General features: G+C 39.3%; 1 protein-coding gene across 2 annotated transcripts; it reads right to left on the minus strand.

Moving 5' to 3' along the window:
* Window positions 1-21,939: 21,939 nt before the first annotated feature.
* Window positions 21,940-58,614, minus strand: LOC126092099 (baculoviral IAP repeat-containing protein 5.2-B-like). 2 transcript variants are annotated; one of them, XM_049907523.1, is made up of 5 exons: window positions 58,277-58,400; window positions 52,642-52,746; window positions 40,989-41,095; window positions 30,301-30,418; window positions 21,940-22,198 (listed from the first exon to the last, which is right to left on the minus strand). In XM_049907523.1, the coding sequence occupies exons 1-5, from the start codon at window positions 58,337-58,339 to the stop codon at window positions 22,109-22,111; spliced, it is 483 nt and encodes a 160-aa protein (XP_049763480.1). In that variant the 5' UTR covers window positions 58,340-58,400; the 3' UTR covers window positions 21,940-22,108. The 2 variants fall into 2 exon arrangements, with proteins under 2 accessions (XP_049763480.1, XP_049763481.1); XM_049907524.1 differs by lacking the exon at window positions 58,277-58,400 and adding an exon at window positions 58,458-58,614 and having other exon boundaries at window positions 21,943-22,198.
* Window positions 58,615-72,089: the final 13,475 nt, after the last annotated feature.

The raw sequence follows: 72,089 nt of genomic DNA on the forward strand, positions 1-72,089 counted from the left end.
GGCACACGTGCGTATTGATCGTTGCTGGTTACAAACGCCGCACTTTCCGGTACACAGTACATGTACGTGCTACCTCACATACCAGACATTACAATTCTGCCCATAGTGCCTACCATTAACAAAGAAATGCAGTGTTATGGGCAAACACGTATCTCCTCTGCACACAAAAAGTATTGGCACAGAGCATGGCATCTCGGTATATTGCTGGGTTTTCAGGTACCGGAACGCCATCTGCTGACACATTAGACACTGCGTGTTGTTGACGGCCCGGTCGCCAGTATGTTGCTGTAGTGCGCGATAGTGGTCAGCATGGGGCCGAAGAAGAAGGAACATTCAGTGGCGTTGCGTGAGAGAGTGGTATTGCTCCATTCACAAGGGAGAAGCTATCGACAAATCGGAGCAGAGGTGTCTGTGAGCTACACCACGGTAAGAGCCATCATTCAGAAATATAAAGAGACTGGAACAACAGTGAATAAGTGTCGTCCTGGACGTCCAAAAGTGCTTACAACCCGAGAGCGTCGCCATATCATCGCACTTGCTCGGAAGGAACCTGCTACAAGTGCAGCAACTATTGCTGAGATTGTTCAGACAACGTCCGACAAGACGGTTAGTGTTCAGACTATACGAAATGTGTTGAATGAGGCTGACATGCATGGACGTTCTCCCAGGAAGAAGCCATACATTTCGGAAATTAACCGGCAGAAACGCCTGCAGTTTGCCAAGGACTACATCAGCAAGCCGATGGAGTTTTGGAACACTGTGATATTTAGCGACGAATCGAAGTTCAATGTGTTCGGATTTGATGCAAGAAAGAAAATTTGGCGCAAGCCGAATACGCACCTCGACATCAAACACATGCATCCCACAGTCAAACACGGTGGGGGCGGTATCATGGTCTGGGGCTGTATGGCGGCTTCCGGCGTTGGAAATCTAGCTGTAATTCACGGCACAATGGATCATATGAGATACATTGACGTGTTGCGAGGTAATTTACACGCTAGTGCACAGAAATTGGGCCTTACTGGGGTGTTTCAGTTCCAGCAAGACAACGACCCAAAACATACCGCCATGAAAACCCGGGAGTGGTTACTGTACAATGCCCCCAGAAGGGTTCTAACACCACCTCAGAGCCCTGATTTGAACCCCATTGAGAACCTGTGGGCTCATCTTGACACACAAGTCAGAAAAAGGCGTCCGTCCGGTAAAAACGACTTGGAGAAAGTGCTCCTGGAGGAATGGTCGAAAATTACCCCTGATATCACCCGGAATTTAATACAAAGCATTCCTAGGCGTTTACGTGCTGTTATAGATGCTAAAGGGATGCACACTAGCTATTAGATGGTGAACATCAATGAAGAAAACGAACACACTGTCCGATTCATATGCGTGTGCCAATACTTTTTTGGGTGCAGAAGAGCGATGTTTTTTTTCATGACACTGTATGTTACTTTAAGGACAGGTGATTTTGACATATTTGTAAACTATGTAATGTAAGGTGTCACATGTATGGGTTCTGTTCTGAAATATATGTTTCGTTTAACCTACAACCACTAAAATGTAACTGTGCCAATACTTTTTGGTGCGATTGTACATTAACTGCTAGAACACGTAAAGGTTTACCTGTAACAATCCGCTGTATTTTAGATCTCCACTGCACTTTATCGTATTGCCAAATCCCTCATTTACATTGCAAAAGTTACAAACTGAAAAACATCGAATGTGGAACTACAATACACGGCAAATAAGCGTGTTACACTTGTCAATTATGGATTTCAATTTTTCTTCTTGTAATAGGCCAGCTCACAATAATATATCACATTTTATCGTATATATTGCACGCATTATATGTGTAAATATCCACAAAATTACAGGAGAAAATATTTTGTAAAAATCTCAAAAGTGTAATAATTGAACAGCAAAACGAATTTTGATATATATACTGCGCAGCAGTTTTTCTAAGTTCATGGACAGATAATGCTAACGGAGAAGGTGCAAATTAAATTGTACTTATGGAGTTACATGACTATACTGCTCTTTCGTTTGTCTTTGTCCCTCCAGAGTTTGGAAATGTTGAAAATAAACATTTAACAGTTTATGTGAGAAGCGAAAGTGTGTTTTCTACAAAATTTGAAGACACCGCCGCGATCAACTGAGTTGCGACGCACTTTTGGACGTCTAATCTAAAACTTTTCCCACGAACTTTACTAAGCGCCGTTTAGAGTAGATTTTGGAGATACGTTTTAACGACGATTAGTAGAACCGGAACGACGCAAGGAGAAATCTTTTAACATTGTGGCGAAAGGAGAAATATCCGACTAAAGTGAAACTATTTAAGAGTATGTTATAGCGTGCAACACTGACTTGGATAGCGCAACAAGTTTACCTAAGCATTAGGTTTGGTACTCTTAAAGTTTCTTTAGGGCTCTTTTGGACCGTTGCGACGAATGCAACAAACTGGTAAATTTATAAATGGTAATGCGCTAGGCAAAAATCAAATAAAAATGTTACCTCCGCACCGATTAAAGTTATTTATCAAATCCTTACATAAGCTAATTTCGCAAACAGTTCCAGAGGATGGAATAAATCTGATATGTTTGTGGGAATTTTCTTACTCTTTTGTAATTAAATGCTCGCTAACTTGAAAGAAATGTGTGATTAAATGAAGTCAGAAATAGCACTGTGAGCAATCTGCTATTATGGGACGAAAAATGAAATAACTGCCGAAAGTTGTTTTTATTTATCCAATATTGACAAACTAGCACTGAAAATTAATGACGATGTAGAACATAATAATTCCAATGAATAGGATGCAATACAAACGGTTAGTGAAGAAAGATGGAGTTTTCTGGAGAAGATAAAACATTCAGAAACAGATGACAAAAGTGAAACAATTTTCATCACATTCATGGAATCAATGCTGAGGATGCTGAGAGTCAGAAAAACTGAAAGTAAGTTCTACACAGCCCTGGTGCTCAAAAAATGGTTCAAATAGCTCTGAGGACTATGGGACTTAACTTCTGAGGTCATCAGTCCCCTAGAACTTAGAACTACTTAAACCTAACTAACCTAAGGACATCACACAAATCCATGACCGAAGCAGGATTCAAATCTGCACCTAGAAACTCGGCCACTCCGGCCGGCCCTGGTGCTCAGCTAGGTCTCCACCAACACATTGTGAACTAAAGAACAAAGCACATTAAGTTATCACACATTGAGAAAAACAACTCTCATAAACATATCAATGCTGGTTTAGTAAAGGCTTTTTTCCCCATTGCGTAATAGCCAAAAATGAAGCAACACACAGCATATGTCTACAATAATGCTATGATAGAAAACACATAAGAATAGAAGCTAGCCTGCTTGTTCCCATTTAAAGTCACTCCCATCAGCCACAGCGCCAATGATATTTGTGCAGATGGGGCCAAGTACACAGGGGTATAATTCACTAACCACATAGCGTAAATATGTTAGCCAGCTGCCAATTCATAGCTGATATGTCTGTCGTACTTACTGTGTTGTTTGCATGTTTCATTAACATGAGGTTGTACTTCCACTGTATCCGAAGTAACTGTATATGCTAGCAGACTCAGGTCTGCCTGCACAGATCTGAATGTGGGAAATGAATTCACTTTCAATACCAGACAACTCTCGTATGTTAAAAGCTATTACAGTCCAGTATTCTTCGTTCTTTGTTGATTCCTGTTGCTATACAGGGTGTTACAAAAAGGTATGGCCAAACTTTCAGGAAACATTCCTCACACGCAAAGAAAGAAAATATGTTATGTGGACAAGTGTCTGGAAACACTTACTTTCCATGTTAGAGCTCATTTTATTACTTCTCTTCAAATCACATTAATCATGGAATGGAAACACACAGCAACAGAATGTACCAGCATGACTTCAAACACTTTGTTCCAGGAAATGTTCAATATGTCCTCCGTTAGCAAGGATACATGCATCCACCCTCCATAGCATGGAATCCCTGACGCGCTGATGCAGCCCTGGAGAATGGCGTATTGTATCACAACCGTCCACAATACGAGCACGAAGTCTTACATTTGGTACCGGGGTTGCGTAGACAAGAGCTTTCAAATGCCCCCATAAATAAAAGTCAGGAGGTTTGAGGTCAGGAGAGCGTGGAGGCCATGGAATTGGTCAGCCTCTACCAATCTATCAGTCACTGAATCTATTGTTGAGAAGCGTACGAACACTTTGACTGAAATGTGCAGGAGCTCCATCGTGCATGAACCACATGTTGTATCGTACTTGTACAGGCACATGTTCTAGCAGCACAGGTAGAGTATCCTGTATGAAATCATGATAGCGTGCTCCATTGAGCGTAGGCGGAAGAACATGTGGCCCAATCAAGACATCACCAACAATGCCTGCCCAAACGTTCACAGAAAATCTGTGTTGATGACGTGATTGCACAATTGCGTGCGGATTCTCGTCAGCCCACACATGTTGATTGTGAAAATTTACAATTTGATCATGTTGGAATGAAGCCTCATCCGTAAAGAGAACATTTGCACTGAAATGAGGATTCGCACATTGTTGGATGAACCATTCGCAGAAGTGTACCCGTGGAGGCCAATCAGCTGCTGATTGTGCCTGCACACGCTGTACATGGTACGGAAACAACTGGTTCTCCCGTAGCACTCTCCATACAGTGATGTGGTCAACGTTACCTTGTACAGCAGCAACTTCTCTGACGCTGACATTAGGGTTATCGTTAACTGCACGAAGAATTGCCTCGTCCATTGCAGGTGTCCTCGTCGTTCTAGGTCTTCCCCAGTCGCGAGTCATAGGCTGGAATGTTCCGTGCTCCCTAAGACACCGATCAATTGCTTCGAACGTCTTCCTGTCAGGACACCTTCATTCTGGAAATCTGTCTCGATACAAACATATCACGCCACGGCTACTGCCCCGTGCTAATCCATACATCAAATGGGCATCTGCAAACTCCGTATTTGTAAACATTGCACTGACTGCAAAACCATGTTCGTGATGAACACTAATCTGTTGATGCTACGTACTGATGTGCTTGATGCTAGTACTGTAGAGCAATGAGTCGCATGTCAACACAAGCACCAAAGTCATTATTACCTTCCTTCAATTGGGCAAACTGGCAGTGAATCGAGGAAGTACAGTACATACTGACGAAACTAATATGAGGTCTAACATGGAAATTAAGCGTTTCCAGACACATGTCCACGTAACATCTTTTCTTTATTTGTGTGTGAGGAATGTTTCCGGAAAGTTTGGCCGTACCTTTTTGTAACACCCTGTAAAAGCCAGCAGCAATCTCTCGTCAACTAACGTGTTACTGGTTGACATGTAATTGGAATAGTAAATCATCTTATTTTCCATAGTCTTATAAAACTCTAAAATGAATGTGTCATCTTTTTGTATTTTCTGTTTCTTCTTTTTTGTGATATTAAGTAGCTAAGCTTATGTTTAATTTACATTTTAATCTTGTTTCGACATCTGTATGATTCTATTTATGCAAAGATTGTTGTTCTTCACTCAGGAGAGGACCATGCCTACTCATCATAAATTTCCTCCAAATTGATGGTTTATGCAGGGCTTGACAGGGAATAAAAGTGACAAGTGGAAGCTCCAATTGGCAAGTGGATAAATAGCATTTTTGGCATGGGTTTCAGGAGGCACGATGCATTTACTTTAGTTTACCTTCCGTGCAGAGAGAAATACAGAACTGTGTTTTGACAGTCATGGGATTAAGTCCCTATGTGGAAATTATTTTCAATTTTTACACTGCTAATGAATCAAAATTATGCTCAATGTGTTGTATTTGTTAACATTTTCATAAAAGGCAGGAAAAGGGCAGACAAAGGAAATTAGGGATCGCAAATATTTTCAATGTGCTCCACAAGTCAAATTCTTTATCGTCATAATGAATTTGATCAGAAGAGCGAAAAAGAAATCACATCCGGAGGAGAATGCCTCAAATTCCGTTCCACTGTACATCAGCTACTTTCACCAATATTTTGGAAATGAAGCACTATGTATACTTATGCTGCCAAAATGTGTGATGAAAATGTACATTTTATGAATGTATACCATTTTTTTCTGTAGAATCTTTAAAACAACTGTGCAATTGTAGAGATGTGAAGAAAATTATTGCTTTCCCTGTTTTTACATTGAATATCCATGAAAAGTAACTCCTCAACTGTAAAATAACACGTTTCTTGTTTAACAGTATTATGAGAAGGAAAGTTGTTACCATATAGCAGAGATGCCGAGTTGCAGCGAGCACAACAAAAAGATTTTCACACTTAACGCTTTTGGCCAATGGCCTTTGTCAACAACACACATACTGCAGTCTCAGGCAACTGGCAGTGTGGTTCAGTTGCCTGAGACTGTAGCGTGTGTGTGTTTGGTTGACAAAGGCCATTGGCCAAAAGCTTTAAATGTGAAAATCTTTTTGTTGTGCCTATCTGCAACTCTATATGGTGAGTAGAAACTTTCTTCTCATAATTTTGTTACATTCCATCCTGGATTTGCCATTGTTTAAGTTTCTTATTTCATCTACAAAGTTCTTGTGTACACCTAATACCTCCCCAGAAAATTATTTGCAATGCCATATTTTCAGTTGCCTTTCCTTTTCCTGCTCTTCATAAAAAGCTAATAAATACATTCTGTGCATTATTTTGGTTTATTTGTGGTGAAATTACCATTCTGCGCCAACTGCTCCCTGGAAACTAGGCTAAAATAAATAGCACATGCCTCATCTGACTCACCAAGAATGCTGTTTTTTTTATAAACTCTTGACAATCTGAATCTCCCACTTCTGTCACTCATTTCTGGACAAGACCTGCATATACCACAAATATGGATGAAATCATTGACTCATATGTGCAGTACACTAATAAGAGGTTGCCTTAACTGCCAGATTCCCTAAACCTGTAGCAACATCTGAATTATTCATAAAATAGGATTTAAACTAGCATGATAACGTATGTTGTATTTATCATGGTTGCACTATCCAAACTAATACGAAAAATATCACTGACTTGTTTAAGTGAGCATATGTTGTTTACTTCAAAATTAACATTGGGAACCAAGACAAGTCTTGGGCTTTCCTTAATGTTTGTAGAAGTTGTGTGGAATGCAGAAGACACAATGTAAAAGGATTTAGATTATGGTTTGCTGGTGGTAGAGAGAGATCCAAGTAGCCATGAGACAGCTTTGTGCTGTGAATATGAAAGGCTCCAACCTTGACAAAAATCTAATTGGGAGTATCCAAATCAGGAGCTAGCAAGCCTATACATACCACTCCCAGAAAATCCACCATCACATGTAGAACAATGGGTTAAATTGGAGGAAATGGTTAAACATCATAGCAATTTTCCCTCTTAGAACCAAGTGCTCCGATACGAAACTTAAATTTAAACGAATCGTCTGAACTGTCGGCATCTAGGTGAAAAGAAAAGAACTATGACACCAGATGTTGAAATCACAATTTACTGAGATAGAGAAAAGGAACTTCTTTCATACTTCAGTGTACACGCTGAAGTTCAGCACTGCAAGAATATCCCTTAACTAATCAAAATACCAGACTGTCAACAAGGTGTGTGTGTAGGTTTTTTTGTAGATGTTATGCATATATGCAGACTACAGAGACAAATGAAAATTTGTACCAAGGCTGGGATTCGAACCCAGTTCTCCTGTTCACTAAGCAGATGGGCTAACCACTAGGCCACTATGGCACAGTGGCTTTGCACGAGTGCACAGACTCCCTTAGCATGCCTCCCTCCTCAGTCAGTCTATGTATCTGCATAATAGATGTTTAAGACTTTAAATGATCTCTAGAACCATGTAGTTTCATTTGAGTTTTATAGATAGGTCCTCAAGAAGCTTGAAATATGTTCTATTAAACAATGGGAACAACTATGAATCTATTTCAACAGCTCATTCAACAAAACTATGAGGTATGTGAAAATCTCAGGATGGTCCTGCACAAACTTATCAGCACAAATGGCTTATATGGCTAAACATGTTACTGACAAAATGGTTAACTTCTTGTTTGGCAACAAGGTGCATATTTGAAGTACTTACATTTCATATGTAAGTGCAATATAAAACAGTATCATAGGTGAAAGATACCATAGCTACAACGGAAAACACGAGAATTGGCAGATCGAACATCAAATGCACCATTGGTTAACATGGAAAAAATAGTACTATCATTGCATATAAAATCAGGCCTAATTATGCACTTTTTCATGGTCTTACATAGAAATGGAAACATTCAATTACATCTGCAGACCGTTTCCTGGATACTGTTCAAACAACAAAGCAGGGACCTTAAATGATCCTCAAATTCACAAGCACGTCAATGATACCAATTTCACTAAAGAATGTGCTTAGTTGCCTGTTTTAAGGCACTTCTTGGGAAATCAGAGCACACAAAGAACTTACGTACAGGATATTAAACTTCCAGAATGTGGGAACTAGGATGAACATGAGTGTATACTTTCTTCACAGCCACTCACAAAGATTTCATGAAAACCTTTGATTTTCCATCAGGGTGTAAAAATGATGGAGAGAAGGCATAAAGACAGATGGTACAGACACATAATGGCAGCCATCTGACAGACCCTGAAAGGCACCTCCTAGTAATCAGCAGATGAGAATAGGATTTCCCATGCAAAAATTGTGAACTTTGTGTTCTAGACAGACTTGATGGTTCATACAAGATATTCAGTTTGTAATGATTTGGCAATGATTTTACATTTTTAGTAATGAGTTTTTCATTTACTTATGGGTTATCTATAATTACACATTTTCTTACAAATCAGAGCCAATCAAGTAAAACTGCAGACACTTGGCATCAACATCATGAAGGTATCCTGAAGCAACTTTAAAGCACCCTCCCTACTCGTGTTCAAATTTAATCTAAGCACTTAACAGGTATGAGCCCATTGTTAATAACCTGGAAATACTGCTCTCTGTATATGAAATTGACACATGAATTAACAGTAATGTGATCTGTCTTCTACTTATGAAATATTGTAAAGTAGGATAAGCTTCCATAGAGTGATGAGAAATATAAGGCACTCTTTAACCATGTTTAAGTAATGCAAAATTTTGACCAATATAACCAAACCCACTAACACATCCAGGAAGTATATTGTATCCTCTTCAATACCAAACTTGATTGCAATGAAGATTTAGACTCCACGTATGATCTGTGCTCTATTTGTAAGAAGCATTTTAATCACAATTGTCACTCAGCATATTTGGGATCAGCAGATGTCTACAAGTTCTCAGTAGCTCAGACCTACCTTTTACTTGCTGTAATATGCATTCAAAGAAATAAATATACTATTTGCCAACGGCAATTTATCTGAATAAAGATTCAACTGAAGGCAGAACATAATTCACCGAAATCTACTTATCTCAACTATGTATTTAGGCAAAGAATGAGTGAGCCCGTGGGAAATGACCATTGAAAGGTGATAAATAGCACATGGCTTCAGGATGAAAATTAATTGACGAGACATTGAAATAACTTTATTATTCACTAAATAACAAGTTTACACGTGTCCTCCAAGGGATCAGATGTAGTACAATGCCACAAATTACAAAAAAACAGAACAAAAGGAATCCCAATAATCTCAAATAACCACAGTTATATTGATCTGTTAACATGGAACAATTTCTCAATTGGAGAAATGGATTTACACTGTCATGAAGAAGGGCTAAAAATCATATAAATAGAATATTATATCAAAGTGCAGCAGCAGGCAACACTCTCCCCATAACTTATGTTCTAGTGTAAACATGGTCATCACAGTGAAATATGACGAAGGTGTACCATCTGAAATGGAACCATGAAAATTGCAGGCAGTAGCCTTGCAATAAAACATATGAATCTAGCTCCAGTGGTCAGCAGAAGAATACTACTTGAATAGCATGCCTTGTCTGTCCACATGGATGACTTAACTCAAAACTCAATTGCCCTGCTACTGGAGTGACCAGTCATTTATGGACACCAAAGCATACGTGTATACACACACACACACACACACACACACACACACACACACACACACACACACACACGAGAGAGAGAGAGAGAGAGAGAGAGAGAGAGAGAGAGAGAGATAATACACTGCAATTCTGTTACCTAAACATACATGTTCAACTCTTCAATAATTAAAAGAAGAAAGTACTTTTTAACCCCCCCGTTACCAAGCTTTTTCACATCTCTATTTAACAAAGTGGGGTATTTGGACTACCCCAAAGGAGTTGTGTGTTTTATTGTAATATTTGTTCGCAAATTTCAGCTTATTATTAGAAGAATTTAATCAGATCACAAAGTACCAAAAAATTTTTATATCTTTCACTAAATTCAGTACTCAACGAACAGAAAATTAATAATCTATGTACCTCAACAGTCGATGCAGTAAAATAACAATACTTTTCTCTCAAGTACATTTTTGCACTGCATGCACTTCACAGTAACAGTTTCTACTGTGTATATTACGAACAGGTTTCTTGCACTTTACACAACAGAATCTTGTTTTCCGATCTTCGTTTCTCTTGCAATCTTGACATCATTGTGGCGTTGGTAACTTGTAACGCTGGGTCTGGATCACTGCTGCAGGAATTGCAATACCACAAGCTTTCAACGCATCTTGTACGTCTTTATAAAGATCATTTATATTTTTGGCTCTTTCTTCCATGTTGCTTTGCCAAGTCCAAATGCCAGTTCAGTGGTGAAGAGTTTACGTCGACTTCGGTTATTCTTCTGCCATTCAGGAAATCCCCCCATGAACCATGGACCTTGCCATTGGTGGGGAGGCTTGCGTGCCTCAGCGATACAGATGGCCGTACCGTAGGTGCAACCACAACGGAGGGGTATCTGTTGAGAGGCCAGACAAACATGTGGTTCCTGAAGAGGGGCAGCAGCCTTTTCAGTAGTTGCAGGGGCAACAGTCTGGATGATTGACTGATCTGGCCTTGTAACATTAACCAAAACAGCCTTGCTGTGCTGGTACTGCGAACGGCTGAAAGCAAGGGGAAACTACAGCCGTAATTTTTCCCGGGGACATGCAGCTCTACTGTATGACTAAATGATGATGGTGTCCTCTTGGGTAAAATATTCCGGAGGTAAAATAGTCCCCCATTCGGATCTCCGGGCGGGGACTACTCAGGAGGACGTCGTTATCAGGAGAAAGAAAACTGGCGTTCTACGGATCGGAGCGTGGAATGTCAGATCCCTTAATCGGGCAGGTAGGTTAGAAAATTTAAAAAGGGAAATGGATAGGTTAAAGTTAGATATAGTGGGAATTAGTGAAGTTTGGTGGCAGGAGGAACAAGACTTTTGGTCAGGTGATTACAGGGTTATAAATACAAAATCAAATAGGGGTAATGCAGGAGTAGGTTTAATAATGAATAGGAAATAGGAATGCGGGTAAGCTACAACAAACAGCATAGTGAACGCATTATTGTGGCCAAGATAGACACAAAGCCCATGCCTACTACAGTAGTACAAGTTTATATGCCAACTACCTCTGCAGATGATGAAGAAATAGATGAAATGTATGACGAGGTAAAAGAAATTATTCAGGTAGTGAAGGGAGACGAAAATTTAATAGTCATGGGTGACTGGAATTCGTCAGTAGGAAAAGGGAGAGAAGGAAACATAGTAGGTGAATATGGATTGGGGGGAAGGAATGAAAGAGGAAGCCGCCTTGTAGAATTTTGCACAGAGCATAACTTAATCATAACCAACACTTGGTTCAAGAATCATAAAAGAAGGTTGTATACCTGGAAGAATCCTGGAGATACTAAAAGGTATCAGATAGATTATATAATGGTAAGACAGAGATTTAGGAACCAGGTTTTAAATTGTAAGACATTACCTGGGGCAGATGTGGATTCTGACCACAATCTATTGGTTATGAACTGCAGATTGAAACTGAAGAAACTGCAAAAAGGTGGGAATTTAAGGAGATGGGACCTGGATAAACTGAAAGAACCAGAGGTTGTAGAGAGTTTCAGGAAGAGCATAAGGGAACAATTGACAGGAATGGGGGAAAGAAATACAGTAGAAGAAGAATGGGTAGCTCTGAGGGATGAAGTAGTGAAGGCAGCAGAGGATCAAGTAGGTAAAAAGACGAGGGCTAATAGAAATCCTTGGGTAACAGAAGAAATATTGAATTTAATTGATGAAAGGAGAAAATATAAAAATGCAGTAAATGAAGCAGGCAAAAAGGAATACAAACGTCTCAAAAATGAGATAGACAGGAAGTGCAAAATGGCTAAGCAGGGATGGCTAGAGGACAAATGTAAGGATGTAGAGGCTTGTCTCAGCAGGGGTAAGATGGATACTGCCTACAGGAAAATTAAAGAGACCTTTGGAGAGAAGAGAACCACTTGTATGAATATCAAGAGCTCAGATGGCAACCCAGTTCTAAGCAAAGAAGGGAAGGCAGAAAGGTGGAAGGAGTATATAGAGGGTTTATACAAGGGCGATGTACTTGAGGACAATATTATGGAAATGGAAGAGGATGTAGATGAAGACGAAATGGGAGATAAGATACTGCGTGAAGAGTTTTACAGAGCACTGAAAGACCTGAGTCGAAACAAGGCCCCAGGAGTAGACAACATTCCATTTGAACTACTGATGGCCTCGGGAGAGCCAGTCATGACAAAACTCTACCATCTGGTGAGCACGATGTATGAGACAGGCGAAATACCCTCAGACTTCAAGAAGAATATAATAATTCCAATCCCAAAGAAAGCAGGTGTTGACAGATGTGAAAATTACCGAACTATCAGTTTAATAAGTCACAGCTGCAAAATACTAACTCGAATTCTTTACAGACGAATGGAAAAACTGGTAGAAGCCGACCTCGGGGAAGATCAGTTTGGATTCCGTAGAAATGTTGGAACACGTGAGGCAATACTGACCTTACGACTTACCTTAGAAGAAAGATTAAGAAAAGGCAAACCTACGTTTCTAGCATTTGTAGACTTAGAGAAAGCTTTTGACAATGTTAACTGGAATACTCTCTTTCAAATTCTGAAGGTGGCAGGGGTAAAATACAGGGAGCGAAAGGCTATTTACAGTTTGTACAGAAACCAGATGGCAGTTATAAGAGTCGAGGGGCATGAAAGGGAAGCAGTGGTTGGGAAAGGAGTAGGACAGGGTTGTAGCCTCTCCCCGATGTTATTCAATCTGTATATTGAGCAAGCAGTAAAGGAAACAAAAGAAAAATTCGGAGTAGGTATTAAAATTCAAGGAGAAGAAGTAAAAACTTTGAGGTTCGCCGATGACATTGTAATTCTGTCAGAGACAGCAAAGGACTTGGAAGAGCAGTTGAACGGAATGGACAGTGTCTTGAAAGGAGGATATAAGATGAACATCAACAAAAGCAAAACGAGGATAATGGAATGTAGTCAAATTAAGTCGGGTGATGCTGAGGGAATTAGATTAGGAAATGAGACACTTAAAGTAGTAACGGAGTTTTGCTATTTAGGGAGTAAAATAACCGATGATGGTCGAAGTAGAGAGGATATAAAATGTAGACTGGCAATGGCAAGGAAAGCGTTTCTCAAGAAGAGGAATTTGTTAACATCGAGTATAGATTTAAGTGTCAGGAAGTCGTTTCTGAAAGTATTTGTATGGAGTGTAGCCATGTATGGAAGTGAAACATGGATGATAACTAGTTTGGACAAGAAGAGAATAGAAGCTTTCGAAGTGTGGTGCTATAGAAGAATGCTGAAGATAAGGTGGGTAGATCACGTAATTAATGAGGAGGTATTGAATAGGATTGGGGAGAAGAGAAGTTTGTGGCACAACTTGACTAGAAGAAGGGATCGGTTGGTAGGGCATGTTTTGAGGCATCAAGGGATCACAAATTTATCATTGGAGGGCAGTGTGGAGGGTAAAAATCGTAGAGGGAGACCAAGAGATGAATACACTAAGCAGATTCAGAAGGATGTAGGTTGCAGTAGATACTGGGAGATGAAGAAGCTTGCACAGGATAGAGTAGCATGGAGAGCTGCACCAAACCAGTCTCAGGACTGAAGACCACAACAACAACAACATTCAGGAAATCTGAGTGTACAGAATATATGCATTCAGTGCTGCAATATCTATCATTTCCATGAAGATTCTTAGTGGCCACCACCTCATTCCTCTAAGACAACTGTATTCTCTTGTCATTTTGTCCCCATTTTCTACAGCACCTTTGGTTTTGTTGTAGTGCAGTATGATTTCGGGTTTGTGTTCCCTTTCTTCACCACTCACTTGTCTCTCATTATGCTGAGTAGAGAGTAGTATTACTGCATTTCCCATCTTTGGAACATACGTAACTAGGGTCAAGTCATTTGTGAAACCAAACATTGAAGGGTAAACTTCTCTCTTTCTGTTTGACAAGAATTCCTTCGGAATCTCTTTCTTATTGGAACTTAAGGTACCAACCAATGCGTGTTTCGTTTTAGTAGTTCAGCAGCCAGTGGAAAACTAGTGAAAAAATTATCAGTTGTTCAGAAATGGTTCCATCAGATCCAAAACAACTCTGTCCTTGATTCACTTCCCAAGTATTGTCCACCATTCCTGTGTAAATTTGGATCCATAATAAGTAAGATGTCTTCACATCAGCACAAACCCACATTTTAATGCCATACTTGCCAGGCTTGCTCTTCATATAAACCCTAAAAGGGCAGTTTCCTCAGTACATTGCTAATCCTTCATCAATAGTCACGTATTCATAAGGATAGAAGTTCTTGCACAAGTTAGACTGAAATTTGTCAAACACTACACCCTGATGGCTTGCAGCTAGTCCTTGGTTTCTTCAATTCTCTGGGCTCTTGTGCTTCTGTTGTCAAATCGCAAGAATTTCAGTATAGACAAAAAATCTGTTTCTTGACATGGCAGCATAAAAGAATGGTTGCCAAAAGGCAACATTAGCTCCCCACAGATCAGAAGCACTTGTGCGATGTCCATGAGTTCGACAAGCTACTATTAGAATTGCTAATACAGCTAACATTTCTGTTGCATTTATAATTCTTCATGTCGTTTTGTTCGAAGAATGAGCTGCATTCCACAAAGAAATTACTCGTTTGGCTTTTCCTGTTTGTTTCTTCTAGAATAATGCCCACGATTTCCAGTGAGACAAATAATATAAATGACTTATTGTTTTGATTGTTTTTCCATTATTCACTGGACCAGGTGTTACATTCAAAATGTTGCGACGTCGACTGCCCACCTTTTGGTAGTTCACTAGAAAATTTTAGTCCACTTCTAGAAACAAACAAATCTCCAGTGTCGCCTTCTACTACTACTACTACTACTACTACTACTTGTTCACGTGAATGTGTAGTGTCTTCTGATATTTCATCATCAGCTTCATCTGATGCTATGATATGGTCTTTGTCAAGAGATTCCATATATTTATTCAGTTCATTATCAATGTCCCATTAATTACTATTAAAAACAGTCTTGATCACGATTTATTTAACAAGGTGACCGGTTTCGACCACTACTGTGGTCATCTTCAGACCTACAAGATGTATACAAAGCACTAATTAGAGGGCTACATGCATTAATGAAAATACATAAAGTTATAAGGCTATAAAGCTATAAAACGTTGAATTACCATTGAGTAGGAACCCCTTTCTGTTGGAGAATCACAACTGGAGAAACCAGTGCACGTCTTACTTTATATAATGGAGGCTCCACCCACTTCGGACTGCATGATGTCATTATTAACCAATGAGTTATAAGTCGAATTACAATTTAAAATTTCTTAGTTAAAAGAACATTGTCAAGAATTAGAAATAAATACACACTAAACTTAGCTTATTAAACAGCTATTGTCAATTAAAAGGCGTTAAAAATATTTAAATATGTAGGAAAATGAACTTCGGTTTGGCAGTACATGGGTTGCCCTCTCATGGCCTGTCAGTGAACCATTTGGAACCACTGGTTGCTATGGTGAAGTTAGACGCCGTTGCAAAGATGAAGAAGCAAGCTTTTTCCACTGAAGTTGTTGTAGAGTCGATAGTCGAACTAGTGGTTGCCATGATGAGGACAAACGCCGATGCAAAGATGTGGCAGCAGGCTTCTTTCCAACGAAGTTGTTGCGAAGTGGAATGGAAAAGACTGTGGCGTCAGACGATGTATTATTGAGCAGCAACTTGTCTTTATTGAAACGAAAAGAGTAAGCTACAATAATCTGTAGCTGATATATATACTACATGCTGCACAAAAACGCTACGAAGTAGTTGACCGTATATATGATATATTATCTATGAAGTTAATATGTAGATTACAAGTGCCAATTTTTTTATAAGGCATTGCTATTCCTCAAGTTACATACCAGTCATATAAGCAAATAAAAATGAAAGAATTTAAAATTATAACATTATGAGCCATTGTCAAAAATAAAATAAAACGATGTGAATTAGCAAAATGCAGTCTAAAAGCATAAAAGCAATAATTCTAAAACAGATAGTCAATCATAAAATAATGTTTGGTAAAATACAATTACAATGTAAAGATAAAATATTTGCTAAAAGTCTTAATAATTTAAAAGACCTTTTTCAAAACAAATACAGAAGAGTAGACATTCTAAAGCAGATCATCGAAAAGCTCAAAGAAATGTTTGTCTTTGAACTGAAGTTGTTCGTTTAAAACAGATAATGGATTACTTTTGTGAAGTGAAAAAATTTCAATTTCTTCTAAGGTATTTAGCAGTGGTCCTTTTGGCACAGTATGTAATATTTTCAAATTGCTAAAAATGCAACCCTCAGAATGATTGTATTCATCAAGATGTTGACCGAATATTGATTTGATACGTGCAGCACCAGCAGTATGTTCTTTGAAACGTGTTAAAAGTTTCGGCCAGTTTGGCCAATATACTGTTTCTCACAGTCATTACATATTTTATAAACACCTTATTTTTGGCATCTATTTGAGTCTCCAATTGTGTGTTTCAGTTTCATCTGTAGGGGTTATTAGTTTTAAATGCTATTGCCACGCTTGTGTTCTTAAATAATTTATTTATTTTATCTGAGATAGGTCCCATGTATGTCATTTGCGTAAATCTCTTCTTGGAATTTATAACGGCATCATTTTTTTCTTGTAATTTTTTATATAACAGATCAACCTGATGGGAATTATAATTGTTAGCAACTGCTATCTGTTTTTATGTATCAATTTCCTGTTGGATTGCATCATGTTGGAGAGGTAATTTCAGTATCCTATGTATCATAGTTTTTTAAATGCCATTTTGTATCTTAATGGATGGCATGATGTAGCATTTATTATTACGTCGGTTGATGTGGGTTTTCTATAAATAGAAATATTATGTCTTCCATTCTGTTTTGTAATTGTGAGGCCAAGGAAATTAATACTATTTTTACTTTCATGTTCTTCTGTAAATACAAGTTTTGGATGTAAATTATTTAAGTTGTTAGCGAAAGCGTCAATTTCTTCCTTAGAGCCGTTATATAATAGCAGTGTGTCGTCAACATATCTTTTGTAGTATATAATTTTATTTGTTATTTCTGGATTATTTTTGAAATATTGGATTTCAACGTAGTTGACGAAGATATCTGCTATAGTGCTAGCCAGGGAATTTCCCATTGCAAGTCCATCTTCTTGTATGTATATTTTATTATTAAATGAAAAGTAATTAAAATCTAGAGTAATTCTTAACAGTTCGATGAATTCTACTATTTCTTTGGGGCTCATGATTTTGTGATGCGTTAAGTTATCATTAATAATGGAGATAGTCTCTTGAATAGGTATATTTGTGTAAAGATTTGTGATGTCCAACGATGCAGACCTTGCGTTTTTTGGAATATCCACATCATAAATTAACTTAGTTAATTCGAAACTGTTTTTAATACTATAATTTTCTTCATAAACATAGAAGGATTTTTAAGATTTGATTGAGCTTTTTGTTTAGGTTATAAGAGGGACAGTTGGTATTGTTAACAATTGGACGAATTGGTAAGTTTGGTTTGTGTAATTTGATTTGCAATCTCAACTTAGGTAAAGTGGGGTTCATAACTTTAAGTGTTATTTTATCTTTAGGTGAAAGTAAGAGTCATTATCATCAATCAGCTTTTTAATTTTTGTTTGAAATCTTGAAGTCGGGTCTTTATTAACCTCAGTTATTCCATTAGCATTAAAAAATTGTAAAGTTTTAGAAACATAATCATCTTCGCTAACAATGACTAGAGGATTCCCTTTATCTGCCTTGATTGCAATAGCTTTATTAGTTATTAACTTCTGGTTGATTTGCTTTACAAGTTTTAATTCATTATTATGTTTATTTTTATCTTTTTCATTAGTAATAACATTCTTAGTTTTACGTGCAATGTCACATATTTCAGACCTACTAAATTGTGCATGTTTTGCAGCAATCTTTACATCAGCAATCACATGTTTAATATTTGCATTGCTCAATTGTGGAGCTAAATTATATTTTAGGCCTTTGTTTAAAAGTGTTGTCTCGGCAGGAGTAAAAGAAATTTTGGTTAGATTGGTTACTCTTGGATGAAAGTGATGTACATTTGGTGAAACATCTTGTGAACACATATTTTGGTGACTAACAAGGGCTGCAATTTTCTTATAATGCTTATTAAGAATAGTTTCTCGCACTGCATTAATTTTCTCATCTGTAAAGTTAAGTAGCTGTGAAAATATTAATGGTGACGACTGACTGCTAATTTTTAAATGTAAATTGTACATTTCAAGATTTAATGCATCTTTTTCTTTATATGCATCTTTAATTTCAGATCTAATCCACAGAATGCTACTCTTCTGTCGTAAAAACTTTTCTATATTTGATCTGGTATTAAAACTAATTTTTACATAATTAGGAATCACATTCATCAGGCATTGTTTGTTAAAAGATATTTTGGTGTTAAGTTTCATAATTTTAGTGCGTAACCCTCTAAACAATAGCTGTTTAATAAGCTAAGTTTAGTGTGTATTTATTTCTAATTCTTGACAATGTTCTTTTAACTAAGAAATTTTAAATTGTAATTCGACTTATAACTCATTGGTTAATAATGACATCATGCAGTCCGAAGTGGGTGGAGCCTCCATTATATAAAGTAAGACGTGCACTGGTTTCTCCAGTTGTGATTCTCCAAAAGAAAGGGGTTCCTACTCAATGGTAATTCAACGTTTTATAGCTTTATAGCCTTATAACTTTATGTATTTTCATTAATGCATGTAGCCCTCTAATTAGTGCTTTGTATACATCTTGTAGGTCTGAAGATGACCACAGTAGTGGTCGAAACCGGTCACCTTGTTAAATAAATTGTGATCAAGACTGTTTTTAATAGTAATTATTGACAGGACATTGATCACTGCTGTTCTCGTAATGCATTCAAATGTCCCATTAATTTTCATCGCCACTGACATCAGAATTTTATAGAATTTCCATGAACTCTTCGCTAGAAAGTCCTTTGGACATCCTTACTTGCAGATGAAATACTCACTCGTGTAATGTCAGCTCAACAGTTAACGTCAAATTCAACTCAACAATAGTAATCAGCAACAATAACAAACATTGGATCTATAGCAAAACTCAACAAAGAAGGTGAATGACAGATATATTTCCCAAAATAATCTTTTTCTACAAATAAGAAAATAAGACGTTTCATAACAAGCGGGGTAGTCTCTCAGTCCCACCAATAAATGACCTGAATAACAATGATAAAGCCAAAAAACTTAGTCGTGAGTGTGAATTCAATGTCAATCATTTTAGTACAAAGTTATGAAACTACAGGCATGTGGCCCTTCAGATAAAATTATTATAGGGAAAAATTCAACCCGGGGTAGTCAGAATACCCCGCTTGGTAATGCGAGGGTTAACAGAATTCATAAGAAGATGGAACTGTGAGATCATGATTTAAACAGTTGCCACATTTCTAGTCTCCATATTGGAACACTTACATATAAAACTATGAAGCTTTAGCATTAGAGCTAACATTAAATGTAATTTATATGTTAATGCAAACTCACATATTTCAATATTTATTAATAAGGAGCTTTATTCTATGAAATTTAGAGTAGGAAAGCTTTACAATTCATACAACAGTTAACTGAAAATATATTTCTATTTTCAGTTGAGTGTATTAAAAGAAATACTTTTGTACAAGCATTTTTCTTTCATTGTAAATTATGTAAAGTATCAACTATAACAATGCTGTAAATGTGACGCTTTGCCAAGGTTCTTTACAAGGGTTGATGTTAAACCTGAAATGGGAATTGTTAAAGTACTAGTTTAGTTGTTAAAATAAGAACTGTTGAGTTACTGTTAGAGACATGTAATGAAGCTGAAAGTGGAAAACCTACTGATAAAATGAACACACTGTGAAATTAATTTGTGAGAAGATTGCTTAAAAATTAAAATACTCATGATTATGTAAGAATGCAGAATAATGTAAGAAGTCATCCAGGGACATATTCAGCAGACAAGAATGATTTAGCAGATCAATGAAATGACTCCTACCACCTCCAATTCATGAAGTCAAAGTATCTTTTCCTGTCCCAGAAACATTTTATCATTTACAAGTATTTTTGTATAAAGAAGATATCATTGGAATTCATTAACTGAAACTTTCAATAAATTTATGTCTTCTTAGTGAGCAGGAACATGTGAAAATTTAATTGTATGCTTTCAATCAATTCGTAGTGCCTTCGCTACAGGACACAGGGCCAACTAGCGCAGCTCAGACTTCTGGATTCACTGGAGAACTGTACTGGATTTTTGGCATTCCTTTTGTACTGGTTTTGAGAAAGGCACATTATTTTGTTACATTAGAGAACAGCCACATTTTATCTGCTTGTTTAGTTCTGATACTATCATGGAAACACCTGACAAATGGTGATAATGTGTTAAAATGCAATGCAATAAAAACTTCTCAATAATATTACTTATCAACATCTGTAATACATCACTTTATGCAATCCAAGTCTGCACTGAATTCTGTGCTAACAACTTGGTTGAATGATCCTGAATCTGTATACAGTAAATTAACTACTCAGAAAAAAAAGAACTACGGCTCTTACTCCTACACCTTGCAGCTGACATTTTTGCCTTAAAATGCAACCCAAGTATATGTGGATAATCACACAGCACACTAAGCAAAAGAACAGTTGTCTGGGAAATGACATCTAATGTGAACATTATTATAGATCAGAATTTGTATCTCGTACCTGAAATATTTCAGATTCATTATGGGAGTGGTAAGTAAGTTTATTCTGTACATTAGTTTTTAATCCACAGAGATTTCCAGTCTCTCTCTCCGATATCTTCCAGCAAACTGTTTCAGACTTTAGTTTGTTACTGAGCCCTAGGGAGGCACACACAGCCTATACATAGGTTTTTATTTTTTACTTGAAAAAGAGCTAGAGCTCAAAAGCTAGTGAAGCTTCCTGTTACATGTTGTGCATGCAACACACATCAGTCCACTATACTTGAGTGGTTTCCTTTCCCTTATTTTAACTATATGAAACATTTTTAATTCTAATACAGCATTTTGGTTGTGAATTTCAGTTAATCCGAATTCATCATTATTAAAAATGAATGTCATTTCAGAGTAATTGTATTAGCACATAGGTGTAAGAATTCAGACACCACATCTGTCTAATCGTGCCCTATCAATCCCTCTCTGCTTTTTCAGAAAGGAGCTAAAGCTCAAAAAGCTAATATTAGTTTTTCCTTCTTTCATTTGTGTGTATTGGCTGTCCTGAGAATGTTAACACCTGAAGATAATTACTGCCATTCATTTGGTCTCCTTTTAATTTTATGCTTTTCTCAAGTGACTTTTCCTTTTTACACAAAACTAATTTGTTTCTCTTTTTATCACTGCAGTAGTTACGGAGTAATATGTATTTACACCTCAAGGACATAGAAAGCATTAAAAACTTGTTTTAAAGTAGCATATATTTATTTATATTTTGAGAGTGCAGTAATACTCCATATATATACATGACACACCTTCCAACATGCATAGTATTAACAATACAAATAATAGGTAATTACAGGACAGATAAGCCTTAAAAGATATAAGAAGTAACCATGACATTGTTCAAATGGTGTTACTGTTGGACACCTAACTTTTTGAGCTTCTTGGTGCAAGTTAACATGAGACGTTCTACATCCTGCGCAAAATTGGCTTCGGCCTTGTCCTGAAAATTAAAAAAAAAATCTTGAGACTTCAAAAGGAGGCCACATGACTATATATAACTGAAAAAAGTATTTTAGCTTGTTAATGTCGTAAGGACCCACCAAGCTACAAGACAGGAAACTTCAGTGAAGGAACAAAACATTGAGTGAAAATGAGTTTTCTTATTTGACACTGAGAAATTAATTTTTTCTCCCTAAGTTCCATTTGAGCTACTGTCCTTTTAAATAAGGCATAAGAATGTGAGAAACAAAGATTTATACATTAGAGAATTTAGTTCGTTCACTAGAGCAGTTCCCAGTCATGCGCAAGTAGTAGTGCAGAACAAAAATAATAAAGATGAGTAACGCATTTAGAAGAAAAGGGTGGTAGTTCTGGAGTGTTTGTAGTACAAAATATTGCCTAACAATTGTCCATTTAGTTTCCTGCAAGCAGTGCAACAGCTCTTCCATTCAGTAAGTAGTGAATTTTCTCAAACATATTTACATTCCTTCCTGGATTTTCTATATGTGTAATATGTTATTGAGTTACACATACATTGTGTAAGTGTTCAGAAACACGAATAAAATTTTAACTTCAAGTTTGTCGTCACCAACACAGTTTTTCCCTTGACTCTGAATATAAATCAGTAAGTAACAAGTGGTGTATATTACTGACTTATGTTCATCTGTTTTCCAAAATGGAGCAATTTCTTTCAGTACGGATGAGCCAGGAATTATGTCTGATAACCACTATGCTTGTTCCATTTTGTCACTTTACAATGGTTGGTTGGTCGGTTCATTTAAAGGTGGGAGAAGGGACCAAACTACGAAGTTATCGGTTCCTTGTTCCTAATAAAACAATGCCACAAGTGTGAGAATAAAACGGACGAAACTTAACACAAAACGGAAAGAAAGGAAAAGCCACAAGAACAAAGGGATGACAACAAACGCTGAAAAGGACAAAAGAGGACAAGAAAACAATGGAGAGACGCTAGAAACAGAAGAGAGTAAAACATTAAAGCAGATTACAGTGGCTGGCCTACCACGTGAATAAAAAGGGAAAGCCAGCCCCTATGCAACACATTAAAACCTCCACCCTAAAAGCACTAGGGTGGAGGACACAGAGGGATGAAGGACATGCACTAAAACCTACATAGAAGTATAAAACCCACTCTCGCGGACAAAACTTAAAACTAAAGCTGCTGTGGAGGCACTGACACCCAACACCGAAGGCAGGATGCTAGTAAAGTTAAATGAGTGCCGCAGAGTGGCTAAAAGTGGGCAGTCCAGCAAGAGGTGGACGACTGTCATTTGGGAGCCACAATTACACTGAGGTGGGTCCTCACGACGGAGTAGGTAAGCATGAGTTAGCCACGCATGGCCAATGCAGAACGGCAGAGGACAACTGATTCCCTGTGAGAAGCCTGCATGGAAGACTTCCACACATTCATAGTCTCCTTAATTGCTGTTATGCCATTCCGTCTCCCAAAGCCAGAAAACCCTGCAGCGTAAGACAGAACATAGGTCAGCTTCAGAGATGCCTATCTCCACAAGCTGTTTCCGTGTCACCTGTTAAGTCCCATAGTGCTCAGAACCATTTGAACCAATCCGTGTCACCTGTTTGGCCAGCCTGCGGCAAGTTTGTTGCCGGAGATTCCGACGTTTCCTGGGGTCCACACAAACACCACAGAATGGCAGGACTGTTCCAAGGCATAGATAGACTCCTGAATGGACACTACCAGAGGGTGGCAGGGGAAGCACTGGTCGATAGCTTGTAGGCTGCTCAATGAGTCAGTACACAGGAGAAACGACTCGCCAGGACCACGAGATATACCCGGCAGCTCTGCAGTGAAAACACTGCAGAAAAATGGCAAGGAGTGCTGCTCAATATGTCCTCCATGAACATATGTGAAGCCTACGTGACCATCAACCATTGACTCGTGCTGTCGGTGTAATCAACTTCAGAGCCCTGGAACATGTGAAGAATCGAGAGGAAGTCACAGCAGAGAGCGGCAGGGTTAATGGAATCCTTAGGGCTATTCAAAAGGTCCAGACAAAGTTGCGGCTGAGGCATACACCATGGAGGCGTAAGTGAACGGACCGCAAGTACAGGTGGTAAAGGGAAGGACTCCAGTTTGGAGAGAAGGGACCGCGCGCTAACCGCAATCATTAGCCCCGATCTGGGCCGACAATGCGGGAGATGGACTGCCACAGGCAGGAAAAGGAGACAGTAATTTGGATGCTCAGGGGGAACTATGAATGTGTGCTGCATAACTGGCGAGCACTTGCACACGTCTGATCTGCAGTGGAGGGACACCAGCGTCCACCAGTACGCTGGTCACCTGACTCGTCCTAAAAGCTCCAATCACTAATGGAACCCCACAGTGGTGCACAGGGTCGAGTAAATGCAGTGCTGCATGTGCAGCCGAACCATAAACCACACTCCCATAGTCAATTCAGGATTGGACAAGGGCTCTGTAGAGCTGCAGCAGCGTACAGTGGTCTGCACCCCAATTGGTGTTGCTCAGTGGAGGACACTGAGGTGCTGCCAACACTGCTGACAAAGATGAGGGAGCCAAGTCAATCAAGCATAGAAAACCAGTCCTAGGAATTGATATGTCTCCACTACAGTGAGTGGATCGCCATTAAGGTAAAGTGCAGGTTCAGGATGAACAGTACGATACAGACTTTGCGGCTGAAAACTGGAAGCTGTGGGCTAGAGCCACGAATGCGCCTTGTAGATGGCTCCCTGGAGGTGCCACTAAGCAACAACAGTACTGGAACTGCAGTACAAAATGCAGAAGTCATTTGCATACAGAGAAGGTGAGATAGAGGGTCCGACAGCTGCTGCTAGACTGTTAATGGCCACGAAAGAGAGAGACACTCAATACAGAACCCTGTGGGTGTCCATTCTACTGGATACGGATGGAACTATGGAAGGCACCAACTTTGCCACGGAAAGTATGGAGCAACAGGAAGTTTTGGATAATAATCGGGAGTGGTCCCCGGAAACCTCACTCACACAATGTGGCAAGGATATGATGTCGCCAAGTCGTGTTGTATGCTTCACGCAAGTCAAAAAAGACGGCAATAAGGTGTTGCCATCTGAAAAGGCTGTTCGGATGCGGACTTGATGGACACAAGATTATCAGCGGTAGAGCAAACCTGGTAGAAATCGCCCTGACAGAGCCAGCAACCACGTGACTTCAGGACCCAACCCAACAGCCGACTGATATGTTACAGCAGCTTACAGAGAACGTTGGTGAGGCTGACAGGCTGATAGCTTTCCACATCAAACAGGGTTTTACCAGGTTTCAGCACAACATTCACAAAAGCAAAACGAGGATAATGGAATGTAGTCGAATTAACTCAGGTGATGCTGAAGGAATTAGATTAGGAAATGAGGCACTTAAAGTAGTAAAGGTGTTTTGCTATTTGGGGAGCAAAATAGCTGATGATGATCGAAGTAGAGAAGATATAAAATGTAGACTGGCAATGGAAAGGAAAGAGTTTCTGAAGAGGAAGAATTTGTTAAAGTCGAGTATAGATTTAAGTGTCAGGAAGTCGTTTCTAAAAGTATTTGTATGGAGTGCAGCCATGTATGGAAGTGAAACATGGACGATAAATAGTTTGGACAATAAGAGAACAGAAGCTTTTGTAATGTGGTGCTACAGAAGAATGCTGAAGATTAGATGGGTAGATCACATAACTAACAAGGAGGTACTGAATAGAATTAGGGAGAAGAGGAGTTTGTGGCACAACTTGACTAGAAGAAGGGATCGATGGTAGGACATGTTCTGAGGCATCAAGGGATCACCAATTTAGTATTGGAGGGGGGCAGCATGGAGGGTAAAAATCGTAGAGGGAGACCAAGAGATGAATACACTTAGCAGGTTCAGAAGGATGTAGGCTGCAGTACGTACTGGGAGATGAAGCAGCTTGCACAGGATAAAGTAGCATGGAGAGCTGCATCAAACCCGTCTCAGGACTGAAGACCACAACAACAACAACAACAACAACAACCCCCACCATTGTGATGGAAACACGCCATCGCACCAGAGCCGGTTGAAGATGACGAGAAGATGTCGCTTGTAGTCAGATGAGAGATGTTTAATGATCTGGCTGTGGATGCTATCAGGCCCAGGAGCTGTGTCAGGGCAATGTGCAAGGGCACTGAAGAGCTCCCACTCTAAATGTGGCGTTATAGGATTCACTGCAGTGTGTAGCGAATGAGAGGATGTTCCCTTCCAACCGCCATTTGAGTGTGCGAAACGCTGGGGGGATAATTCTCTGACACAGAGGCTCAAGCAAAGTGCTCGGCAATTGCATTTGCGTCGGTACATAACTCGCCATTTATGGTAACACCAGGAACAGCTGTTGGGGCCTGGTACCCGAGAAGACGTCTGATCTTTGCCCAGACTTGGGAAGGTGACATGTGGCATCCAATGGTGGAGACGTATCTCTCCCAACACTCCTGTTTGATAAGGTAGCGAACACGGGCACAGAGCTGTTTAAAGGCTATGAGGTGCTCCAGGGAAGGGTGCCACTGTAGAGCTCGCCGACGCTCTATAATTGCTTCAGTGACTTCTGGCGACCACCAAGGGACTGCCTTACACCTCTGGCACCCTAAAGAGTGAGGGATCACGTTTTCTGCCGCAGAAACAATTGTGCTAGTCACCTGCTCATCCATCACATCGATGTTACCATGTGGGGGAAATTCAGTGGTGACAGCAGAGGTGAAAGTTCTCAGTCCGCCTTGTTCAAAGTCCATCTGGGCAGGCGTCCGTGTGCCTGACACTGGGGCAGTGACAGGAAGATGGGGAAGTTGTCACTACCACATGGGTCGTCATGTGCTCTCCAGTGGATAGTTGAGAAAGTCCTGGACTGCAAATTGATAAATCAATGCCCAAGTAACTACCATGAGCCACAATGAAGTGTGTGGTGTCCCCATAATTTAAGAGGCAGAGATCGAATTGTGACAAAGTTTCGACGTCTCTGCCTCAGCCAGTAAGCATGGGACCACCCCACAAGGGGTTATGGGCATTAATCTCTCCCAGAACTAGGAAAGGTTTAGGGAGTTGATCAATCAGTGCAGCTCATACATTCAGGGGTACTGCACCATCTGGAGGAAGATACACACTGCAGACAGTTATTTCCTGTGTTGTCCTTATTCTGACAGCCACAGTTTCAAGATGGGTTTGAGGGGGCACATGTTCACTACAGAAGAAGTTTACATAAATGCAAACTATTGTAGTCACTACAGTTCCTGTATTATACCTTATAGCCATGGAGGGAAGGGGTTTGCATTGCTGGGAACCAGGTTTCCTGGAGGGCAATGCAGAAAGCCGGTGTAAAGCTTAACAGCTGCTGTAGCTAAGCCAAGCGGTGGAAAAAACCGCTGCAATTCCACTGGAGGATGACATCGTGAGACTGGGAAGGCATGGAACATTCAATGAGGCAGTTTACGCCTCAGAGTCACCTGTTGCCACTGATTTATTGCCTGAGCAATCTATGTCCATTGTGTCTGAGGGTCTGGCGAGATCTAGGCCCTCACCAGACACCAAAATAATCATCCCATCGTCAACCGCAGAGCTTGTAGGTAGTAATTTCCTTGGTCTTAGGGGTTTTCTCTTTTGATTTCTCTCATTGCTCCTTGGGTTTCCCTGGCTGGGAGGACTTCACTGATCCAGTCTCCGGGACTGAGGATGAGCATAAAGCCCTACAACCAGCTGCTTTTGGGCTCTTTAGCCACTGGCAGGTGTCACCTTTCCCTCTAGCAGAAACTTGGAAAGGGAGTGACCCAAGAGACCCTGCCTAGGGAGAGGAGCCCAAGAATCCTTATGCTTCTCTGGCTCAGAAATGTGGATTGAAATCCCCGATGGTTTGGGGGGGGGAGGTGTTGCTCCCGAAGTAGGTGGTGCAGGAGCAATAGCGAGGGAAGTGCCCCCACCATCAAGGGGGCAGGTGTAGTCTTCTGGCTCTGAGAGATGACCTCGGTTGGCGGAGTTGATGGTGCCAGAACTGTTGTAGCGGCGGTGTAAGACGAAGTCATACACACAGGATGCGGTCACTCAAATTTTCTCTTAGCCTCAGGTCAGTCAGTCCAGGGTCTTTTACTCCATGGTTTTCCTTTCTTTCTGGAGAATCCTGCAGTCAAGCAAGCAAGGCAAATGGTGCCCTCTGCAGTTGACACAGATGGGAGGCGGGGCACATGGAGTATTGAGATGTGATGGGCATCCGCAATCTCGGCATGTGACGCTTAAAGCACAGCGGGATGACATATGGCCAAACTTCCAGCACTTAAAGCACCACATCGGAGGAGGGATATAGGGCTTTACATCGCAACGGTAGACCATCACCTTGACCACCTCGGGCAATGTATCACCCTCAAAGGCCAAGATGAAGGCACTGGTGGCAACCCGATTATCCTTCGGACCCCAGTGGACACGCCCCACAAAATGGACACCTCGCCTCTCTAAATTGGCGTGCAGCTCATTGTCGGACTGCAAAAGAAGGTCTCAGTGAAATATGATACCCTGAACCATATTTATGCTCTTATTGGGGTTGGTGGTTACAGCAACATCCCCAGCTTGTCACAAGCGAATAACTCCTGTGACTGGGCAGAGAATGCTGTTTTGATCAAGACTGACCCAGAGCTCATTTTTGATAAGCCCTCCACCTCCCCGAACTTGTCCTCTAAATGCTCAACAAAAAACTGAGGCTTCATCATCATGAAAGATTGCCCATCAGCTCTCGAACATACGAGGTACTGGGGCGAATAAGAAACGCTGTCATTCTTAGCCTGACATTCTTCCCATGGTGGCACCAGGGAGGGGAACGATTTGGGGTCTTACTTCTGTGCGTTGAAATGAGCTCATGATCGCTTAGAGACTGCTGTGTTTCACCAACAGCAAGAGTTGATGGACTACGCTTCATGGCGTGTCATCCACTCTGATGCCAGCCACTCCGGCCAGGGGCCCTCCCCATGAGCGCCACCCAGCCGCAGCAAAGGCCACCTCGCAGGATGGCCATTGCCGGGAGTCCTGATGCCCCAGGGGGCAGGCATCTACCCCTTGGAATACATGGGGAGTTAACAGCAGAGCTGATCCCCTTGGGGTCAGGGGGCTACAACCAACAGGGTACATGGCGGCCCCACTACAATGGACTGGCCACCATGCTGGATATCACATGCAAAAAAAGTCCATGGTCATCGTCGACACAGAAATCGACACTGCATAGTGCATGATGGAAAACGCACCCAGGAAGATGTCCTTGCCCAAGAGATGGAGAATAGGCAGGACTGCAATGAGACTACGACGAAGTGGGCTAAAGATCTCAATGCATGATGGACACGATGCACCTTGTAAGATGCCCTTCCCCAATTGGCTCGCTATTCAGGAAATTTTTGAAGAATGGAGGACAAACCCTACAGGTGACCACCACATAAAGGCCAAAACATGTTAACTCCTTTCGGTCGCCTCGTAAGACAGGCAGGAATACATCAGGCCTATTCTAACCCCCGGACATTCAGGGGGATCACTTTACAATGTAATGAAAAACTGCAGTCCGTGAAACTTCTGAATTCTGAAGGAAAATACAGGTCAAGCAACACACACGTGCCTTTATATATGTGCTACTGATATGGCATCAGAGCAATGGTAGTATTGAACACTAAAAGCAACAACGTGTCCAATATACTTCAGCAACATATGAAATATTGTACTGTACAGTTGAGCTGTTAACTAACCATGCTACGACATTTCCACTGCTGTATTGAGAAGACAGCAAGTACGCAAAATGCAAATACACTATGATACTACAGTTGCTTAACAAAAAAAGCAACATTTTTCACCTAATTAAACAATAAATTTCATGTAGTATGTGTCTAGAGATTTGATGAAATTAAACGTGGCTTGGTTTATGCTTGTCGAGATGAAAATGCCAAACACTTTAAAATTCAAGATACCACATATGAGTATTAATGTAAGAATTCATTTGCACTGCAAACCATGTACAATGAAAGTACAACAATGAAGATTCTGAAGTTTGCTCTGGTAAATACAGATCATCAATTATGCCCCAATTTCTGAGTATAACTACTTTTGAGCTTTTCAGAATTACTCACCAACTGTGCAAGAATGAAAGCTTGAATCAGATCACAGAATTCAACTGTTGTCAGCTGTGTTTCAATTTTCTTCTTTTGGGCATAAAAACATGTATTTCTATGCTTCAAATGTTCAGCCCTGTAAAATAAATAAATAAATGAGACCTTTATCATCCATCCACAAAACTTACACAATACATGAAAAAGAAACAGACTAATTACACAGAAAAAAGGCCACTATATAATACTGAAAAGGAGAAAGCATTGAGAATAAGCAGGTTTTCAATGATCAATTCCCAAGCAGAATAAAAATACACAAGGCCACAGTCAAAGCACCAAAAACACTTTATACTGTATCTCATGAGGTGAGCATTCGGTTTGACTGCAGTGAGGTGCAAGCACCTGAAAGAAAAACAGATTAAGAAGACTATGCTAACAATTTTGTGGTCTCAGGAGAAAAGGAATTTAAATTTTCATCCAACCATCTAAGATTATGTTTGCGTTTTCCGTAACTGGCTGAAGACAAATTCCAGTATAGTTCCTTTTAAAAGGACACAGTCATTACTCGGCCAACCTGAATTTGGCTCTCTCTAGGGTCATTCCATGTCAAGTCACCCAGGCCTTGACACCAACCATGTCAGATTTTGATGAAACTTGGTACAATTACTTCTTTTATCATCCTGAAAGCACTTGTAAAAAATTTTTGCTCTATCTCTTACAGTTTTTTTTAAATAAATTTTTAAAGTTTTTAGATTTGGCTTTGTTTCAGCAGTCGGAAATTGTAACTTAAACGTGTCTTCACAACTAAAAGAATTTGTATATTAAAGAATACTCAAGATATCAGTATGAAATTTTGGAATAAGTTTGTATATTATATCTAAATGTTAAAAAAATTACCATAAAGATATATTAAATTCTTCCAAATGAAAAAATTTATAAGTTTTTTATTTTATTTTTTTAGCTAACGGATGTTTAGTTTTACAAAAACTGCAATATCTAGAGTCTCAGACCTGATAGAAAGCTCAAATTTGTTTTAAAATACTCTTAATTGTATAGGCTATTAGATAAAAGGAAAATTATGTTGGCTTTTTAACCTGTTTAATAGTTATCTAATTTTTAAAATAATATTAATTATATTTTAAAAATAAAAATGCCAAGTGACTTAGACACCGAAAATAAGTTTTTGTCTTCTTGGAGTAACAATGTACACTTGGATTTTGTATTGTTACTCCTGTGTTTTGAAGTAAAAAATTATTACAGTGTTAAATAGTGCTTGGATAGTATTTTATTAAGTTTATTCGAACTCTCAGTAAGTACGGTTGCTTAGTTTACAGAGATTCTTTTCCAATATCCTATAAAAGTAACCAGAACAGTAATCAGACCAAAAGTGAAATCAGTATTAAAAAATCTGACTGTTTCCAAACAACCTACACACCTTCAAAAAAGTTACAACCGGTATCAGAATTGAGTGAGGAAGAAAAAGATTTTATCCACTTACGATCTGGAATTAATCCGTGTGAATTTAAGAATATATGTTCACACCACAGCTACTACTTTTTAAATGTTTTTGAAAAGTATCAAACAACATGTGTAGACCCACTAAAAAAACACAAAAAGCCCATCAAAAAATCGTTGAGAAGTGTAGGCTTGGATCTTTCTAAACAATTACTGACAAAAAATATTAGCATAAAACCTGGACAAAAGCTTTGCTCAACATGCCGTAACTTTTGTGAGGAAAAATTAAGAGTTGAAGTCAATGAAAGTGAAACAGATGATGAAGTCATGGTTGAATTAGAATCATTGGAATCCAGAAATGAATCCCTCGTACAAACAAACATTGCTCTTGATTATTTAGGTTTAACACCGATAAAGCTTCATGGCTTGTCAGAACAAAGTAAAGGGTCTTATTTTAAAAGGAAGGTTAGCAGTATTGAAAAGACTGCAAAAAAGGCGGTTTCAAAAGCATTAAAATATGATGCACCAAGTTCTGATGATGACGAAGAAGATAAAAGTGTGGTTGAGAAAGCAAAGGATTTTGATGTAATGATTTTTCTTATGAAAGAGAAGATTTCATCTGTTGGGAGGTCTAGAAAAATCCAGATTCTGACCTTGGCTCCAGATTCTTGGACTCGAAATAAAGTGATGAAAGAATTTAATGTAAGTGAGTACATGGTGCGACAAGCTAGAAAACTAAAATCTGAAAAGGGTATTTTGGAAACTCCTGGTCCAAAAAAAGGTAAAACTCTTTCTGAAAATACAGTAAGACCTGTAACAGATTTTTATGAAAAGGATGAAAGTTCCAGAGTGCTACCTGGAACAAAAGACAAAGTAAGTGTTCAAAAAAATGTGTACATGCAAAAAAGACTCATTTTGTGTAACTTGAGAGAACTCTATTATTCTTTCAAATGGGAGAATCCCAAGGTAGAAGTAGGATTTTCAAAATGTTGTTTCTTGAGACCTAAATGGTGTATCCTTGCTGGTGCTGCAGGCACACACACACTGTATGTGTATGCAGTATCCACCAGAATGTTAAACCATTACTGGATGCTGTGAAAATTGAAGAATCTTATAAAGACCTAATTAAGATGCTTGTGTGCAACACAGAAAACCAAAACTGCATGCTACATCATTGCAACAGCTGTCCTGCAAATACTGCGCTAACAGAGTGCTTAACTGAAAAACTAAGTAAAGATTATTATTTAGAAGAAGAAATTGTAATCAGTCAGTGGGTTGACACAGACAGGGCAGAAATGATCAAACAGTCTATCAGTGTTGAAGACTACATTTCTTTATTGGTTAGGTCATTGGAAAAGCTCACCCCACACTCGTTTATAGCAAAATCCCAATCAGCAGCGGTTAAAAGATTGAAAGAAGACCCACCAACCAAAACAGCAATTATTGTGATGGATTTCAGTGAAAATTATTCCTTTGTTATACAGAATGAGATCCAAAAGCTACCACTGGAATAGAGGTGGTTGTACTCTACACCCAGTTGGAGTTTTTCTAAGAAATGAGGAAAACAATGTTTTTGTTTCCAACCACTGTTTTATTAGTGATGACCAAGAACATGACACTGGTTTTGTTAACTTTGTACAAAAAGAAATTACAAAGTGGCTGTCATTACATCATACTGACATTGACTCAGTTCACTACTTTACAGATGGTTGTGCTGGGCAGTACAAAAACAGAAACAGTTTTAAAAATTTGACTGAACACTTGAGAGACTTTAATTTGAAGGCCCAACACTCTTTTTTTGCAACAAGTCATGGGAAGTCAATTTGTGATGGCCTAGGAGGAACTATTAAAAGAATTTTAAGGAAAGCCAGTCTACAGCTTTCAGACAAAGAACAAATAATGACAGCAATCGATGTGTATAAGTTTTGTGAAAAAAATATTGAAAACATTCATTTTCACTTTATTGACAAAAAAGAAGCTGATTTGCTACGGTTAAAACTAGAAAAACGTTTTTCAGCAACCCGAACCATTCCTGGAACTAGAAGTTTTCATAACTTCAAACCACTTCCAACAAACAACCTTGAAATTAGAAGGACTACAGATAGTGTAAAACCCTCCTTAGTCTTTTCTTTCCATTCTTCTTCTGATTGGGTTCATGTTGAACCATCCATAAATTGCTATGTGGCTGCAAATTATGATGGTAACTGGTACTTTGGACTGGTAAAAACAATATTCAATGATGAAGAAGATGCAGAAATTCTATTTCTACATCCTTCAGGACCCGCTGCATCATTTTATTGGCCTGAAAGAGAAGATTCCTGCATAGTGCCTTTGGAGCACATAGTCTGTGTAGTAGACGCACCTCAATCAAGCGGCACTGGGAGAATGTATTACTTCAAAAAAGACTGTATCAAAAGAACTGAAAGCTCTTGGATGAAGTGGAAAAACAGTTTGAATCAGCATTAATGTCTATTAAAAAGACAAAATTACTCAAAAAATTCAATGTTTCAAGCAATCAGTTGGGTTATACATAAGTGTCGTAAGTAAACTATCTTTGTACATAATTCTAATGTAATCTACTATAATTAATAAACATGTTAAAAAGCCATCATTATTTTTGTTTTATCAAGTAGCCTATATGTTTAAGAGTAAATTAAAACAAATTTGAGCATTCTATCAGGTCTCAGACTTGAGATATTGCAATTCTTATAAAACAAAACATCCGTTAAAAAAAAAGAAAAAAAATACATATATATTTTTTTTCATAGAAAATATTAATATATTTTAATAGCATCATTTTTATCTTCAAATATGTATAATAAATAAACTTGCTGCAAAAATTCATCATGTTATCTAAAAGAGTTTTTAAGATAAGCAAATTTAAAGTTTTGAATACAAATTAAACTGACCATTTATGAAGGTTCAGAAAACGCAAAACATAAAAACTTTAAAAATTTATCAAAAAAAACTGTAAGAGATACAGCAAAAAAAAATTGCGGGTGTTGTCAGGATGATATTAGAACCATTTGAGCCAAATTTCATGAAAATCTAAGGAGGTGGGTGTAAAATTTATTTTTTATTGGGTGATTTGATATGGAATGACCCTCTAATGAAATCATTGATGATGTGTCGAAGCCTAACCTCCTTTCTATCAGATGGTCTATGTGAAACTGGCTTTGTGAAATCATGCAGCTTAACATATGTGGACTACTCTCGAGGAGCTAACATGTGAAATAAGCTGTCCAAGTTAGAAATGTAATGTCATTTGGATAAATGTTATTGAAACCTTGGGAAGAACTGAAGAGAGAAAATATTTATTCAAAGTGTAAAATAGTGGGCTTGTTTACTTGCTTTCTGCTACACATCTAAGTAAATTGAACAGAAATCCCAGAGATACTGAATAGGCACTCACCTTACAGTGTAAGATTTTAAAGACAACTCTGGTAAAGTCTGTTCAGTACTTCACAGGTGCAGATTTAGCAGACAGACAACATTTCCAAAAAAATAACATATTTTTGAGCATCATGGTTACAACGTAAACTTTGTAATTGTAGACCATTTGAAAGAAAGTATAGGCTAATGGGCCTATAGCTATCCACATCAAGTGGGTTTTTACCGGGTTTGAGCCCCGGAACGACGATGCTCTCCTGCCATTGGGATGGAAGGACGTAATCGCATCAGATCCGGTTGAAGATGACGAGGAGATGGCACTTTTAGTCAGATGAGAGATGTTTGATCATCTAACTGTGGATCTGATCCGGCACAGGAGCTGTGTTGGGGCAATGTGCAAGTGCGCTGAAGACCTCCCACTCCGTAAATGGTGCGTTATAGGGTTCATGGTGGCATGTAGTGAACGAGGGGACTTTCCTTTCCATCCGCCGTTTCAGGGTGCGAAAGGCTGGGAGGTAGTTCTCCGATGCAGAGGCTCGAGCACAGTGCTCAGCATCGTGCTTGGCAATCTCATTTGCGTTGGAACATGGCATGCCATTGGTGGTAGTGCCAGGGACACCTGTTGGGGGGGGTCTGGTACCCAAAAAGACATCTGATCTTCGTCCAGACTTGGGAAGGTGATGTATGGCACCAATGGTCGACACGTACCTCCCCAACACTCCAGTATACATCATTATATAAGCTGGCGTACACGGGCACAGAGCCGCTTTAAGGCTATCAGATGCTCTAGAGAAGGGTGCCGCTTATGTTGCTGTAGAGCTCGCCGATGCTCTGTAACTGCCTCAGCGACTTCTGGCGACCACCAAGGGACTGATTGTCACCGGGGGCTCAGTAAGGAGTGGGGGATTGTGTTTTCTGATGCATAAACGATTGTGGTAGTCACCCACTCAACCATCACATCGATGTTACCATGTGCGGGAGAGTCAACGGTGACATCAGAGGTGGAAGTTTCCAGTCCGCCTTGTTTAAAGCCCATCTGGTCAGGCGTCCGTAGGCCTGATGCCGGGGCAGTGATAGGAAGACAGGTCATCATGTGCTCTCCAGTGGATAGATGGGAGAAGTCCTGGACTGCAAATTGATAAATCAATGGCTGAGTAACTACCTTGAGCCACACTGAAATGCGTGGCGGCCACAGTATTTAAGAGGCAGAGGTCAAACTGAGACAGGAAAGTTTCAACATCTCTGCCTTCGCCAGTAAGCACCGTGTCACCCCACAAGGGGGTTATGGGCATTAAAATCTCCCTAAATTAGGGAAGGTTTAGGGAGTTGATCAATCAGTGCAGTTAATACATTAAGGGGTACTGCAACATCTGGAGGAAGATATACATTGCAGATAGTTATTTCCTGCATCGTTCTCATTCCGACAGCCACAGCTTCAAGTGGGGTTTGAGGGGGCACATGTTCACTACAGACTGAATTTACATAAACGCAAACTCCGCCTGACACACTATTACAGTCGTTTACGGTTTCTGTAATATCCCTTATAGCTGTGGAGGGCAGGGGTCCACACTGCTGGGAACCAAATTTCCTGGAGGGAAATGGAGACAGCAGGTGTAAAGCTTAACAGTTGCCATAGCTCAGCCAGGCGGTGGAAAAAACCGCTGCAATTCCACTGGGGGATGGTATCATCGTGAATCTGGGAAGGCATGGAACATTCAATGAGGCAGTTTACACCTCAGGGTCACCTGCTGCCACCGACTTTTTGCCTGAGCAGTCTATATCCATTGAGTCTGACAATCAGGCGAGATCCACGTCCTCAGCAGACGCCAGAATCTCCACCCCATTCTCAGACTCAGAGCCACCTCAAGTTCCTTGTTCTTTGGGGTTGTTGTTTTTCGATTTCTCGCACTGTTCCTTGGGTTTCCCTGGCTGGGAGGACTTCACTGAATCAGTCTCCAGGACTGAGGATGAGCGTGATGCCCTACGACCAGCTGCTTTTGGGCTCTTCAGCCACTGGCGGGTGTCACCTTTCCCCCTAGCACAAACTTGGAAAGGGAGTGACCCAAGGGACCCCTTCCTAGGGAGAGGAGCCGAAGAAGCCGTACGCTTCTCTGGCTCAGAAGTGGGGATTGAAATCCCCGATGGTGTGGGTGGGGGGGGGGGGGGGTGTTGCTCCCGAAGCAGGTGGTGCGGGAGCAACAGGGAGGGAAGTGCTCCCCACCATCAAGGGAGCAGGTGTAGTCTCCCAGTTCTGAGAGGGTACAGGAGTTGGAGCAACTGATGGGGCAACAACCATTCTCTTAGCAGCGGCATATGAGGTGGTCATAGTCACAGGATGTACGCGCTCAAATTTCCTCTTAGCCTCGGTGTAGATCAATCAGTCCAGGCTCTTATATTCCATAATTTTCCTCTCTTTCTGTAAAATCCTGCAGTCTAGAGAACAAGGTGAATGATGCTCTCCGCAGTTGACACAGATGGGAGGCAGGACACAGTATTGGGATGCGATGGACGACCACAATCTTGACAGGTGGGCCTGAAGTACAGCAGGAAGACACGAGGCCAAACTTCCAGCACTTAAAGCACCACGTCGGAGGAGGGATATAGGACTTTACATCACACCGGTAGACCATCACCTTGACCTTCTCGGGCAATGTGTCGCCCTCAAACGCCAAGATGAAGGCACTGGTGGCAACTGGTTATCCCTTGGACCCCGAACAGCGCACCATACAAATACAAACACCTCACCGCTCTGAACTTGCGCACAGCTCTTCATCAGACTGCAAAAGAAGGTCCCTGTGGAATATGATACCCTGGACCATATTTAAGCTCTTACGAGGCATGATGGTAACAGAAACATCTCCCAACTTGCCACAAGTGAGTAATGCCCATGACTGTGCAAATGGTGCTGTTTTTATCAAAACTGACCCAGAGCACATTTTGGACAAGCCCTCCACCTCCCCAAACTTGTCCTCCAAATGCTCCACAAAAAACTGAGGCTTCATAGATATAGAAGATTCCCCATCAACTCTCTTACATACGAGGTACTGGGCCGAATAAGCTTCACTGCCATCCTTAGCCTGGCATTCCTCTCATGTTGTGGGAACGACTTGGGGTCTTAATTCGTAGCACTGAAGTTACACTTTGCCCGCTTAGAGACTCCTGGCGGGGGACCACCAGCAAGAGATGATGTACTACACTTCATGGCATGTCATCCACCCTGATGCCACCCACCGACCACGGGCCCTTCCCACAGGCACCACCCAGCCGCAGCAAAGGCCACCTGGCAGGATCGCCATTGCCGGGATTCCCAATGCCCCAGGGGCATACATGGGGAGTTAAAGACACATGCATCCTTGTGGTGTGAAGGGGCTACAACCAACAGGGTACATGGCGGGCCCACCACAACAGACTGGCTGCTGTGCTGTATATGAGGTGCAAAGAAGTCCATGGTCATCGTCAACGCAGAAAGTGACACTGCATAGTGCATCATGGAAAACACACACAGGAAAGTGTCCTTGCCAAAGAGATGGAGAATGGGCACGACTGCAAAGTGACGATGAGAAAGTGGGCTAAAGATCTCAATGGATGATGGACACAATGCACTATGTAAGGTGCCCTTCCCCAATTGGCTCGCTATTCGGGAAAATTTTGAAAAATGGAGATCAAACCCAACAGGGGACAATCACGTAAGGCCAAAACTTGTAAGACTCCTTTTAGTCGCCTCTTATAACAGGCAGGAATACCTCGGCCCTATTCTAATCGCCGGACTTGCAGGGGGTGTCCATAGACGCTCAAAATTGTCAGTGCTGGAGACGAAATTTTCATAATGACATGTCAGGTAATCTGAAACCTGACATTTGCTAAACAGAAAGATCTTCCCGTCTTTCTTTGTATTCCTATTTACAGCTGTATTAAGTGATATTGTAACAGCCTTACGATTAGCGATTCCCTGTTCTTAGCTGAGTCTAAAAGTTCAGAGCTGTTTGTCACCAGGAGATATTAGATGCTACCTTCATGAGTCAGTTTAACTGCTGAAGATAATTTTTGGATGAGGCATTTAGAACAATTTCACACTCCCTGTCCCTCTACACATCCTAATCACTCTAGTATCGCAGTCTACAGCTGCAAAGTGAAGATCTCTATCTGAAACTATAAAATTACCAGTAAATTTGAGCAAAATATTTTCCAAGTTTCCCCTCAATTGTTCTGTCACTACTATTGCTAAGGCAGAGTGTCTATTAAAGCATCCTATATGCATGTATGATTCACTTCTCTCATCTTCACCCAAATTATTTAAGATTCTGAATCTGCATTAATCTCACTAGATATTATCCTACTTTTATTGCTGTAAAAGTATCTCCAATACTGGCGCCAAAACCTCTGCGTCAGTAAATAAAATTTTTTTTAAAAAAGTGGAAGACGAGCTTTTTTCTCCGCCCCGAGTTTCGACCACTACATTTTCATACATTATCCAATGAAGTAAATACAAATTCTGTATTGTTCATCTTCGAATGTAGCAGAATTTCAATGTACTGCGAAAATCCGACTGGTAAGACTGTTTGGGATGTTTGTCAATACGGCCAACTCTACGTTCTGAATTTTTTTCTACCTGTGAGAAGAGATGGTTGCTAATAAATAGGAACCTGATGAAATATGAATCACATACAGTATTCTCTTCACCGTAAGAATAATACGAATATAAACATTTTGCCATGTATTCTTTCGTGTTTGCTGCTATCTCGTTTAAATCCTGTCTGCCTAATGAACTACGAAACTAGAGTGAGACAACAGCAAACGCGGAAGAATATATGTATCATTTCATGTTTATATTTGTATTATTCTTATGCCTAATAGTAATACAGTCAGAAATGAAGCACGGCAACTGACTAGATTTTTAAATCTAAGATGACTCATATCTGTCCAGAATTTGATGTACTAAAGAAGCAACCGGAAAGATTTTAAACAGAGAAAAATTTTCAACGAACTCTCGTTCAGAACATGTTCTATCATAGGCAGTCTATTATTTGGTTCTTGTTGATCATTATCAAAGAAAGCAGCAGAGTAAGTAACAACAACAGCAGTCTCTTGCCATTGTTTCACCAATGAGATGATTCCTCTCTGTCTGTCTCTCCCCCTCAATTGTAAGCGGCGGTAGCACGCACAAAAGCAAGCCATGCCGAGCGGCGACAGACCGTAAACACGCACTATCAGAATGCGACGAACAATGTATGACAGTACAGTAATGTATTTTCAGCTTACAGTGACGTAAACACACACAACAAAGAAAATGGCACTTATCAGATCAAGGCAAAATAAGTTATCGACTCAAACCAGACGAAGCACGTGAAAAAGGAAGGGTACCCGTATAAATACGGTCGGAGCGCCTGACGCATAGCAGTGGCTACCTGGTAAAGCTTAACTGCTAAGTTTAGGACCCAAACCAAACTACTGTAACTGTATCGCCATTCATTCAACCTAAATTGTCTCTCATATTGCAATGGACCAACTTTGTTTCGATTTGGAGGTGCGGCCTTAAACTATTCTCTCCCTTTGAATTTTGAGTCTCAAATTTCAGGTGCGGCTTAGATTCGGGAATTTTTTTTTTTCCTTTATTTCGAGTCTCATTTTTCGGGTGCGGCTTATATTCGAGTAAATACGGTAGCCTGGACATTCGAATTTGAGACTGCAGCAGCAACAGCGATTCCAAAAGGATGCTATAGTCTCCAGAGGTGACAATTCACCTCAGGTGCCACAACGCCATTGTTGTTAATTTCATTAACTGTGTGGCATTTGTGAAACATATCTAACAAATTAAGCCATAAAGCAGTGCAATAGTGCTATGTATTCACAGTAGGTATTCTTACCATGGATCATCCCCTTCCTCCCAACTATCAAGCTCCTTGTTGCACAAGAAACACTTCACCACATCCGAGTTTCTTGGTCCACAGAAGTAAAATCCAGCTTCTGCCAACTGAAAAGAGAAGAACATTTTTGCTCATTGATCTTTCGAAGTTTTTCTTATATTGAAGTATTCTACCTTTACAATGTTAGTAACAGTTACCAACAATAGCGAAATGAAAGAGTAATTGCAATTCCAATTAGTATGTGATGCCTTTTTCCATACATGCAAAAATGGCTCTGAGCACTATGGGACTTAACATCTTAGGTCATCAGTCCCCTAGAACTTAGAACTACTTAAACCTAACTAACCTAAGGACATCACACACATCCATGTCCAAGGCAGGATTCGAACCTGCGACCGTAGCAGTCCCGCAGTTCCGGACTGTAGCGCCTAGAACCGCACGGCCACCTAACATTTTCAACTAATTACCTAAGGAACTGATTGTTCATAAACATCCTAATGTGAACAAAGGTATTGTATACTTTCTTTATGTGTCTGCAACATATGAGATCTGGGCAGAATTTTTAGCAGAATCTGGAAACCAATTTCCAAGTGCAATCACTGTTAATGTCTACTCACTTGATTAGAATATCAACCATTTCTCCAACACAATCACTTGCTTCCTCTTCACTAACACTCATGTTCTGAATTTTGCACATAGATAAATCTGTTTAACACTTATTTATTGCTTAATATCACTGAAGGTAGATGTAGATAGAAAGTATGTTTACAGATTTACTACTTGTGTTAAGTTTTGTGCATTCAAAAAATGACACTCATTTTGCATGCAACAACTGTTCCATTGCATGTCTTTATGACATTACCTTCCTCACACAGAAGAACATATAGTGGAATATGTTAGTAGCTGCAACAAACTTCCCCTGCGGACTTCTGAACAGCTGTTAAACCATAGCATTAAAATAATATCCAGTTAAAATGAATTGCTGACGACTCAAGCACACTAAAAATATCAAACAACTCAATATAAACCAGTCAGCAACCACAAAAAACCTAAGAGTGCTATGGGACAACATGCTTTTAAAGGTCAATGCTCTCATTTTCAGGCAACTGGAGTAGCTAAGAGCAAGGGTAACAGGTAAGGAAGAGGGGAGGGGGTTGAATAGGACAGCAGAAACTGAATAATGCCGTCGCCAAACGAAAGTGTTGGTACGCTGATAGAAACAATAACACTAACACACACACACACACACACACACACACACACACACACAAGCAGACATTTGTAAAGGCAAAGAGTTTGGGCAGAGATGTCAGTCGAGGCGGAAGTACAGAGGCAAAGATGTTGTTGAAAGACAGGTGAGGTACGAGCGGCGGCAAATTGAAATTAGTGGAATGTTTTCCTCTATTATATATCCTTCCCTCTTTCCTGATGAGGCAACCGTTCGTTGCGAAAGCTTGAATTTTGTGTGTATGTTTGTGTTTGTTTGTGTGTATATCGACCTGCCAGCGCTTTTGTTTGGTAAGTCTCATCATCTTTCTTTTTAGATATATTTTTCCCACGTGGAATGTTTCCCTCTATTATATTCATATCATTAATTTGAACCCAACAATTACGTTTGTTATTGTTATTGTCACTGTTACATTTCGTAGTCTTTTCTGTCGTCTTATTTCCTCCTCCTGTTTTTGCCAGCAGTTTCACTTTCTATTCACCTTCTCCTTTTTTACCGTAATCCAGTATACAATTTTATCCCACCGATATATATTCAATAATACGTAATAATACGTAACTCACTTCCAAACCATAACCAAAAAATTTTTTTCCGCTTTCAACACTACCGCTGCTATAAAATCCACCGTTTCCAGTTCACAAACAGTTCCTTTCAGCTATTAAACAACCTTTTCGACTAGTTTTAATAACTTTTGCTTTATTTCCATTTTTCTCACATCACCGATCATTTTTAGCCGCTTCCCACAGGTTTTAACGTCATTATTTCTTCATCAGACAATTGTTAGCTTAATTTCCATAATCTGCCACCACCAAACCACTCCTTTTAATACATCCTCACATAGTTTTTTCGAAATTTTCCCGTATTTCTCCACCCTTTAACGTGTTTTGGCGGCAACACAACCACCTAACGTTTATGCACATCATTATCTACCTATACAAGTTCACCACAGGATCAACATAGCCCAGCTCTAACCAACCCTTTTTCGCCTTTTTTCACACCAGATCTCCATTTGCTTTCTAGTTTTACCTTTATCTCTCCCCATATATTTTTATATTTATTTTCATTTTCATTTCAGCCTCGTGTTCCACTTTCTACCTTCTAGTACCATGTCACCCTCACAACACCTCCACAACGACCCCATTAAGTTTTATTTACATTCCCTCCGCAAACATGCCTTCGCCCTAGCCAGATTACACTCCCATATTTTATTTTCTCAGGCTTGTCTGACATTTGGCATCACCCCCAAAGGCCTCACACTTAAAGTTCCCATCTCTGGCTGCAGCCCTTCTTTCCATCAGTCCCTATACCAGTTCCAAACCGAACAATCCATTGCCCTCACCCACCTAATCCTTCACCTACACATCCACTCAGCCAATCAACACACCCATCAACTCCTATCCTTAATAAAAGCCCTCAATCTTTTCTCTCCCACATCCACACCGGTTGTTCAGAGCATCCTCCTACAGGCCAACCGCAAATTAGAACAGCATGCCACCCTCCACCTTAAAAAACTATCCAATCTCCTGGTTTCCCACCTCCGGAAAGGCAACTCACTCACCCTTCACAACCTTACCAGCAAACCTCAACCTCCTCTCATTGCACACAAACCCAGTCTCTCCCATCTACTCAATCTCCCACTTCCAGCTCCACTCCCTCCAAAACCTCAAAATTCCAGTCAACACAATCTGGAACCACAACACCCCAATTCAGTAGTTAACCTTTCCTCCAAACCTCTCTCCCAATCCGAAACCTCTGTCCTATCCAAAGGCCTCACCTTCAGCCCCACTCCCAGATTTAACCAAACAGCCCTCGTCAAAGATTTACTGTCCTACACCCGTACTCTGCTGGAAATATCACTTTGCCACGAAGAAAAATGATCCTAATCCTACTCCTAATGATCCAACTCCCCAAGACACTATCCAAATTGAACCATGCCTGGAACAGTTCCGTCCTCCGTCACAGCGGGACCCACCTCCTCTTCCTCAAAATCACCCTCTCCTAACCTTCCAGGAATTTCTGACTTCCAGCCTTGCCTCTCAATCCTTCTTAAAAAACCTTAATCCTACTCCCAACATCACCACTGCTGAAGCCCAGGCTATCCGTGATCTGAAGGCTGACCAATCCATCGTCATTCTTTTTGGCGGACAAGGGTTCCACGACTGTGGTACTTGATCGTCGGGAGTATGTGGCTGAGGGACTGCGTCAGCTTTCAGACAACACTACTTACAAAGTTTGCACAGGTAATCCCATTCCTGATGTCCAGGCGGAGCTTCAAGGAATCCTCAGAACCTTAGGCCCCCTACAAAACCTTTCACCTGACTCCATCAACCTCCTGACCCCACCAACACCCCGCACCCCTACCTTCTACCTTCTTCCCAAAATTCACGAACCCAATCATCCCGGCCGTCTCATTGTAGCTGGTTACCAAGCCCCCACAGAACGCATCTCTGCCTATGTAGATCAACACCTTCAACCCATTACATGCAGTCTCCCATCCTTCATCAAAGACACCAACCACTTTCTCGAACGCCTGGAATCCCTACCCAGTCTGTTACACCCGGAAACCATTCTTGTAACCATTGATGCCACTTCCTTATACACAAATATTCCGCATGTCCAGGGCCTCGCTGCGATGGAGCACTTCCTTTCACGCCGATCACCTGCCACCCTACCTAAAACCTCTTTCCCCATTACCTTAGCCAGCTTCATCCTGACCCACAACTTCTTCACTTTTGAAGGCCAGACATACCAACAATTAAAGGGAACAGCCATGTGTACCAGGATGGCCCCCTCGTACGCCAACCTATTCATGGGTCGCTTAGAGGAAGCCTTCTTGGTTACCCAGGCCTGCCAACCCAAAGTTTGGTACAGATTTATTGATGACATTTTCATGATCTGGACTCACAGTGAAGAAGAACTCCAGAATTTCCTCTCCAACCTCAACTCCTTTGGTTCCATCAGGCTTGTAGTACCACAATTCTTCCAATACAATAACTGCAGCTGCGTAGTTAATTTTATTTCCATAAAATGTAATGGCGAGGTCGTCGATATGTTGCTGCGTAGTTGGTACTAGGAATGCGAGACGAAGATCGTCGGGATAATTCCTTATGTGTTCCCAGTTAGCATAAAAAAATTCCAACGCAGACATGAGCTGTAAAGAATAAACTTTATTCAAAACGTGACTGTGCCCTTCCTTTTACAAAAAGTCATATATACTCGATTACGTACATTAAATGTTACATATTTCACTTCACTCTGGACAACATCGTTTTTAGCAGGTTCATCACCAGCAATTTGAACACCAATATAAAAAGGATTAGAACCTTGGAAAAGTCCTACTCTAAATCCCATGCCACTTTCCTTGACGTTGACCTCCACTTGTCCAATGGCCAGCTTCACACGTCCGTCCACATCAAACCCACCAACTAGCAACAGTACCTCCATTATGACAGCTGCCACCCATTCCACATCAAACGGTCCCTTCTCTACAGCCTAGGTCTTCGTGGCAAATGAATCTGCTCCAGTCCGGAATCCTTGAACCATTACACCAACAACCTGAAAACAGCTTTTGCATCCCGTAACTACCCTCCCGACCTGGTACAGAAGCAAAGAACCAGAGCCACTTCCTCATCTCCTCAAACCCGGAACCTTCCACAGAAGAACCCCAAAAGTGCCCCACTTGTGACAGGATACTTTCCGCGACTGAATCAGATTCTGAATGTGGCTCTCCAGCAGGGATACGACTTCCTCAAATCCTGCCCTGAAATGAAATCCATCCTTCATGAAATGCTCCCCATTCCACCTAGAGTGTCTTTCCGCCGTCCACCTAACCTTCGTAACCTCTTAGTTCATCCCTATGAAATCCCCAAACCACCTTCCCTACCCTCTGGCTCCTACCCTTTTAACCGCCCCCGGTGTAAAACCTGTCCCATGCACCCTCCCACCACCACCTACTCCAGTCCTGTAACCCGGAAGGTGTACACAATCAAAGGCAGAGCCACGTGTGAAAGCACCCACGTGATTTACCAACTGACCTGCCCACACTGTGAAGCGTTCTAAGTGGGAATGACCAGCAACAAACTGTCCACTCGCATGAATGGACACAGGCAGACAGTGTTTATTGGTAATGAGGATCACCCTGTGGCTAAACATGCCTTGGTGCACGGCCAGCACATCTTGGCACAGTGTTACACCGTCCGGGTTATCTGGATACTTCCCACTAACACCAACCTGTCAGAACTCCGGAGATGGGAACTTAGCCTTCAGCATATCCTCTCTTCTCGCTATCCGCCAGGCCTCAATCTCCGCTAATTTCAATTTGCCGCCGCTCATACCTCACCTGTCTTTCAACATCATCTTTGCCTCTGTACTTCCGCCTCGACTGACATCTCTGCCCAAACTCTTTGCCTTTACAAATGTCTGCTTGTGTGTGTACATGCGGATGGATGTGTGTGTGTGTGTGTGTGTGTGTGTGTGTGTGTGTGTGTGTGTGTGTGTGCGCGCGCTCACGAGTGTATACCTGTCCTTTTTTCCCCCTAAGGTAAGTATTTCCGCTCCCGGGATTGGAATGACTCCTTACCCTCTCCCTTAAAACCCAAATCCTTTAGTCTTTCCCTCTCCTTCCCTCTTTCCTGATGAGGCAACCGTTGGTTGCGAAAGCTTGAATTTTGTGTGTATGTTTGTGTTTGTTTGTGTGTCTATCGACCTGCCAGCACTTTTGTTTGGTAAGTAAGAGAGAGAGTGAGAGAGAGAGTGTTGAAATGATAGAAGTAACAAGGAAATAAGGACCCCCAGGGCCCAGTATGAGTTAGGAAACACCCCTTTGACAGCCAACCACCCTGACCTGAGTATAGCTTGTCTGGCTGTCCTTTTATCCTCAGCTAACATTGAGGATACATTGGCCAGAAGGCACTGCATTCAGACTGCTGGATATGAGCCACTATCAGTGAATGTCAGTCACTGCATAGGATGAAGCCATAATTCACACATGTATGATTAATATGAAGCCAGCCAAAGACAGTGGACTCTTTCTGTAACAAAAGAGAGGAAGAACTGAACACAGAACTGAAACACTTTGTTCGAGGGACACAGAACCTAACATTTCCTGCTTGCAAATCAGCGTCCACAGGGTGTATACGTAGACAAGAAGAAAAAGTTTCCAAATTTCCTTATTACAAAACACTTCCCAAGGTGAAAATATACCATACCCCAGATCAAAGTATATTTTTCCCATGTTAAGTGGCGTACTTTCCCTTGGAGCTGTAAAACTTTTCAATCCTTTGAATGGTTTAAGATTTATCCATCAGCGAGGAACTTCCCGACACTTTAGGAAAGACTTAATGGGTGGAAAGAGGTACACTGCATATTTTGGTATTATGAAAGTATTAATACAAGCTCCACCAAATATAGCACAGTAGCTTCCAAATCATGGAAATCAACATAGTCATGTGCTTTCATCAGCCAGTCGTAGCTCACATCACATGGTATTGGAAGTCACTGACAGATAATTAGGGCATAGGACAAGTGACATCAGCCAATAGCGATATGACTTATGCAGTATGAACACACAAATGGAAAAGTTAATGGTTTAAATTAAAATGCTTACAGTATAGTTACAAGAAAAGCTGAACTTTCACATATAACACTGCTCATCAAAAATTTCTGCAGCTTTCTCCAAAGGTTCGGTTACGCATGATCCTACTAGCACAGCTTAAAATGCAGCAGCTGAATATTCCTGACAGGCACAATTATAAATTTCACTTCTGTGCAACATTTTGTGGGGTACCTGCCTGAATACTTGTTCTGTCAACCACTTCGACTTTTCTACAGAGAAGCCAATTACGTGTCAAATTGCCGAAGAACTCACCTCACTTCTTTTTTCTGAAGAATAATTATACTTGTTGCTACTGTTATTGCACAATTTGTAATCTATGAAAGAACTAAAATAAATATGAGAATTGCTTAAGATTTATCAAACACATATGTGCTAGTAAAATTTTAAATACCAGTGTAAATGGCTCGTCTGAGACCAAAATTTTTCTAAGTGGCTCATCGTCAAAGTATTAAGTTCTGTATTACAGTCAAATGCCCCATGATTTAAGAAATTCATCACATTCTCATATGTAATGTAATTCATCTTGCATAAAATGAAATTTACTTTGAAAGTAACATTTCTCACACCCCATCCACAATATTTTCATGCAACCTGTTAGAAATGTAAACACAGTGGAACTGAAATTTTATGTTTTTCACCATTCTACACCATAAATTCGTAACTGCCGTGAAAAACTTAAGATCAATGCTAAAAGTGCCCAGTTTTCACGTTTCTTCCTATTAAGATTTATTCAATTCTACATTCTCACTCAACATTTCGCTTGACTTCGTCCCGTTTTCTTCCTATTGACATTTGATTTGACTAAACGAATTATAAATGGTACAGAAGACAGACAGCTTGCACTGTGGGTGGTCGCAGATTAAGGGAATATTTTGGGCCATCACTGATAGGGGAAACTTGAGAGGAAATGCTGATGTAATCAACTATAGGCATTGCCAATGCAAATTGCAACATTTAGCTTCTCCAGGCAATGATAGGTTGACTACATTTCACACTACTTTTTGTAGGAACTGACATAACCATAATGTGGTGACACTGTGAGGATGACAGAATGAGCCCATCGATTTGTCCATCGCTGTAACATCAAGTTGATGTTTATGGACGTGTCAGTGGCAGGAGACTAGGTTGTAGCAAGAACTTTTTAGGGTAATAGGTTGGCAGTAGCAGAATGTGCGAAATATTTGTGACAAGGAAGAATATGAATGTTCTGCTCATCATTTCACTTGCAGCGATTTAAAGTGTCATGTTCCTGCCTAACCACACACTGAAATTGCCACATATTTGGAAATCTACAGCGAAGTATTAGTGACAAGGAACCATATGAATTTTACTGCTCCTCGTTTCACTCACAGGAATGTATATTGTCCTCTTAGGTTTCTGTCTAACCTAACACTCGAATCACCACACATTCGGAAATAAACAGGCCAAAGTTTATTTCATCCTTCAATCTCTAATCAGACAAATGTTTAACATCAAATATCGCAGAACATATTGTATGAGAATCATAACACTAAGTTGGGGAAAAATAATGGCATGCAGCAAGTTACTAACCTATATCCTCGAAATCAGCTAACCATGACATCCATTATGCTATTGATTTCTCCTCTGAATTTTGTATTGTGCATAATTTATCATAAAATCTCTAAGCTTTACATCATTGATGCTTTATTGACATTTAACAGTAAGTGTGACGTATTTGCGATATATTTTCAATGCACTGTTGCTTTGAAATGGCATACTGCACGCGCGCACACACACACACACACACACACACACACACACACACACACACACACACACACACTACGAATGATGTGAATAATCGAAATGCACACAGTTGAAACAGGGATTGTTCACAAGCGCAAACTCTATAGTCAAAAGAAGCCCACTAGTAACACCACAGCTGCAAAAAGTACTCTTAAGCTGTGTCCACGCTGCCGCTGAAAACACGTTTCTGTTTGAAACATTATTTCCTAAAGTGTATCATACCCGTTTCCGACTGTTTCTGTCCAAACTGGCAGTAAACCTTTCACAGTGTATTCGCATTGTCTGTAACACTATTTGTTGCATTGTTTTCATATTGTCTGCCACGTCATGTCTAGAGACAAGGAAACTGTAATATCTGTTGCTGCATTATTAATATTTGAAGGTTTACATAAACACAAAGACATTACTGTTGTTTATACTTTATTTATTTATCACGACTTGTGACCTGAAGGCCATAAGATCCTTCAGTGTTTGTTAGTTTTACAGAATAAGGTTGTATTTATCAAAGAATTTTGTAATTGGTTTTAAAACTACAATATTATTTTGACTAAGAGTTTGTACAGAAGTTGGTAATGGTTGATAAAATCTGATTAGTTGTACAAAATTGATTTGTTGGTTTGGAAATAGCTGTCTTTGGTGAGGGAAAATATAATGTAGAGTAACTAGTGGTGAAAACTTGCTAGGTATGGGAACTGTGTATGGGACAGTGTTCTAGTTTCCAAGTCATTCCATATCAAATCTCACAGGTCATATCACCCATCATCTCAAATTTTCATTAAATTTTGCGCATTTGCTTATATTTGTAACATAAGAACTTGCTTAAAATCCTTTTGCTCTCAGACAAACTGTTTTTATATTTAATTGTAAATGTAGTGATATTCTGGTGACGGGGCTCTAAGAATGTCAATGCAAAATGGTATTTACATTAATGTCCGTAACTCAAGTGTTTATGAAGCTTTTGATTTGGGGATTTTTTGAGTTAAGAGAAGCAGATACTTAAGAGAATTATTTAAGCAGTGAAGTTACAAAGAACAGCACAAACAAATTTAATGTGTGTCAGTTTCCAGTTCCCAGAGAAAGCAAAGACACGTCGAAATGTGCTTCTATCACATTTCTCCACCCTGGTGTGAACTTATAATTGGTCTTAAATAATTCCCAAAAGAAGTACACACTGTAATAAAATTATTAATGGGTTTTCCGCAAATGAACACACACACAAGTCTGAAATCTCAATACTTTGTGTTGTGATGAAGAAAATTCTAAGTAAGATCACCCATACCTGACACCCACTGCTTCAGATTGTCATTAAACTTTTTCTACTTGTTACTTTCTGCATGGCGATAGTCAATACTAAATTTCTCATACTTCATGTAGTTTGAGGGCAGAAATGGAATTTTTTTTTACACACGTAAATGCCAGAACTGATGTTTGTCATTTGGATTACATTTCTTCAGACAAAAATAACAATAACAGAAAGTATCATTTTCTACACATCACTGCCATTTTTGCCCAGATGTCACAGAAGGGATGTATCTTTATAGGAAAAAATTAATAGCTATTCTTGACTAACGGGAATATAGAAAATCAACTTAAGCAGTTGTGGTCCAAACAATGATTTTCACATATTTAAAACACTGACAGCTGATACAAGATTTATTTTTGTCAAAACATTATTTAAAAAAGAAACACCATAGGTTTTGATAGATATTGGATATTCATTTAACATATAACACATCATTGTTCAGAAGATCATTCAAATCAGATGATGTAAACTGACAACGTATAGTACGGCTGCCTCACAAAAATACAGAGTCAAAAACTGTAAATTTAATTGAAACATTTTCGTAACATGGGTTAACTTTATTTAGGGTGTATCATCTGCTAGTTGAAGACTAACTCTTCTCAATAGACATCATAGTTCATACCAACCATCGCACACAGATTTATCATGGCTAGTAGCAGCATAACAGAAAAATCTGTTTTTGTGCCCGTACAAATTTTTAAAGCTTTTTCTATTCTTATAATGAGTAACATATCAATCAGTGAAATAATGCACTTTCTTCACTTGGGGGTAATTCTCTGCCAGCCACTTCATTTCCTTCTGCACAGCATTTACAAATCCTACATCATGTTCCATATCACTTATAAAGCAGTGGTTCACTATTACAAATTTACTTTCTTTGTGTACCACATAAACACACACAGGATGGATTATATAGCTGCTTCTTGCCTATTGGTAACAATTTCATTTTGAATTACGAAACTGTAGTTTTCAGCAAAGTCCATTATAACAACTGCTCTTCTGGGTTAGATTTCGTTCCAATTTTTTCAATGATTTTGACTGACATAAATGAGTGTGGATTTTATGTCCCTGTAATTTTGTTAACAAATCTATGCATTCACCAACAGTTGTGCACTGCTTCACCAATTCTGCCCGATCTGTGTTTATCCACTGGCTGAACTGTTTCATCATCAGCATCTTTGTAAGCTAATTTGTTTTAATAATTCTGACAGTTTGTCATCACAGTGATTAAGCATGCAGTATTAGTTTTCAAAGTCACACAAGAACTCTTCTTGCTTTGTAACGTCATTGATGCACTGTCCTCTCAATACCAACTGGTGTGCACAATGCAGACTGTGTGTTTATAACAGTGTTCATGCATCAATCATATCTGTACATGCAATGCTTTGGAAAATATAAAGCTTTGAAAGTGAATAAAGTAGCTCTTTATAAAATGTCTAAAAATTAACTCTCCTTGGTAAACAGTTATTCTAGTACACCCAAGTTCTAACTGTTAGATCAAAGTGTGGGATTCAAATCGTGATAAACAATTCATGTCTTTTTTTGGATTTCACAAAAATGTGATTTCTCAGTGCAGGTATCTGATAAATTACAAAAAGGAATGAAACCAAATCTATACTATCCATAAATAAAAAGAAAACATTTTCTTAATGCAGCCAAGATCTTTTACATACACACGTAAAGTACATACTATGACACTGAATACATAAATTTAAAAATATACTGATTTAAGAAATATCACCTTCTTTGCAGAGCAGTTTGCATTGTCTGGAAACTTCCATTTCTTAAAAGTTTGCAACCGATCCTTCAAATTTAGCATGGGAATGCCAACATCCAACACAATCTCCTGAAATGAAGCAGTACATAATGAATATTTCATATAGCATTTCTAGTTACAAGGTTGCCACAAGTTTCCCCAAGCAAAATTCCCCAATTTCCAGACAAGTTCTAGCATTTCTCCCTGAAAACTTAAGATATCAAGGGTAAGTAAAGACATAAGTTAACCAAACAATGTAAGTGTCCCTCGTGTCAGCAAAAATCTTAAGTACTAACATCAACATATTTTGTAATGTCAAGTCAAATAGTGTGTGTTTCAAAAGACCTCCGAAGTTATTTTATTTCAACAAAACACATTCAGTGACCAAAATCCACAATTCCTTGGAGCCACAAGACAGATTTATAATACTTTCACTGATTTCAGAAATAATGCCAGAAAAAAGTAGGCCTCTTGAAAGAAGTGTATAAGGCAGGTAAGAGTTGTGTAAACCAACACTGTAAGTCACCACCAATAAAATGTCAGTGCAACTAGGCCTATGTTAGTTATTGTCTGTTATCAGTCACTGTGTTATGTCTATTATTTTACAGCTATTGCAAGATTTTTCTTTTGAGAAATACGAGTATACAGCGTACAAACTGTCAGTGACTGCTCCAATTTTCTTCTTATTGTCCATATTTTCTAATATATAAATTATTTTCGAAGTGCCAAAATGTACTAGAATAAAATGTTTATAAAACACCACACTGTACAATGTACTTGCAGTGAGACAGTCGCAATTCCTAAAAATGATTGCCCATGGCCTCTGGCCTGCCGAGGAGCAGAGCAGTCCTGGGTCATTGGATAAACCACGAAATTCCACCGCATTATGCCACACACAAACAGACCCGGCCTGTGGGCAGATCGGTGACACTAGAGTCAATGGGCAGGGCCTGAACATTAGGGGGAACTAATGGGCTTCAGATCAGTATGCCTGATCTGTTAGAGATACCTGCAGAAATCGCCTGCAGTTTTGGCCCGTCACGGAAGTCCAGTCTTGTGGCCAGCTAGTAACATGTCACAGACACCATGCTGATGAAATGAGGTAGCAACTCACCGTAAAGATTATCGCTGAGCCAGAGACAGGCACATAGAAAAGACAATCACAGTCTCACAACTAAATTTTTGGCCACAGCCTTTATCAGAAAACTAGAGTGCACACACATTCACACAATCACTCAGACACAACTCATGCACACATTACTATTGTCTCCAGCCACAGCATCTACAGTCTCTTGAGAATCAGGTCCATACAAACCACTCCTCACACCCCACTGCCTCTCATCAGCAGTTGCTACGCTAGTGGCAACAATTGGTGGCAGAATGAGGGTATAGGAAGCAGCGCATGTACTCAGCTATGCCCAGCCAGTGACGATGCACAACATCCCAGTAAACAAACCATTTCATCTACTGAAACAAAACAAAAAACAGATTTTTCCAGTGTTCTTTCAAATTTCCCTGATTTCCAGAACTTGTAGCAACCATAAGTTAAAAAGTTAATAACCCATTTTAAAATACAAATGTTAGAAATATACAAATTTCAAGATCCACAAAGCAATGGAATCAAGCAACCCCCACCTATTACTGAACAATTAATTCTGTACAGCACTGTAAGTCTCCTTCCCACCTAAATGCAAATAATTCCGGACACTGAACTTACTGTATGCATGTAAAAAGCAATCTTCTCACACAACACATTTAATCTGCTTATTTATGTTAACCATATTTTAAGTACTGAATTCACTCATTTTTTAACCTAATACATGCCTTAACATTTTCCACAGAAATCTGATTCCTTTCACACTTTTAATTAATGGAGTATTTCCTGCAATTTGGCGCCATTATATTTTCTACTTTAACTTCCCTGACTTAGTACCGAAAGCTCCATTAACTACACTGCAAACCAACAGGACAGTCATTTAAGATACCACTGGTCGCATAAGCCATAATTGCATGGCCATTTGTAGAACCATCGAGTGACAGTCATCTCCGGAACTTGAGTTAGCCCTCGAAATCCAAGCTACTACAGCACTATCTGTGGCTCCTGAATTGTCTTAATGAGAAAGACCCAATTTCCAACCATCTCACTAACAAACTCTGCTAGCACAGATCAAACTTACAAGGAGACCACACAACAATCTGATTTTTTGTAATGTTCATATTTACTTTACATGATGTTCGGAATTCAAACAGCAATACGTCTAAGCAGTTCGATGCAAAACTCAAAAATCTGAAACAATCTACGAAGTTTTCCAAGCAACCTTAAACCAATGTTGTTAAGATTTTTCAATAGCTAGCATGGTTCAGTCTGCACCACTCTATACTAGTAATCATTGGATTGCTGGTTTGAGTCTGATTTTTTTTTTTTTTTGTTCAATTCTAATACTTCACTTAAATGTAAGGTCTATCATATATATGCTAATTAACACGTATTTAATTACATTTTTTCTGAAAAATGCTTGTGAATTTAGGAGAAATGTGACACTGGTGCCCCCATATAGAACCTACCAGTAAGTGTTTACTAACTTTACAGTATGCATTTTACTCATAGGTGACAATGTTAATGACAATTTCCTTTACTTGTTCACTTTATGAAGGGTTAAAGTGCAACGAATGACAGGAGTATCTTTGCAATATGCAATTAGAAATAAGAAGTCCTGCATTTTTCCAAAATGCAAAAATCAGATACTTATTACTTAGAACATATTTGATTTACAATACTATGAAAAGGAAAGTTGCTACCCACCATATATCGAAGACGCCGAGTCACATACCGGCACAACAAAAGGACTGCCACAATGTGAGCTTTCAGTCAACAAGGCCTTTGTCAAAAGTAAACACACACACACACACAACTGCGGCCTCTGGCAGCTGAAGCCACACTGCAACTTCCTTTTCATAATACTGTTATATTCTATCCTGGATTTTCCTTTGTCTGAGATTTCAAGCCGCTCCTCCTGTCACCCTGCCTTCCTTGATGAGAAACAAGCGGAGGAGGCTCGGGCAATACCCTTCTCTTCTCAGAACTGTGGGTGCTACATTGCCGCCTTTACTATGAGGAAGCTAGATCACACTTTCACTTCATCGCGATCCTCTACCCCAGGGCCAGACGATGTTAACATTCAGCTGTTACAGCACCTTTCTCTTGCTGGCAGGCACTTTCTACTTCATACGTACAAATGCGTCTGGACAGAGGGCACGTTCCCCATATGTTGGCGTGAAGCCACTGTCATACCCATACCTAACCCCGATAAGGTCAAATGCCTTCCTTCTAGCTACTGCCCCACTTCTCTCACCATCTGTGTTTGCAAGATGAAATGTCTTATTTATGCCCGGCTGGTATGGTGACTAGTCTCGCAATTTACTAACCACTGCAAAATGTGGATTTCAAGCTCGCCATTCTGCAATTGCTCATCCTGTCACTTTCTCCACCCATGTCAACAGTGGTTTTCTGTGCAAATACCTGACCATGGCTGTTTCTAAATTTGGAGAAAGCCTTAGAAACCTGCTGGAGGACTGGTAAAGTGGTTTTCTGTGGAAATACCTGACTGTGGCTCTGTTTCTCAATTTCGAGAAACATCTGCTGGAGGACTGGTATTCTCTATTCCCTACACGTCGGGCTTCCATTGCTGCATGTTCCATATCCTTCAGGAATAAGACCCGAGTTTTCAAAATACGCGTGGGTTCTGCCTTGCCTGACACCTTTATCCAGAAAAATGGTGTGCCTCATGGTTTCGTGTTAAGTGTTGTTCTTGTTGCTATCGTCATTAACCCTACAATGACCTGTTTCCCACCAGGCATCCTCGGCTCCCTTTTTGTTGTTGATTTTGCACTCTACTGCAGTCTTCCACAGACTTGTATCCTGGAGCAGCATCTTCAGTGACGTGTCTACCATCTTTCTCGTGGAGCATTGACAAATATCTTCCTGTCGTGGTCTCTGCGCCATAGCTCCTCTGAGATTATGAAGTTAAAACACTCAATTTCAGTATATGGATTTTTCTTAAAGAATCCTTCCTTTACTATTTTGTTCAAGAAAACTCTTTGCAGGCTAACTCTTTCCCCCATCATGGGGTGTACAACAGATTTGACATCCCCCATAACATGTTTTGTTTCTGATATTAATACTTGTGAAAAAGTTCTGTATTTTGAACATATCTGTAAGTTTATAGGACAGTTTTCTCATCTCTATGAAAATCTGCTTTGCTACCTTTTAATGCAGGCTATCCTATACAAGCTTCTTTTATGACTGCTGGAGGGAAGGACAGCAACTGAGAAAGCTTTTCTGAGGGACTCAAGACATTTGTACGATTCTACATGGATGGCATAGGTCTCCAACTCTCCTTCAATTGGGACAGGTTTCGTTTAAGCACGTACATTCCAATTCTTTCAGTTTCCATCCTGTAATGTTGAACTACAAATTTTTCATGACACACCTTTATCTTCATGTTTTCGCATCTTCTCATTCTCTTTCTTATGGGGGTTTTATCTGATGGCATCTTTTGCAATTTTCCTTAGAATTTCCTTATATGCTCTGCTGAAGTCCATTTTCTGAATAAACAACATTTTAATACTATTGTAAACCATTACGGCACTTGTTATAAAAACCAACATAACATTAATGGAAGTGTTTGGACTTTAGTAACAATGTACAAAACTCTCTCAGGTAGGATACAATTATCTTAAATATTTGTCATTTACATACTGAACTCTGATTTATGGGTCACTGGTTTTCCTCACATCCAACCTGAAATGGACAGAACTGCTGTAATTTTTCCATAGTTTTTGTCACTGGCAGGACACTAAATACATTAATAGTTTCGTAAATCAGCAGCATGTTTAATATCCTTCCTTTCTTTGAAAACTACATCCGCAGCAAGATAAATATCTTGCTCTTTAAACTTGACTGAAACAAGTTTTGCTGCAAACTTACTTGAAATAGCTGCCATTTATAACAGCCGACATTTTTCCTCTCCATTGTTATCTACAGGAATAACATTCATTTAACTGTATTTCCTCGACTAATATTGTAACTTCAGTTATAAACAGAATTCCCTAAAGTAACTGTAGGAGACAAAGCGTTTAACAGAGAAAAAATTGTTCAGTGAGCAATGGAGGAAGATGTTCGGAATTATTGGGATCAGCAGCTAAACCAACTTACCAGGAAACGGACTGCTATGGAGTACATGATTTTGTATAATTAAACTAAAATTTGGGTAGCAGCGCCAAAGGACACCTCTTGGATCGGGGAAGTTTTTTTGCTTGACTCCAAAAGATACGAACGAGGACACATCAGGGCTGTGGATGGCAGACTGCACGAGCAACATAGATGAGCTTCCTTTCAGTTATATAAGTCCTTTACCTTAAGCGAATACGAAACGAATAGATTATTGGATGAAACTTTACACTGCCAGGCACTCAACTGTGAATACGTGAGTAATAACGTAGATGTAGGCACTCTGATGAAAGCCAACAGATGGAAGATTCCACACTCTCAAAGATTTTGCTATTCAAAAACTTATCCAACAGTTATTTTCAAATTCTTCTCAAAAGTTCCAGAGTTTACCTTATTTAAACTATTTCCTTCTAAACCGTGAACTTCGCCTCCGCAACGACGTACGTAAAACATTTCGCCTCTTTCAAAGATAGTTTCCAGCGACAAAAATACAGTTCCTAACGAACTACATACAGGAAAACACCAGTATCAGTAATCTATCTGTACAATAATAATTGTCAGCTGTACTAACCGCTTCCTCAACGTTTGCAGCCACCATGATCAAACACGACTTATACTCTTACAGTATTCCTATGAATAAACAGCACATAGCAACATTGACATACAAACGACCCACCAAAATTCAAACTTTCCAACGACATTAGCTCTACACAAAGATCCTCATAGACAGAGACGTAACCAACCAGAGTACCTCGCACCAGTAAAACGTTTGCCTGTAATGACGTTTTGGACCAGAAATTGACAACACGTGGCCATACGCATCCGACTTTAAGAGAACACCTAGCTGCGCGTGTTCTACTGTTCTAAAAGTAGCTACTGGACGTGTGCTACGCTTGCCTATACACGCATAGCTTCTTGTTTCGGCTGCTTTCTTTGTTATCTTTTATTTTTATTTCTCTTTCATATTTGCTAATTTTTTATGTGATTATGTTATTAACCCACTGTCTTACTAATATTTTTCCCAATAGTTGACCCTATATTTACTAGCATATTCCGCCTTACAAACTTTCCTCAAACTTATATCATTTTTGATAGGATTTTTTTTTTTTTATATATTGTGACTATTCACTGAATTGGTGAGAAGTGAAGATAATACTGCTTTTGGAGTTTTTATTGGTATGGAATACCAAAAAAAATACAGGTATGTGCAACACCTCTAGACATTTCTCTCAATCATATCATATATCACTTTTCTTCTTTCTCGCTTTGTACACTACACAATTTCCGGAGGATGTTTTCTTGATCGGATTGGGAGAGATGAGCCTAACAAAACCTGAAAACAGTTGCTTATGACTCGCAAAATATCGAAAGAAATCGAGTGCGTTATGCAACACTAAGGTCCGATTGTATAAACATGGCTCACTAGCGATCAAATTTGACGTTATATCAGAAAACGAATCATGTTCAGGACTCAGCTGTATAGTATTAAGCTAAACTTGGATCCACCGAAGCAGGTTCAGATTTGATCTTAGGTAGCACATAATATGCTTGGCAACACGGCTAAAATCGGCTATTGACACAATTATTGCGCTTCGATCGTAGAGTATGGAGTGAGTATAGCTTACTGCGCATGTTCTCGGTATCAAACCAGGATAGTCACGTGGTACTGGGACGTCGCTGCTTGTCTGCAATTTGTGGTAACAGAGAAACTTTAATATTATACGTATTCACCTGTGTTTACATACGTTTCTACACGTTTTAGTAGTAGATGAAAGGAGGACCAGTTACTTTTCATAGGTATGTACAACAAATCTCTAATAGTGAAAATCACATTGATGTGTCTCGTATTGTAGCGCAAATTTCTGAGATTTTCTTTTTTTTTTTTTTTTTGCCCATATTGTATACGAGAGAAATGCTAGATAAATTTGCAAGTGTGTTTAAGCTGCCAGTCATTGTTTACGTATTTGCGCCATGTTTGTCTGCAGATAAAATTTGTATAAGACAGTGTGATTAATTTCCTCCAGTTTCTTCAGGTCCTCAGAATGTTGTGTGTATCTAAGTACTTCTGCATGAGACAGTTTACTAAATTACATAATTTTTGTATTCTAGTTTCCCGAAAGACGAACGAAGAGTCAAAATATTTCATTGCTACAAATGCGTCCCCCCCCCCCTTCCGCCCCCCCCCCCAAAAAATCCTGTGATGCATCGACGCCCAATACAGTGTCACCGTGACGTAATTAATTGGAACGGAGATTGGACAACATGAATAAGTGCAATAGAAAATCTAACAAGATATTGTTGACTGCCACTTCTTTTCCCGCACCTGAAAGAACGTAAGTATAGTTGGAACTGAGATATGATACTGTGGCGGAAAAGCACAATATCCTTGCCCATCACAGCTTTAAACCTATTTCAGTTCCAGGTATTAAATTGTTAAGATGTTCATAAGACGCATATACAGAGATTCAGAATACTGTTGATGGTGATCTATCTGTTCTAGCGAAGAAATAACACTCTAAATTCACTAAGCGCTATACGGACTAAATGTGCTGTTCAGTACCACGTGACTTGAGCAGCAGAAGATGTTGCGGACAGATTTCTCGTTCAGCGCATCCGAATGCTCACTCCATAGCTATTTATAATCTATGGCTTCGACCACGAAAATTTATCGTACGTCGTAGATACACAGTATTTATTATCGAAGGTGTTGTGCTATAACCATGAGAGCAAGTAAAAAGAAAAAGGAGCGATCGGGTCGTCATACGCTTCTCAATAGGAGAAAGATTTGCTGCTGGAAATTGTGTTGCGCCAGTATAAAGATATAATCGAGAAAAAGGAAAAAAAATACAGATAAAGCCACTGTGACCAACAAGATAAAAGCATGGAGGGAAGTTGCTGTTGAGTTTAATTCTCTCGTAGGACCGATACCTTATGGACAGTTCTGCAATCTGTTGCCATGCCTGTTTTAATAAGCTCACCAAACTATTATGTGAAAGGTTCCTGCAGCGTAAAATCATAAGGTTAACAGCAACACACACATTGCAGTCAATGTTTTTTTTATTTCTGTCAGTTGGTTTCATTAGATAGCCTCTGAACTTTTGTTCCAACTATTTTACAGCACTTTCCTCTAAACGAAACCTCAGGTTAAATGACTTGTTATTTAACTCCAAGAGTGGATTCATCGTGTCACAGAACGTGTGGGGAGCTCATTGGATCTTGTCATCGTCGTGCTCTGTGGAAACATCTTAATTCTCATATATCTGTAAAGTAAATGAAAGGAACCAACGTAATTCCCATCATGTAGGATTATTGCACACAGAATTTTGCCCAGTAGTGGTCCACAATGGTCGGAAAGCGGAGTGTATGGCATGGTAATGTTATAATTATCTTCACAACCAATAATGTAAAGAAAATAGTAACAAATCGAAAAATAATTCAGGACCTGATATGGTTTCGAACTTGCGATGTTCTGCACTGCAGTCCTCAACGCAATACCCCTTTTTTATTATTCATCAACAGGTATCACAAAACTTTTACATTGACTTTAAATTAGATGTATAAATGGAAAGAACGTCTCTCTTGTCCATTCATTGTTCAGTATTTCTTGCTTTTCGTTCTTCGAATGTTGTTTCAGGTCATATACAGACTCTCCTCCCTCGTTGAAGATGTAATTTATAAAACAATATGTGAACCATGTGAGTGTCCTAGTCTTGTATGCTGGAAATGCTTTTACGTCCATATATACATTAGTTTCTTGGTGTTTATTTCGTTAATGGTGGTTGACACCAGACTTGCTGATTAAACTTTATCTGTTTCCATAAACTTGCAATTTGTAGTGCTACAATGATGAAAATTAATATTACGACGATGTCGAACCTTATTTTCATGATTTAAAGAAGTATTCATGATATTAAAAATGTAATTATAATTTTATTATTTTCATTTTTGTGCTCAGTGTATAAAAAACTTTCTAGTGCACGGAATAAATTAGCGTTGTTTGTACTACGAAACTATATATGATTGTTAAGGGTTAAGCATGTAATAATACGATGTAGGACATTTTGTTGAGTCTGAATTTTGTTCTCGTACCAGTCGTTAGAGAAGGAAAAGTTCCTTAATCGATGTCAAGGTATAAAGGCTGTAAAAAGGAGAGAGAGAGAAGGTAAATACAATTTATTCGAAACAAATACCACCCAAGTGTAACATCTTGTCATTTCCTATAACTAAAAATTGCAAGGTCTAATCTGAGCCTGTCCTGAATAACAGCGATGAACATTTATGTAATCATATATTTTCTTTGTTTGATCACGGTTGTGATTCGCATGTTTCTTTTTGTTACGCGACGTGTTATGAATATTTTCATTATATGTGCAAAAGTGCACACAGCTTTAATCGAACCTGCGTCTTTCGGAAACGATAACTATTAATCAGTACAATTACGCGAATACTATCTAAATCGCAACCGTGATCGCAAAAGTGTTTCCTGGACCAAATAATTCTTATAAAATGTGTATTCTCCAAAGCGAGCAGCATCGCACTATCGCTGACTCGCAACAATCGAAAGAGTAAAAAAAAAGTGCTTAAATAGAATTGCCACCTTTTAATAATTATTATTATCCCATTAAATAAATAAATAGCAATTCAAATTCTGGGACAACCTACTGTTCAGCCCATAGCAGTGTCAACCATTCCACAGTACTGGCAGTATGGGTGACTAGTTAGATTTATTCTGTGGCATAGCGAAGCTGTCGGGAACAAATCATTTATAAACATGTAAGCTGCTGAATGCAACCTTGAACTTAAGGATTTGTCTGCAAAATTTGACCAGTTTAAGTCTTTGTGTTTCATCTGGTTTGCTGGGTGACATGGAATTTTTTTCGCAATAGTTTCGATTACTTTCTTTGTCATATAGAATCTTACATTTTGAGTCTTCTCTAAACCATATGTTGTAGTTCGCAAGACATGAATTAAATTAGCTGGCAGCCTTTTATCATCTCTATTTTCTGTCATGATGCCACAACCTGCCTTTAGTAAGCCTGACTGACTAGCTGGTAATAATCGATGTTACTTCTCCTGTTTTCATTACTCCTATAGGCGCCATTGGTATATGATTTCCGAACGCCAGGTTTTACAAGGTTCTCCCACCATTCAACCATGTTACGAAAGAAACGTTTCTGGTTAACCCAAGATGTGTAGCGAGCAGTGAACTCCATATTCACCCATGTTACATGGGGCAAGTTACAATTTAATATCCAGTATCCTCTGCCAGTTATTTTGGGACAAGGTAGACCTTTTGTTTTAACAATTACAGCATGATGGTCGGAAAAGCTGATAGGGACAACCTCATAATCTTGCACAGTTACTCCCATTGTGATACAGATTCTGTCAAGCCTTGACGCCGATACTGCTGAGACATAAGTGTAATGGGCACGTGTAATGGCAAGCCGCTCAACTACATCTTGCGTATTCAAACCTCCAGTCATATTTTGCAGGGTACCGTAGAAGGGTGTTGTGCATTTTGAGTCTATCACGCTTAAAATGAAAATGAGATGACGATGTCGCCTTTTGCCTGTCTCGGAAAGATATTTTATCACCGAAAATCCTTTCCACTGCAGCTCAGTTATTTGATCCGGAGGTAACGTAGAGGTTTACAAAGGTTACCCCATTCAGAAAGCATTTGACAATGTGTCCTCCTGGCTCTTTTTCTACGTCCTTTAATTCTAATCAATTTCTGATTAGCAAGCTCTCCAACTATAACTAACATTCTCATATGTCTGAAAGAAATCCACCTCTTTAAAGACGACTTCTTGCAAGAAGGCAATATCAATATCATTTGTTCTAAGAAATGTCACCAAAATGTTCATGTCGTTTTTGTTTCTAATCCCACATTATAAAGGTGATCAGTCTTCCACTTTCCATGCTGTTAACTGTTAATATTTTCTAACTTTATGTTGTTTTTTTTGTTAGAATTCAGATTCTGTTTGTTCATTTTCCATATCAATCTTTTCTGTGCTCTTTTGTTGTACTTTATCCTCTTCATTTTTCATTTTATGGCGTTTTTCACAATTCAGTCTTGTTTGACCTTCCCCTTTGATGATTTTGCTGCACTTTCATGTTTGAGAGATTTATGATTCCTGGTGATTTTCTCTGTTTCCCTAGCACTACACTCAGCTTATTCATCAGTGACGGTGAGATTATTTTTCAAAGAGTGTTTCACTTTGTTTACTTGCTTGTTGTTTTGATTTTCATTTGCAACTCTTGAGTCTCAGTCAACCATTGCTGCATTGTAGCCTGTTGTGTTCCTTAGTCTATCAATTGTTGTTTACTTTCTCGTCGGGTTATGCTCAGGTGGTCTATTATATCTGGTTGATGTGACTGATGTATGACAGATTGCACTTCATTTTCTGCTTCCATCTCAAACTTGGTTAGTAAATTCATTGTTTTATCATACATTTGCTTTCTTGGTGTCTGTAATGGTTTCCCATCAACTTCTTTTTCTGAGTTCAAGATTTCCTTTTCCTGTTGGAAATCAGTATTCTTTCCGCTTACCTTGCTACCTGTCTGTTCATCCAAGGATGCTTTAAGAACTTCTTTAATCAAAGGATGGTAGTCATCAAAAGAGACCAGCTGTTGTTCTGGACATTCCATTGGGGTGGCTTTACTACTATCCTGTACATTAACAGCAGGTGTCTCACCTTGTAGCTGTTGCCTAGTACATTGTTGTAGATTGTTCCTAAATCAAACACCTGCCACGGACAGTTTTCACAAAGATGCCCCAGCTCGTTACACAAGTGACATGTAAGGTTCTGTCCTGAGTAAATAACATTATCTCACTTCCAGATACAGTAATGTGGAAGGGGATGTCAAATTTTATGAATATTAGTACTGACCGTATGCCATTATAACGCTGTATCTTGTACCTACTGGACCATCTTTCAAATTCAACGTTTTTAGCCTGGTCACATTTTGAAAGAACCTGTACTAAATCATTATTTCCTACTTCTGAGGGAAGATTCAAAATACTGACAGTTTTGACTTCACTGTTTGCATCACAAATGTCAACAATACTAACAGAATCATAAGGACGGCGAAATTCGAATTGTCCCTGAGATGTCATTAAAATCTTGTCCAGTAAACAGCATTCTGCAACTTAACGAACACACAAAACTTTTCACTATCAATCTGGGTGAATAAAGCATTACTGGAGATTACGAGTATTCTTGTCAAACATGAACCTTAATGTATTTTGCGTAAGAGTTTCAGAAGACACGGTGAATGTTTAGGAAACCTAAAACCCACTTCTTCAAGGACACAAACGAAGCTTGGTTAGTAAGATTCAATACTTACAAGCCTGGAAATTTTACACCAGTTCCACTAAGAATGCTCGACGACAAATCCACAAATCCAGCAAGGTCCGCTGCCGTTCGCAGCACCAATGGCCCCTCAGCACGGCTGCCGCAACCACACGGATCTTATTAGTCGTCAGTTGTTCTGCCAAGACGTGTTTCACGTCAAACAACACAGTTTAAGGTCGAACTGTTAGCAAATATTATATATTTCTCAATATTTTCGAGAGCGATCGGACAACAATGTTATTATCGTTGCTATCCACAGATACTTACCTCTGAGCCACCCGACATGAATTAAAGGTTATGTGGTTAGTGTATTTCAACACACAAGTTTAAGTTCTCTTAATCAACGCACATGACATTGACATAGCAGTTAAGGACGTGTTCGTTAGTTACAAATTTAATACAAATTCCAAAGTTACTGCTACTCGAGCTTAAAGGAAACATATGTAAATGATTTTCAGTCGTTATTGGCTGCTGTCAAAATCCCCATTGTTAAATTTTCACTGCAAATATTTAGAATGTTCCTTTCTTACTCTGCTGCTAAGTGTTTATAAAATGCCTTTGAACTAATCACATAAATTACGAGTTGTCGCTCCAGAGTTGTTATAAGATTAATGATTAAGTAAACACACTAGCCAGTAATTTCCTTAACCTAACCATCCAGATAGAAAAAAAATATTTTGAGCATCAGCAGCGTGGGTGTGGCGTAGTCACATTTTTACTTGCCATTTGGTGATAAAGACAACTTTTTTCACTATTTCAGTTGGTATCTGCTAAAAACAAAAGTGATGAAGTGTAATGCTATTAAACTATAATGTGACGATTAGAGCTGAACCTGACTTTTAACCGCAAATTTTCACCAGTCGAATATGATTGAACTTCACAGTGATATAATCTAGGATTACAGTCTATACAACACATATTTCCAGGTTATGTTTGATCTAAGACCATTTTCTGTCTTAACCTAAGGTTAAATGCTTTATACAATCGGCCCTAAGTAGATAGTTTTCTCAGCTTTCCAATGATACACAAAAATTCATGCTATCTGTTAACACACAAGGGGAATACAAAGAGAAAGCAATAACTGCTTGACCAATCTCACAGCTGGCAATGTAATAATGGAATTGAAACCTGTAGCTGGCTGTGAGCCATCTGTTTAAGCCAGTGGGTTAAAGAGAGGAATAAAGTAAGTGGGTTCCAAATTATGTCGGTTGCAGTAGTTCTTTGGACATGAAAAAGCATACATAGACTAGAGTAGTGCAGAGAGCTGCATCAGAACGGTCTTTGGACTGAAGGTCACAACAATAACATAATCAACAACGACAACAACAGCATTGTTATGATGTAACAGCCAGTGTTTAAAAAGGCTGCTATTCCTTGCCTATATAGTTAATTTTTAAAACATGGAGTCGCCATAATATAAATATACTGTAAAGGTGGACTGTCTAAGCTCTTAAACAGGAGCTTATAGGAGTTTGCGGGTTTACGTCCTTTTTGATTCTAATGGCCTTTCTTTGTATTCTGAAAACTCGCTTAGCTGCTGCCAAAATGCCCAGGATATGAAATATATAAGAAAGAAATAAGGTATAATGGGTACTCTAAATTGTTTTTTCACATGACACATATTTTAAAAAAACTTGAAGTTGATGCTATTTACATTTTCCATTACAAAGTCAGTGATGAGGGTAACAAGTATGCTCAGTCAGATGGCTAGTCATACACCTACATCTCAAATTAATATGCAAGCACACACTCAGCAGATATATTGCGATTTATTAAAAGTGGTTTTATCTTTCACAAATTAGCAAAAAGCAGATGCTTCAATGTTGCACTTTCTTCTGTTATTATTTTATTCTTTGTATTGGTCTCTGTGGAAGCTATACTTTAGCAAAACAGTTCTTGTGATAACAGAAAATAATGAGAGCTATCAAAGGAATATTGAATACATGGTTGAACCACAGAAGCCACCCTTCTCAGTGATTTACAACATTAATTGTATTACCACTGTACACAAAAAGTGGCTTATTCCTAAATTAAACAGAAGTTGGTTGAGTCATTTATACAAAGACGTGATGCACAGAGACATGACCTATATATGTATATTTCGGTTTCAGACTGAGTAAATCTTAATACTTTTAACTCTGCTGGAATCAAAACGTCGATGAACTACCTTTACCAGTGATGCAGAAGCCTAGAGTTTTATATATGTACCAAGTGCTAACAAAGAGTTTTTTATGAGATTTGAAAAACTTTTACTTGATTTAGACAAACAATTGTACAACATTTAAGTAATTTATGGGCATAGAGTAATAATCACATTTAAATATCTATATATATATATATATATATATATATATATATATATATATATATATATATATATATACATTTAAAGTAATGTCCAATGTACAAATAGCATATGGCATGGCCTTGTTGTATTATGTCTGTGAGAAAAAGTCAGTTAGTTAGTTAGTTATGTGTTCCATTGAACAATAGCACGGAAAAACCGCCATGATCTGGAATGTGTCAAATGCACAAGAAATGTGCACAGGAAACAAGTTTTTTTCTTTTTTGTTTACATTATAATGTTATACCTAAATAGTTCTGTTATCTATCCCATTCCCTTAAATGGCACAAAATGCATATCTTATATCTCCAGATTTATTTACTCATATTCAAGAATTCATCTATGGTATAGAAGGAGTTGTCAAGGAGGTATGATTTCAATTTGTTTTTGAAACTATTACTGCTGTCTCTCACACATTTTATTTCATCTGGTAATTTATGAAAAATTTTATAGCAGCATATTTTACCCTTTCTGTGCCAAAGATAGGTTAAGTAAAGGGTAGTGTAAGTTTCTTTTTTCTGGTATTGTAATCATGAATGTCGCTGCTGACTTTAAACTGGTCCATGTTGTTGAGAAAAATTTCATTACTGAGTAAATGTACTGTGAAGCAGTTGTAAGAATTCCTAACCTTTTAAACAGATGCCTACAAGATGTGCGACTATGAACCCCACACATTATTCTAACTCCTTTCTTTTGAGCAGTGAATACCTTTTGCCTAAGTGTTGAGTTGCCCCAGAATATTACTCCATATGACATCAGAGAGTGGAAGTATGCAAAGTATGTTAGCTTACTAATTTCTACATCCTCAAAACTGGCAATTATTCTGATTGGAAAAGTTGCTGAACCTAGTCGCTTTAGGAGATCCAAAATATGACTTTTTCAATTAAGATTCTCATCTATATGTACACCCCAAAACTTAGTATACTCTACCCTTGCTACTAACTTCTTTTGACATGTTATGTTTATTGAAGGAATTATACTTTTTGCAGCAGAAAATTGGATGAACTGTGTCTTTTAAAAGATCAGGGCAAGCCCATTCGCAGAAAAGCAATTAATATCTTTTCCAAAGACCTTATTTGTATTATTTTCTATTGGACTTTCTTTTACTGGATTAATAATTATGCTTTTATCATCAGCAAACAGTGTCTGTTCAGCATCTTGTTTCATATAAGAAGGGAGGTTATTCACATATATAAAGAACAGGAGGGGACCCATGATCGAACCTTGTGGAACACCTAATGTAATTTCACCCCAGTTAGATAAAGTGGCAAACTCCTTTGAATCACTTGAAGCATATAAAGAGAGTTTTTGCTTCATGTTCTGTATATATGACTTAAACCACTCATATGCTGTTCCATTTATACCATAGAATTGTAATTTCTCTAACATAATGTCATGGTTCAATCAAATGCTTTGGATAAGTCACAGAATATTTCTACTGGTGACATTTTACTATTTAAAGACTCCATTATGTGGACAGTGAAACTGTATATTGCTGTCTCAGTGGAACAGCTTTTCTGAAATCTGAACTGTGATTTACTAAGTATCCCATTGCTGTTGAGATGGCTAACCACTCTTGAGTACATTACTTTCTCAAAGATTTTTGAAAATGCTGTAAGGAAGGATACTGGCTGGTAATAATTGACATCTGTGGTTTCCCGCTTTTTGTTATGAGGCCTGACAATGGCATATTTTAACATGTCTGGAAAAATACCCTGAGTCAGTGATGCATTACATATGTGACTCAAAACATCAGCTGTAATCGTTCCACTTTGTTTCAATAACTTGTTAGAGATGTCATCTACTATAACAGAACATTTATTTTTTCAAAGATTTAATTAATTTCATTATTTCACAAGAGGTTGTTAGATGAAACTTAATCTGACTAAAATTTTTCAAACTGACTCTTCCATGTACTGCCTGGCTTTTTCTTTTGAACTATTCTCACCATTTTCTTCTCCTACACTTAAAAGTGATCGTTAAATAACTTGGCTACCTGTGTACCGTTGGTTAAGATGGTCTCACACTCTTTAACAGTGATACCCCTGTGGTTACTTTTCCTGTCTCCCTTCTAACAACATTCCATATTGATTTGATTTTATTGCTGGAGTTGTTAATTTCTTCTCTAACATACATATTTCTTGATTTCCTTACAACTTTTTTTCAGTATGTTACAATAATTTTTGTAGTGTAAAATTACTTCTGGATCTTTACTAGTTCTTGCTGTCTCATACAGATTTCTTTTTCTTTCTGAAGACACTTTAATACCTCTAGCAATCAGAGTTTTCTTTGAAAAGATTGTGGTGTTACATTTAGTCAGTTTCTTTGGAAAACAATGTTCAAAAAGGGATATAAATTTATCAAGAAATATGTTGAATTTATCTGTAGCATTTGGCTCATTAAAAGAAAAATCTCACGAGCGGTCTGGGGCGACCAATAACCACCTCTACCAATAAATTTACTGATAAGAAAATCGATAAAGGCATCGATTTCATTAAGGACAAGTCTTAAGTGGGGCGCTGGAAGCGCCTCCATTAAAATGTCTTATACATCCGCACGCCAAGGCGGCTGCGGAGCGACTGGCGCACAGACCGGAAGCGCCGCTGGACCCCTGCAGCAGCCTTATCAGCGCGATTGCGCAACCGGAAGTTAATTTTCCAGCAACACGGGTCTAGTAATACTAGGCCCCGTGTTGCGCCAGCCCCAGTTTGAATCGCACGCCACAGGCTGCCAAGCGCTCACAGAGACTAAACTTTCTCTTAAGTGATCTATAGATACGGGGTTGAGCACCCTCACACCTTTATTTAATGGTTTCTGAAGTGTACACCTTCTTACGTTTTGTAAGTTAATCAGTTGTGCATCATGGTCAGATAATCCATTTACCATAGGGAAAGCGTGTGTTTGTTCTACATCCTCTGGCTGTACAAATACATTACCTATTAGAATTATACTGCCCTGAGCTATACTTGTAGGAAAATTGATCACTGATTCTAAGTTATATGTTGTTAACAACACTTCTAGTTCACTTTTCCTATCAGAATTGCTTAGTACGTTAACATTAAAATCATGGCAGATTAATAACTTCTTCTTTTTGTCTGACAGACAGCATAATAGGGAGTCAAACTATTTTATGAATAGCTCCCAATCTCCCAGTGTTGCTAATATCAACACAACAGCTGAAGTTCACATGCACAAACGTCAAAGTGTTGATCAACACAAAATTTGCTTACTTCATCAGTTCTGTATTTATACCCTTGTTTTATGAAAATGGCAACGCCTCCTCTATCCATACTAGATATACAAGTGTAAGATGCTAAATTATACCCTTTTATACTGACCTGACCATGCAAGTTACAATAGCCATTGACTACTGTTTACTTGTGAGTCTACTTCTGCAACAGTATCATACACATGTGTCACAAAAACAGCGATGACACAATGTGTTTCTATCAGGTGAACGTTCTTAAACACAACTAAAATGTAATCAGCACTAAATTTTTCCCTTTAATAGCAGTCAGCCATTTCAGTTTACTCGCTAATTTGCTTAGTGCATGTAGATAACTGAGGGATCAACATGAGGAAAATAACACGAACTGAACAGAGTATAAGAGTTCTTTGTCAGTTGGTCAACTGTCATTGCAGCCAGGTGTGTACAGCAGCTACCCATGTAATGTCAGTTTCCGATCCAAAACGTCAATGCAGCCAGGCATTTTACTGGTGCAAGACACTCCCAATCCTACCCCAAGGAAAAGAGCAACACAAAAGAATTACTCTGATTTACCACCACAGCACTGGAAGCACGAAGTAGCCTGCCGAGTGGTACTACACACTCTTATCACACCTGCATTATTCGGATTACTTTTCTGTTGATTCAGTTGTTATTTGACTATTTCATGCTTTCAAAATATTCACTTCATCTCCACTGTTTTCAAGACAATGTGTAAAACAGTTTTGCAGCTTATCTAGCAGAATTCTTATTCAACCAGACAAACCGAGCGAGGTGGCGCAGTGGTTAGCACACTGGACTCGCATTCGGAAGGACGCCGGTTCAATCCCATGTCCAGGCATCCTGATTAAGGTTTTCCGTGATTTCCCTAAATTGCTCTAGGCAAATGCTGGGATGGTCCCTTTGAAAGGGCACGGCCGACATCCTTCCCTAATCCTATGAGACTGATAACCTCGCTGTTTGGTCTCTTCCCACAAAAAACCAACCAACCAACCTCTAGAGATTGTGGGATGTCATTTGAGCGTGAGCGCGCGCGCACGCACACACACACACACACACACACACACACACACACACACATATACACAAGCTACACATAACATCAAAATATTTTGTAATAATGCGGATAAACTAATTCTATTTGATTTTACTTTTGGAACATTAGCAGTTTTTGCACATTATTGCATAAGGTGTGCTGTACTAAATAGACTAAATAGAAGCCATGATAAGATTGCCCTTAGGGTTTTACAAAATAGTGAAAATCAGGATATAGCAATT

The sequence above is a fragment of the Schistocerca cancellata genome, chromosome 7 (assembly GCF_023864275.1).
Source record: "Schistocerca cancellata isolate TAMUIC-IGC-003103 chromosome 7, iqSchCanc2.1, whole genome shotgun sequence".
Classification (NCBI taxonomy): Eukaryota; Metazoa; Arthropoda; class Insecta; order Orthoptera; family Acrididae; genus Schistocerca; species Schistocerca cancellata.

Excerpts from the sequence above, each read along its gene's own strand:
- LOC126092099 (XM_049907523.1), bottom strand. The coding sequence starts at position 58,339 with ATGTTTTACGTACGTCGTTGCGGAGGCGAAGTTCACGGTTTAGAAGGA. Across the intron at positions 52,747-58,276 it reads AAGGAAATAGTTTAAATAAG|GAGATTGTGTTGGATGTTGG; the intron begins GTAAACTCTGGA and ends GCTTCATTTCAG. Across the intron at positions 22,199-30,300 it reads CTTTCATTCTTGCACAGTTG|GACAAGGCCGAAGCCAATTT; the intron begins GTGAGTAATTCT and ends TTTAATTTTCAG.